The sequence below is a fragment of the Neopelma chrysocephalum genome, unplaced genomic scaffold (assembly GCF_003984885.1).
Source record: "Neopelma chrysocephalum unplaced genomic scaffold, ASM398488v2 Primary Assembly neopelma1_24, whole genome shotgun sequence".
In the NCBI taxonomy this organism is placed as follows: domain Eukaryota; kingdom Metazoa; phylum Chordata; class Aves; order Passeriformes; family Pipridae; genus Neopelma; species Neopelma chrysocephalum.
Genome location: NW_020897693.1, coordinates 16,007,842 through 16,079,930, shown reverse-complemented (window position 1 = coordinate 16,079,930; position 72,089 = coordinate 16,007,842). Strand labels below are relative to the sequence as shown.

At 37.4% G+C, this 72,089-nt stretch overlaps 2 long non-coding RNA genes across 3 annotated transcripts; both read right to left on the bottom strand.

Moving 5' to 3' along the window:
- Nucleotides 1-27,575: 27,575 nt before the first annotated feature.
- On the bottom strand, nucleotides 27,576-51,648 carry LOC113963297. Of its 2 annotated transcripts, none has more exons than XR_003532722.1 (3): nucleotides 51,542-51,648; nucleotides 38,050-38,129; nucleotides 27,576-27,674 (listed from the first exon to the last, which is right to left on the bottom strand). It is a non-coding gene; the product is annotated as an uncharacterized LOC113963297 (long non-coding RNA). The 2 variants fall into 2 exon arrangements; XR_003532721.1 differs by lacking the exon at nucleotides 27,576-27,674 and adding an exon at nucleotides 33,768-33,885.
- An 11,587-nt stretch (nucleotides 51,649-63,235) lies between these two features.
- On the bottom strand, nucleotides 63,236-63,649 carry LOC113963296. The gene is made up of 2 exons (XR_003532720.1): nucleotides 63,534-63,649; nucleotides 63,236-63,458 (listed from the first exon to the last, which is right to left on the bottom strand). It is a non-coding gene; the product is annotated as an uncharacterized LOC113963296 (long non-coding RNA).
- Nucleotides 63,650-72,089: the final 8,440 nt, after the last annotated feature.

Below are 72,089 nucleotides of genomic sequence, written 5' to 3'. Positions count from 1 at the left end.
AGTGCAAAAACACACTTTACAAAGTACTGTTTCTTAGTATGCAAATATGAAAATTCTTTACCTTATGTAAATCACATGACAAAGGAAGAAAATCAAATCAGAAACAGAAAACAATTTCCACTAGACAGAATTAGTAGGCAACTACGATAAAACAACATCCATGTATCTGTGTATCAGACAGGCTCTATAGAGGGAAGTCTTGTCATTCAAATTATGGAAGTATTTGAAGAAATCATCAAGAACAAAAAAAACAGTTTATACAAACGAAAGGTTTGATTTAAAAAAACCCCAAAAACAAATAGGCAGCAGTGGAGTAAGTGGGAAGGTCCAAGAATGAGTAAGCAAGTGGCTAAAAGATGGAAGGTGGAGGGGGTGGGATATGGATAACTGGTCAGTATCGCAGTGGAGGAAAATAATTAGTGGAAACTATTGTGCTGTTCATTTTATTAAATCTTAACCCTGAAAATTATGTTAGTGATAAAGCAAGGAAGTGTGCCAATGACAGAAAGAACATTCAAAGGAGTAAGGGTGAAAAAGGACTGTGAAACCAGAATGACCTCACAAAACTGTCCAATAAAATGGTAGGTGAAACCCAATAGAAATAAGTGTAACACAATGTTTGCGAGAAAAATGAATCCTAGATTCATACATGAAATCATGACCACTACTGAGAAAGAACTGAAGATCCCAGTATTTGGTTCCACAAAGTAACAAGCCAGTGCTCAAAAGAGAAAAATCTAAGGAAACCTCTGGAATTAGCAAAAGAAGGATAAACAGAACTGGTCACTATGCCACTGTTTAAATCAACAGTTTGCCATACTGGACATAAATATGTTGGTGCATGCATTGCTGAACCCCTTGGCATGAAAATCATCTGTTATTAAAAAACCAAAAACCTTTAAAAGGAGGCTATAAGAAAAATCAAAAGAATGGGTGGCTTCTCTATGAGAGGCAACAGGTAGGCAAAATATTTCGGCCTGTGGCAGGGATTTAGGTAGAATATGACAGGTGTGCAAAATCATAAATGACATGGAAAGGTTGAATAGGATAGATGTTTTTTCAAAGAAGTCCAGTAAATGAAACTAGAGGGAGCCATGTTCAAAATAGCAAGGAAGGCAAAGGGTAGTATAACTCCGGAATACCTTGCTGAAGAAAGTTGTGAATGCAAAAATGTTTGTATGGGTTCAAGGAAAGAAGGGACAAACGTTTGTGGTTGAGATCCATTTGGCATTACCAGACAGACAAACCACAACAGAACTGGAAAATCTCCCATACTGAAAAAAGCAAGAGGTCTAGAGAGCATGAACACATGTGTGTTAAGCCTTGTCCATGCTTGCTCCATTATACTTATGTATTTGTATATGGCCACTGTTATTTTCCTTGTTTCAGTGATTAACTGTTTCACTTCAGAATACTGCTTTTAAACACTCTGACTCCAACATAAACTCTTCTTCTCCCTTTGCCCTATAATACTTTCCTCAGGGGAAGTTAGAGTCTAATTTCCTAACCCATGTGCTTCAATATCTCTGCTTTCAATGTGGACTTGCATCGAAACAAAAAAAATTTCCGTACTTCCAGTGTCATTTCCTTTAAAAATGGACACCAACCTTATACTAAATATCATTCACCCTCCCCAAGACAAAGCAAGACTTTTTTAGTATTTTTACCTTTATGTTAAAAATACGCACTCTCAACAGGACCGTTTTTCTTCCTTCTACCTCCCTAAAGTATCAGGAGCTCCGCTCTCCAGCATCATAATTCCATCGAGGTGGGCAGTTAAATTAGTATAAAATTAATGAAAAGAAGAAGGGAGCTTAGTCCATGCTATTCATGAATTACTTCACTATTAAATTGCAGGCTGCATTATAAATTCACCATGGTAGATGAAGAGAACAACTATACAGTTTATAAAGAGGGAATTAGAGAAAGTAGAACAGTTGCCCAAGCTGAAATTTGGCTGCAAACACTACAAATAAAGACTCTTGCTCTTGAGAAAACAGCATAATGTTCTTCTGTTCAGGACATTGACACTGTCATGGTAGCTCAGTCAGTTCTGTTGGACCACACTTTCTTTATATATACAAAAAAAAAGGAAAAATTATATAAAAATAATTTTACATGACTTTTATATAGATATTTTTCAGTTTTCTTTCCTTTTTTTTTTTTTTTGGTAAACAAAAAATCTTTCCCTGTTACTTAAAAATAGTGATAGTAGTGCAAAAGGGGGGAGAAGTAAAAAGATTGACTTCTGGGGACAAAAAGGATAATGTAACCTTTGAAAATCTGCTAAGGCTTAAGATTTGTCTACTCAGACACTGCTTTCTACCTCCATTTAATTAGATTTTAATTTTCTTTTTACATCCTTTCTCTCTACAGATTCTGAGAAGTAATTATTTCAGTATCCATCGATTTGAAGCAAGAGTCCCAAGTCTGAATTAAGCAGCTTATGGAAGTTTGTCTTGTTCCTGGTTAAACATTCCTGCTATGCAGCTGGGTAAGCTGCTTGCAGTAGTAAAATCCAGATGAAATAATGGAATTGTGCTTGTGAGCCCAGGCTTGGCCTGGTTAAGGGGAACTTCTTAAATGGCTCTCATCAATGTCAGGAATTCAGAGAAAACCTTCCCAAATAATCAAGCAGAGGTAGAGAAGCAAAATATAAGCTCAATCTCTTCCCTCCAGTGTGCCTTTCATCAAAACAATATCAAATTTTACATGTTTCATAAATATGTTTCATAAACAGCACGATGCCCAAAATTCTGGATTTGGGGGCTTAGTTTCTCACTGGTTAAAAATGATGCAACAGATAGAGTAAGGCCTGGGCAATACTGCCAGTGAGGGTCCTAAAATAATCATGAACACCACACACAATATAATCAGTTGCAGAAATACACAGCCAAACAAATGTGCCCTTCAAGACCTTTATCTATTTTAGTCAGTCTGTTCATTCCTTCAGGTCTTCCCCCATTTTCCCAGGCAAGCCTCCTTGTTTCTCATAAATGCCTATTATTAAAGCTACCCTTATTTACTGTTTCAGATTCTCTTAGTTACCTTTTCTCCTACCCCTAGCACAAGCCAGTCAAGACTTTTGCTTGTTTGTAGACCACCTAAAATCTTGACTATTTCACATAGGCTGCAGCTAACTTGTAAGTCAAGGACAGGGAAGCAGACTCTACATTTCAGGCTAACACCTGAAATGTGTTAGCAGGGAGAAACACCCAGACAGAATCCAGGATACAGTGTAATTTATAAATCAAATCAACATTCACAACCACAAGTGGAGTTTGTGATAATATAGCCATACAGCATTTCAGCCTAATTTCTTAATGACCCATCTGAGATGTACAAACCAACCACTAAACAATTTAAAAAATAGAACAGGATAAATCCCATTTCTGTCACATTAAAGCATTGTGCAAAGAGAAACACGACACATAAGAGGCTGATTCCTTGATGTTTTGAAAGCATCACCTATTCCTTTTTATTCCATACTTTCTTCTGAGCTGTATTTGGAAACAGTTCTAAGCACATACACTGATTATTTAAACACTGTGCCTACTGTTGCCTGTACTAGACTTTCCTTAGTAACCACAGATGACCTGGGGGAAGGATCTGGCAGGGTGACAAAATAACTGCCAGGAAAGCCACAACCATACTATATAAGATCTTTCAACCAGATTCCTCCTGGGTCAAATTCTTCTTCAACTTCAGCTATACCTTCACTTCCTCTGGAATCATGGACTTTTGCTGTTGACTTGGAAAAAGGTTCTGCTCAGAAGACCTTGAGTGGTTAGGTCATCACAACTGTTCACTGAGGACTTTATTTATTTTTAAATTATTGTGTATTTGGTTAGATAGCAACAGTGAGATGAAAAATCCCAGAATCCCAGAATGGTTTGGGTTGGGAGGGACCTTTAAAAGGTCATTTAGTCCAAACCTTCTGCAATAAGCAGGAACATCTTCAAATAAATCAAGTTGCTCAGAGACCCATCCAACCTGACCCTGACTGTTCCCAGGGATGGGTTATCCACCATCTCTCTAGGCAACCTGTTCCAGTGTTTTAGTTTAAAACATTTAACCCCTGTCCTGTTGCTACAGATCCTAATTAAAAGGCCTTAATAGGGTCTTCTAGAAGCCTTCTCTTCTTTATTGTGAACAACCCCAACTCTCAGCCTGTCTTCATAGGAAAGGTGCTCCAGCCCTTGGATCATTTTGTGGCCCTCCTCTGGGCTCACTCCAATAGGTCTTTGCCTTTCCTGTGCTGAGGACTCCAGAGCTGGGCAAAGTACTACAGATGCACTCCCAGAGGGAAGCAGAGGGAGAGGATCACCTCCCTCAACCTGCTGGCCCCACTGCTTTTGATGCAGCCCAGGATACAGGGCTGCGAGTGCACATTGCCAGGTCATGTCCAGCTTTTCATCCATCAGTACCTCCAGTCCTTCTCTCTATGGCTGCTTTCAATCCCTTCATGCCCCAGCCTGTATTGACACCAAGCCTTGCTTTGACCCAGGTGCAGCACCTTGCACTTGGCCTTGTTGAACCTCATGAGGTTCCCATGGTCCCACTTCTCCAGCTTCTCCAGGTCCCTCTGGATGGCATCCCATCCCTCAAGCGTGTCAACCACACCACTCATCTTGGTGTCATCTGCAATATGCTGAGGGTGCACTGGATCCCACTGTTGCTGAAGATATTAAACAGTACTGGTCCTAAAATAGACCCTTGAGGGACACCACATGTCACTGATTTTCTTCTGGACATTGAGCCCTTCACCACCACTCTCTCTAGATGGAATCATTCAGACAATTCTTTATCCACTTCATAGTGTGTCCAACAAATCTCTATGTATCCTACCTAGAGAGAAGGATGTTGTGAGGTACCATGGAGTCCTCCTCCATTTACAGATAAGAAGGCTAAGAGGGTATCTTTCCTCATTGACTCGCTGAGTACAAGAAGTCACAAGTTCTCTGTTTTTGCTTGTTAATTCTGAATAATTTGGGTAAAGATGAGCTACATCCATTTACCGGTATTTGGTGCTTGAGATCACCTCGCTGCAATGTTCACAGTGCTCTCACGGTTCAACTCTCAGACTGAGTTCCTGCACAAGATAGAGCAGCTCTCAATGTCAGCAATGTGGAGTGGTATACACAGTGTTTGTAACCACACCATGCTAGCATACAAATGTTACACACTGGGTGTTTGAGGTAAGGACATGATTGAAGTTACAAAATTTTTGTAGAAGAAAGAGAAGTAGTGAAATTAAGGATTAAATGTCTTAAACTATACAAGTACTGAAAATATCTTAGACTTTCCTGGTCAAGCACCACATTTCTGTGTCTTGCTCCTAGCATGAAACAAGTCCTTACTAGTTCAGTACAACATAAGAACGGGATTCACAGTGAAAACTGCTCTGCACATGCTTTCTTTGACCCTGCTTTGGATGTTCACTGAAAGCAGGACACAGACAGGCCTTAACAGCACAAATGATGACACATGATGATGATAAACAAAAAATCAAGAACTTGACCCTGAGTGCTATGTTCACTGACCTCAGCCAAACAGCAAGACATTTAAACACTAGTACAGGAGTTCTGTTCTAGTACCTGTCAATTTCTGCAGATCCCCACATCTTTTTAACCCTGCACTCTGGATTTTTGTCAATTGCTCATAAATTGGGTGTCTTGGAAATACTGGACTCCTCTCCCTCCAGCTGGCTAGTATGCCCTGGATCTGCAGACCCTGGAAAGTTTCTTACAACACTTGCAGACTTCACATGTCAGATCTGTATTTGGAAGCTAAGTAGCAGTGCATACAGTTGGTGTATAGCAGGATGTCAGGAGCCTGCTGGGAATCAAGGTGTGTTTCCATGTTAGAGACATCCATCAAAATGTTTTATTTGAAATATTTTATATCCAGTAAAGATTTAAAGAAAATGCTGCTGAAGATATATCAATCAGTTGTATTCCTGAACTCTCCCTTAGAGGCTGTTAAAATAAAAAGTGAAAAACCAACAGTCTGCCTACCTCTTGGTTCTCATGCTGCCACCAAAAAAATGTTTAAGCACTACATCTTCTAAGCATTTCTCTATAGCATAAAATATTCCATTCTGTGGATAAAGCAGTTCAAATACGGAATAATTCCCACAGTGGTAACATTTCTTCAGAAAACCAGGGAAGAAACTCATACACAGCTGGTCTCTTTTGCTATTACAGATCAAAAAATCTTTGGTTAGAAAATTTGTCTGTATCTTCAAAAATACAATGGACTAAGAAAAGCTAGAATAAGCTTGTAGTTGTATTTCATAACCTCTAATAATGTCTAATGAACATAAAAATATCATTGAGGGATAAAAGTGCCTTTAACTGATATGTTCCTAGATTGATCCATCCAAATTTGAAAAAAGCAACGATAGAGTAATGCTTTTAGTGTACACCTATCATCTATAGGGTTTGACTTATAGATGGTTCTTATAGATGGTTACATCTTGAATGAGGAATCTGCACTACAGTCATCAGAGATGGTGTAACAGAAGGAAATGTAACAAGAAAGATGAACTTTGAAACTCAATTTGCTACACTCAGATATTTTAACAAATTACTTTCAGACCTAAAATGCTTGGTTAGAACACTGCAATTGCATTTCAGATCTCCCACTGGTAACAATGAAGACTTATCAAAGGAATGTGTTATTAGTCAGTACTGTGTTACCTGAAATAAAGGTAGACTTAAAAACACACTATCTGACCATTTGAAGTACTGTTGTGAAATATATTGAAACTTTTTATTGATTTCCCAAGACAAAAATGTAGTTGATTGTCAAAATCAAGAATAAAATCATTGATTAGTAAAAAAGAAAACAACATGTTGATTACACTTCACAAATGCCAGACTTGTATGCATTTGTCTTTTTTTTCTAAGCAATGACATTTTATTTTAGACTACATTGCTAATTTTTCATGAGTGACAAATGTTTAATCTCTTGTAACCATTTTAAGAAGTTCCTAGTCCCTTCTTCACCCCTGTTACTTATGTACGTCAATTCATTAACATTTGTAAAAATGAGGGGGAGGACCCTCCCTGGAGAAGGCAAGAAGTGGCTTTGGGGAGGAGGAGAGCAGATGACGGGTGTGCAAGAAGGAAGAAGTAGTAGCTAACTGAATAGAAATTTTCTCTTTTGGGGCCATGCCATGTTAGGACACTCTCTGCTGTTTGTTACCACTTTCTTACCAAAGTTTTCTTCCCTCTCCCTGTGATGAATGCCAAGTCTACTATTATGAGGCTGGAGTTTATGAGGAGAATATCGCAGAATAATTACATATATATATGTGTGTCTGTACTGGTTTAACATCTCCATCACAGGCTAACCAGCCAAGGCAAAATGACTAGAATAAACTGCTTTTTATTAATGAGACCATGGGTCAGAATGTACTGGCATAAATAAATTTTTTCTTATCTTTCTTAATCTTTGATGGTCAGAAATAAATACTAATTCTGTAAACTTCCAGGAATGTAGATACTAGCACATATCTTATGTTAAAGCTGCAAGACCTGTACATCACAGTGTAGATCCATTTCTCTCAGAAACATTGCCAGGTGAATCTGGAAACAATTGAAGGGGCTAAGACAACAGAGAAAACACTCTCATCAGCTTGTTGGTCAAACTAATGAAACCAGGACTGTGTGCTCAACTTTACGGAAATTTTGAAGATGAACTTAATGCTGAGAAACATCAATTCAGCCAAACATGTAAGCAAATGAATGACCTGAATCACCTGAATGTTCCCACTGGGATCAATAAGCTGGCCTGTGCTATTGTCACAAAGCATACTAGAATAAATGTCCTTGCTGAAAAATGGAAGGTGATACTACAAGGAGTCCAACATAGCTAATGAAATAAGAATTAAAGTACGTAAATGAAAAATTCAAAAGAAGAAAAAATAAACCCAATAACAATCTTTCAGCTGAGACTCAACATATACAAACATTCAAAACAGTGCTTGTGAATGAGCAAGATGAGGCACATATGAAGATTTTTGTCAAGTCAGGACAGACAGAACAGGGTACAGAGACATTGAGGTATTAAGATTCTGGTAGTTTGTACAATAGAGAGGACATATAATTCCTGTTCCTTTAATCTAAGGCCATGGATTGATCTGAAAACATGGTGTTCTTTTAAAAAAACAGGAAAGATTATGTGTTTGTGCTTAAATACTTCTCCTGTAATGCACACTCCATAGCAAGGGATAAGCTTGGGAGTTCCTTGGTAGTCTAGGTCTTTATGCCAAACCAGTTCCTTGCAGCTGGCAGAAAGAGAAGGTGACATGACTGGGATATCTATTACTAGAGTTTGGATTGTCCCAATGGTCTGCGTCTCAGAACATTTAAGATGTGAACATGGTTGTTCTAATCTGGTTTTGAAGATAAACTCAGAACAGGCTACTGTCAAAATCAACACCCAATTCTTAGCTGCCCTGACGATTTTCTACCTCTAATTAAGGATCAAGGTCCTCATTTTGAGCAACATGAAAAATACCTTCCCAGTCCTTTTTAAAATGTTAAATTCTGACTTTGTTTTTTTCATAATCTAAAGTACTTCAAACTAAAATTTTTTTATTATGAATTTCAGAGCATCAGTCTCTCTGGGGACAGAGATTTTTTCTTTTGATCCTTACATTTATCGCTAAAGAAGATATTTTTATTCCTGACACTTTCTTGGAGAAAAGAAAAATTTTCTTTTTCCATGGTTACACTGTGCTCCTCCTCTAATGATCCCAGCAGCCACACGTGCCTTCGATGGGCTAAGTGCTGACACACCACTCACTTTTTCATTAGAAGTGCAGTTGCAGCTTTGGTTCCTGACCACACCAGGACGATGGAACAAATGTAGGAACTGACAATGCCATCTTACGGTGGACATACAAACTGCAAATGCAATCTGTGAAAGAATATACAAAAATGGCCGTTGCTCTGGATAGGTAAAAACAATATGTGGGATTCTTAAGGATGCAGCTGGGTGTGTGTATATGAATAATTATTAATCTCTAGCCTTCTTTAAGGGCTTAAAACCAGCAGGATTAATTTAAATGCCAGAGCTGAAGACTTTGTTTGTGATGACAAGCGTATTTAGGAAAGGAGAAGGAAAAAGAGGAGAGAAATACTCTCACATTCTCTTCTCATTGACTTGCTCTCACGTTCTCTTCCCACCTCTTAAGGTCCCTTAGCACAAAAACAGTACTCACTCAACATGGATGACATTGCAAATGGCCAATACACAAACGTCCTCACCAGCTTAGCTTAAGCAACAAACTTAGAATACCTGTTGTGTTGTTGTTAGATATAAACCAGCCATTACAAACAAGACTAAAAGGAGGAAACACAAACTATTTTAGTGCTGGACTTCCTCACCATGTACAAAGCGTCTCTACGCACACCAATAGCAGCAGTTTGTCTTTGAAGTTGGGGTACGCATCAGTTAGAACTGTGTCTGTTAGATGCCCAGAGATCCAGAATTACTGTTCAAAATAGCAGGGCATGAAGACCACCAAAGGCAGTAATGTGCATCCATATTGGAGAAAAACTATGAATACACCCTGCGAGTTTCTATAGGAACCACATGGATTTTTATCATTGGACTGTCATTACACTGGAGCTCTGACTTTAATAACTGGTTCCTGAAACATTCCTGGAGGAATACTGAAGCAAAACAGAGGGAATCATTAGTAGTCAAAATTAACAGAAAAACTTTGCGTTTCAAAGAGCAAGATACATAGTACGGTTGAGGTTCCTCTCCTCGGTGTGAAGGCAGCCCAGGGGCATGTGTGTGGGTAACAGAACATGGGGTTAACCTTGATACAACTCTGATCTCAGTGCTATGCCACCTTCACCACTTTTGTGCTTGGGGATGAGAAGCTGGATTCCAGTAAGACCAGATCATTTGAGTCATGACAGCTGCCAATGGGGAACCATACATACCATGTGTACATGGTATGTTGAGGTACACATGGTACTGTGGAGGTACTTTTAGTGTTGGTATTGGGTTCTGTTCCTCTATGTCTGATTTTTTTTTCTTAAAAATGCTGTGAAAGGTCCTACAGTAAAACAACATCATTAACATTTCAGACAAAGCTTGTCTTGTGACAGCAAAAATGTTGTGAATTTAACCAATCCTCAGTGAAAAATTGTTAAGTGAACCCTGTTAAACCTTCCACTGGGAAAGTGCTGGAATATGCATTTTTGGAACCATTTATATAATTTCTACCTATGCTTTTTTTGCTTTTGATTTTTACTTTTCTGTTAAGAAATTTAACTCAAGCCAGTGCCCTGAAAGAGAGAGAAAAGTTGCCTGGGAGGAAACGCACAAATGCTGAATATTTATATAGAATGACAATGACATTTGACTTCAGGTTTTCTTTGATGGAAATCAGTTCCATTCAGCTGTGACCCATATCTCTTTGTCTTGACAAGCTGAGGGGAACATAACATGTTGGACTAAAAGTGAATGAGGCCTAAATTCCTCATTTTGTTCCCAAAAAACACTGGCTTGAATTTGATACATCTTAGCAGATGAACATATTTTAAAGGGTGAATTTTAAAAAATTATCTATGTTGTTATTCTTACTTCTATTTCTCAATAGCACATTTTGTAAAGTACTGTTCAAAGACATGCATAAATTAGGTTGGGGTTTTTTTCCCAAGAACCTTATTATGCAAGGAGAATGACAATAAACTAACAAATAGACTGAGGATAAGAAAAGTGTCATTTAGAAGAGAAGTGGTTGATATGATCGTTGCTCTTTTTGGTGAGGCTGCATATATTGATAGTGCCTTCCTCAGACTAGTAAAACTTATCCTTCTTTTCTAAAATATTCTAGCATATCTCTGAATATTACAGCTCTGCCAGAATCACAGTCCTTTAGGATTTGGCCCAATCGTTTATGTGATTAGGACAGCACTGCCAGAAAACTAGCTTAATATGGAAAATAATATTGATGACTTGACACATCAGGATCTCTAGCGTAAAACTTTAACCAGTCACTCTCGAGGCAGGACCTGAAATAACCTCCTTGAAATTAAATGGAAAGGCACGGTTCTGAATACACTAAAAAGCCCACTATGCTCTATAAGCCTGGGAATATTAACTTAAGTGTTTGTTAGTTCTTCTGCAAACCCCCTTAGTTTTCTCTGTGACTTCATAGCCTGATTTCTTTATGTAACTATTTAAATATCACATATTCACTGAGGCACTGAATACTGAGGCACTCAAGAAGCCAGCGGTGTCAAAATTAAAGTAGATTATTCAATTTTCACCACTTCATGCATAGCTGTTACTTCTAAGTTATAGCACACCAGATCTTGTGTTATAATACACTACTTGGAATGGAAATATTTAAATATCAATTTCTTAGAACAGTAAACATGAATGTCACAATTTATTTGTGTGTACTACTGTGTCAAAGATAAAATCCACATAAATCATTTTATGATACATATGGAGTAAATATCTCAACAAGAATGTGTTTCACCAGCCTGCTCATAAGAGTTTCTGTATTTCACATCAAAGAGTTGGTAGCTTAAAAATCCAGTTCAAAACCTTACCCCTAGCTCTAGAATTTGAATCCAGCCTTCCCTTACTCCTGAGCAATATTTGCTGCCCAATATGCCACACAGCTCTACTACATTTTTCTTATTCTCTTTTGGTGATGAATCTAAGCAGTCCGTGTGTTAGCTGCAAAGTCACAAGAGTCACATAAATGTCTCACAAGATAGGCAGACAATGATGCTTCTGGAATTTTTGAAAAATAAGGGGAAATAACACAAAATAAAACAACCTATCTAGAATCTAAATCAAGGGTTGTTTACCTTTTAGCATGCACACACGAATCTTGGAAGGAGAACATTCTATCATTCTTGCTCTTTGCATAATACCTCTGGGCCCTTTTATAATATGTAGCTATCAGAAACCAAAAATCCCAGCTCACACAGATTGTTATTGCAGTGCTTGGAAAGTTATTGCAATGAATCAGAGACACACAAAAAAATGAAGAGATCTATCCCTGTTCCTTCAAAGGCTGTCCCACAGCTGCTTAAGGTTATAGGCTGATTCACTTGGCTACTTTTGGTTTTTCACAGCTAGAAGAGAGCATGGATGCTCTGAGACTCTTGTATGCCAATCAAAACAAATTCTTAATAAACAAAAATGTCTTGCCTTTGAAATCCAGAGAGAATCATGCTGGCAAGCAGCAGCCATGCAGTATTTTCCTTTCTGTCAAAACAGCAGTAACCTTCTTAAAAGAATTCAGGAAACGTCAAAAAACATGTTTTTCTCCTGCTCCAGACTGAAATCTTTTCCCCCATTTTCTTCACAGGATGAGCTGTTTGTGAATAGCAGGAAAAAATCTGATTTTAGCAATGAGGAGTCAAGCAACTTTTGCATCATGACTAAACAGTCATCAGCATCTGCCTCAGCAGAAGTTATAGCAGGGCTTCAGAGAGCAGTTGCTGCAGTTTTTACTCCTTTTGAGGTCTGAGGACACTCCATTTCTGGTCATAGTGTAGCTTTAGAAATTTTGAGTGACAAGGATAGTAAGCTAAGAGCAAGAATAAGTTTAGTTTTCCTTTGCAGAATTTAGCTTTATTACTAGGGCTTAACTTTTGAAACACTCACAAAAGCAAAACTGGTGATTTAGGCTCCTGGAGCGTGAGAGTACTCAAAGTATTTTAAAAAAATGACTGATAGATGATGAACTCTGTGAGTCCAGATGCAGCAGGTGTGAAGGAGTGAGGGGAATGATTAATTTATCTCACCTTACATTTCCCTATTCTTGCCTATTGCAGTAATGTGTGAGATTGCTGTCAATGTTTCTCATTGCAAATTCACTAGCAGATTTATATAAAATCCACTCATTTTGAATTTCCAATAACCCAAGCCATAAGTCTGTGTTACCCAAACAGCTATTGTGATTCTCATAGTTTTAGGGTTACAGATAGCTCATCTAAGAAAAGCAGTATGCTCAATTTACAGCTATCCATTGACTGAGATCAATACCAAAGGCTGAGAGACCTTGTTGCATTTTAATTATAAAGGGTTCCATGTGTCCAGAAAAAAAATTTGAACAGCAGCATGAGGCTGGGGTTTATGAAGAAGCACAGAGCAGAAGGGGAGAGAGCGCACCATTATTCTTGGAGTCCAAGGTGATAAGCATCCTTTGGATAAGAAAGATGAAATGATGTTAAAGAACAGTTGTAGACTGGCTGTAACAAAGGTACCTGTAGAATGAAATGCATTTCCAGGAAAAGCTTTTGGAAAGTCAAGAGGCTCAGACAGAGTACAAACGTCTTTTCTCCCTCTCATCTACTTTTTTGTCTCTCTTAAAAGGTGACCTCTCTCCAAGGATATTTGCTGGAAAGCAGTTACAAGGATTGAAGGGTTACACAGGAGACAAGTACAGGGAGTAGGGAGTTAACTCCTCAACACACTGGCCCATGACTGTGTAAATACTTATTTTGATCACGGAGAAAGAAATTGTCTTATATCCAGGCTCTCACACCTCTACAGCACTTTGCTTTAAAGGGGACATGTTCTGATTCACCAAATGACTCCTCTGGAACAACTGGCCCAACAATGTCAGCTGTTCCTCATCCTTTGCTATCATCTTGCCTGTTTAGTCACTGTTTTAAAGAACAAACAAAAAAGACAGAAAAAAAAGGAAAATAAAAATAAAAGAAACCTCCAGCTTATTTTTGCAGAGTATTTCAGATTCTACTATTTACTAAGATATTTCTGAAGCAGAAATTAAAAAACATCAATTTTCCTGGTTGCTTCTTTCCCTAACTTGGCCCACTTCTCAGCCTTTCCATCAGTACTGCCTTGGAGGTTACCAGCAAAATCCCAAGGGACCTGTGAGGACTCTGCTGAATCATAAATCCTCCACTACAGCTGCAGAGGGAAACACCACTTGGTTGTGGAGCGATGCTGACCAGAAAGCTGAAAGTAAGGACATTTTGTACAGTGTGTCCACATAAGCAGATTAACAATTCATATACTAAAACTAGTCATTAAGGAAAGTAGGGGCAAATTTATAAAATGCTGCTCTGTGAAATAAGTAGTAGAGTTTGTTCTGAAAATGTTGGTTATACACGATAGCACTTGCTAACATCCTGTTTAGACAGCCTCAAACACCTCTGCTGTCTTTGCCCAGGGAGTAACAGAAGAACCACAGAGAGAAATGCACATGTGCTGACTCAGCAAGAATGCGCCAGGAGTCCTTCCACTGTAAAAGTGTATTCCAGGACTTGACAATGATCAACTGCATTTAAATCGGAGCTCTGCATTCACTGTTGCTGATACTGCTGAACTCTGAGGCCAGGATCTGAACATGGTGTCATATTATCATTTTACTGCTGAGAACAAAGAAATATGCATTTAACTTGTCGCACCCACAATATGCCTGCAGGTGGTCCTTGTTTGGTAACAGAACCAACTAAATGCTCATGTGTGACTTCTGTGTGGCTTATTTATTTCACTTAAGTTCTGCCTTAGCATGTAATATAAACAACCATATTTCAGAATATAGGTATATAAATGCTTGGCCCAGTGGATTCTCATGAGCACAGAATTCTGAATTGTGCCCAGCTATGAGCACTGCAAGTGCTGAATATTCACACTTGACCCTTAGCTGTCTCTTGTAAATTTGTAGTATAGATACTGGAATCAAAACAAATCATTCATTTCTTCCACAACTTCTCTGTCCCTCACGTGAAATCTCCATTTAAGCGTCTGATGATTAGTGCTGCCTGCAGGATGCCTGCTGATTTAAATAGGCTTCTGCCAGTTTTCTATATCCTTGTTTTGTAGCCAAAGGGCATGATAACCTATGTGGCTGAAACCTGTCTGGAGAGCGGAAATAAGCAGATCTACGGGTTCAAACATCCATATTTGCCATTTTCCCTTTGAGCAAGCAATCAGCCAGGTCCTCCAAACTGCAGTTTTCTTTTGTTGTTTGCACATGTTTAACCTCACATCGCTATTCAAGGACAAAAAGGGACATGATCTGACAGTGAGACTCATACTTTTAAAGTCTAGAAAGTGGCCAGAGGGGAGATGAATAATATTGATGCTGTAGCCCTGAATCCTGGTTTTTTTTGGTAAACAAAATTTAGCACCCCCTGTGTATTATGTGCATGGGTACACCCTTAAGTTCAGTTTCAGAAGAAAAGCCTAATTTAAATGTTTCTTTTGTGTATGACCTCCAGTATGCCAACTTCCCGCTCTCTCTATATGCTACAGAAACAGGGAGAACTGGGCCCAGAGGGAGACAGCCCAAATGAGAGCAAGGGGAAAGAAAAACAGCACGAGGATAGATGAATTTGGACAGCAATCAAAACAACCTTGTCCTCACCCCTTACCCCCTATGTATTTTAATTGCACGGTTTAAAATAATCTCCTGAACTTTGAGAGAAAGTCTGCTTGTCTGTGAATATTTGATCTGGCATTGACTCTGTCTATATCTGAAACCTCATTACCATGAGGAGATCCTGGGGTTCTTTGGGAAGAGAAGAGGCGATGAAATGGGATGTACTGTGCTGGAGCCTGGCAAAAAGTACTGAATAGAATTGGCCAATAGCCAAATGTTTCCATCCCTAGCAGAAAGGCATTAAATGAGACTGGCTGCATTTAAGTGAACATATTTTCGATTAAATAAATAGGTAAAGAAACCTCTGTGTATGTGCATGTGCATTATATATTTACACATAAATTTTTCCATTCTTAGATACTTTCATTATTTCCAGCCTACTGTAGATTGCTTTCAATTTTATGATAGGGTTAGGAACACCCAAGGAAAGAAAGAAGAGAAGATTCATGTCAGGATTGCATTTCCTTGCTTATTCTGTGTCATTCCTGGTCAAACCCACCACCTGGTTGCTCATTAGGAATGAACCTGACCCCCTGTTTTTGCAGGTCTTAGTTAAACACTGTTTAAAAAAAAAAAAAAGCCAAGCTGCAGTGAGGTCTTCATATTTCTTCTGTGGATATTTTGCAGCCATTCATTCAGTCATTGATCATTCTTCTGAATGACTCTCATAAATACAAGTTTATTTAGTAAATTGATAGAAATAAAGCAGACGTGCTGTCTGGCACAAAGTTTGTCCAACATTCTTTGCTGCAACCCCCTTTCTACAGCTGAATGTAACTTAAGTAAATGTTACCTATTTGGCCTTGTGATTTCTGTGTTTCACCTCTTTCTGAAGTTGATTTATGCATGCATCAAAACCAAAGATGACTCTGTGGTAGCTCACTTGCCTCAGACACATATACTGTGGAATCATGCAGTAGCTTATTAAAACTGTTCTTTGTACCTTAGGAAGGCCAAGAAAAGCTTTTGGTGTTTCAATGGCAAACTCTCTTCAAGGCATAGAACACTCTGTACATGAAGATTATTCTGCCATTTTAGAATGAAGTTTCAACTTCGGCTATTACATATTTCTTTGCTAAAAATGCTGGTCTTCCAGGGACATATTATCACTAACTGAGTAATATGACAACCTTTGAAATCATAAACAGTTAAGGAAAGCCTTTGGTAAACAAGAATTGCTGAAAAGGCTAGATCTCTAATTTACCTTCATTTCCCTAGAAATCTAAGTTCTACATGTATTTTAGTGAAATATCACTAGTTCTTTTTTTCTGTAGATCTTCAAGTTCAGCTACCTCTTCTTAGGTTTGAGATTTGGTGTTGTGTTTATTTGGTGCAATTTGTATCCTTTTGACTACCACCATCTTCTGTGTATTTAAGTTGGGATTCTTTATTTGTATCCTCTGCTGACACAACTGCTGTGGAGTCATTTCCTTTTTTGCAAAACTCATGGAAAGAGGGTATAAAAGGGTGTAAAATTAGAATTATGGTCTTCACACTGATTTTTCCACTTAGTTAGAAGTGACTGTCTAAGCTGTAGAGCAGATTAATGATCAAATTCTAGGATTCTCAAGTCAGAATGTTGAAGTGATCCATGACTGCACTGTACTTCATAGTGCTTCACTGTTTTTTGGCAGCAGAGTCATGTCTGCAGAACTCCTAATACCCTAATCCCATTGTATTCTCCAGAGCTGACTTAACCCCATACTGGTTACGTAGAGACTAGCAACAACACTGATCTGCAGTGAAGTTTATTTTATGTAGGTTCATTAGATGCTACCAGTTCAGACTGTGTACTATATGTGGGTGTAATTTAAGTTAAAATTCTGCTGGCTTCACTAGGAAGCCTAGTATTTAGACAAATGGTAGTATTTTGGGTTTATGCAATGGTCTGCTGCTGTAAAAAGCTCAAGTTTAAAAGCAGCAGGTTTTTAGAGATAAAAATAATGCTAATAGCAGAGGTTTGCTGAGATCAGAAGTCTCTAACTGCATCTAACTGGGCACAATATCTGACTTCAGAGAGCTGAGGGAAATGAAGGTTGTGAATCATGAGACTGATGAAAAGCAGAAGCTTAGTTCTGTGGGACAAATCAGATTAGTGGACGTGATTTCAGAACAACCAAAAATCTATTTTAACATCTTTCATTCTCTTATCGAATGGAGACCGAGGGTTCTTTTAGATCATTCATGGTGGGATGTAACAGTTTTAATTCCCTGATCATTCACATATCTGTAAATTAGTTTCAATTTAGGATTTACTCTCAGACGACCTAAATATTCCCTGAACTGGGATCTTTCATCTACGGTAGGAGACATTGTTTGCTTAGCATAGCTGGCACTTGGGAAATCAAACTTCGCAGTCATGGCTTGCCAATATTTGCTGAGGAAGCAAAGGGCAGCATCCCTTTGGGGACAGACCTGCCTTTCCACAGTGTACAGTATGTTTGTGTGGTATAACTATAGTCCTAAATTCTGTCCTAGAGATAGAATTTGTAGACCATCCTATAGAATGTGTTATTTCATGAAGTGCCATTCCATGGTCTCATCTGTCACCTTTATCAGTAATGGCAGCAGTAGTGACACCAAGCAAGGCTAGTTAGTCAGTGCTAAGGAGAACATGAGTCACTGTCTCTGGGCATTTACACAGAGCCTATTGGAGCAGTTAATGCTTTGTGTGTGAGATGGACAGACGGGAGTGGGCTGCAGCCCAAAGAAGCATGTGTTGTTGAGATGCAAAAGATTGTTTACAGCTCTATTGCTATGGTGTACTCATGCTGGTGTGTAACAGGGATGCAACCTTTCCATCCCAGCAGGTCAGAAGACTTCAACAACAGGGATACAAGCCTGGCCCTTGGCTGGGAACTGGGGGATACTCACCCACATTTATTCTTTCTTGTTTGTTCTTTCTCTTTCAAATAGTTCCACTTGAGAGAAGTATACTCCTACAGAATGGGAGCTTACCAGGAATAATACTGTTAGAATAACAGAAGGAAGCAACAGTTATAACTTCACCAATGTTCATTTTACTACCAGTATGAGATATTTCTTTTGAAGTACTGGTTTTCTTACATTATGTTTTTCCCAAATTATTTCCAAAGGGTTTTATTTTCTTATAAGATAACCATTTCACATTCTACATTGCTCAGTTACATGGTGTTATTATAAAAGATATCATCTTTTGGCTTTTCTTTTGTAAATCCTTCACCACTGAATAGATCTACATTTGCAAATGGTAGGTTATCCTACCTTCCTGTTACCATAAGGGTGTTTGCTTCTATATTTGTAATAACACCACAAAACCTGGAAATTTTGTTTTTGTCAAGTTTGACTACATGAGTGAGTTGGTGTTTTAAAGAATTAGTAAATAGTTGCTCCCATCTTAGCCAGGTTCACTAATTTCATTTTATACTTTTCCTGAAATGTCTGTACAAAACCTTTCAACTGTAGCTTTCCAAAGAGAAACTGTTCACATCCTGTATGGCAAATAATGGATTCTGAAACATTGTAGCCATGCAACAAATTGGTATTGATCATCTCCGCAGAAACAAAGAGTGAAATTATAGAATTATTAAATACTTCTGGGCTTTTTATGTATTTCCTATTCCACTTTATACAAATACTAGATAAATATGGTATACGCTAGAACTTGACAAGTTTCATCTGCTCAAAAATTTAAAAAATAATAACAAAAACATGGATAGTAAAATAACCCAGAACAACTTTCATTTTCCATCTTTAATGCAAAATGGCATCCCAAAATGACTATATAAACCAGAAGTAGATAAATGACAGCAGAGGGAGAGGCACAGGCAAGGAATATAAGAAAAAAATTGGTTATGCCAATGTGCTCCCAACAAAGCCACAAGAGGAGAGACACAAGTAAACCAACCACAGCACTACCATCATTTTCTTCAATCTTAAAATCCGTCAGTGGTCCTCAGACTTCTTGTCAGAATATGAACTAGCTCTTATCACATCTCACAAACCAGAATACCCACATTTTTGCATAGATGGCATTTTTAATTGTACTAGGTGAATTTCTTAGGGTGTGGAGTACTATTCTTTATAGTGCTTCACAGTCTGTAGCCCTTAAGAAAGATGATTTGACTATTAAATAATTTGGTCATAATGAACCAAGAAGGGTTATTCTAGAGATAATAGAGGAAAGCTTTAGAAGTGTCCTCTTTCTTTAACCATGCAGAATGTCACCAAGACTTTCTAAATTCTAGTACCAGTAATTGCCTATGTCCTTTTCAAATAAAAATGCTTACTTTTGCTTTCAGCATTTACTGTGTCTCTCTCACACAGCTGTGCACCAGGCTAATTCTGTCACTTTATCAGCTTCTCTCCAGCCTGTTCACCTCACCAGTGAAGCATTGTTCTTTGCAGAATATCCCCTGAAGCTTTGCCAAAACCTAAATCCGAATAGTTTGAGTGAAGAGATTTCTAATGCTTCCCCTAAGAGGTTGATAACACTGTAATTAGTTAATTTGTCAAATAATTCTAGCTTTTCAGCCTTAGTTTCCCCTTTCTTTGCTTCAAAGATACTTTCTTTCCTATATTCACAAACAATACTTTTAATTTCTTTAATATTGCCCTTTCAGTACTTTCAGGCAGATTTCCTACTTCTGCCTCCTTAGTTTGTAGATATTTTATGCATACCTAATTCTTTTAACCTTTTCCTCATGACCTTCCTTAGTTTTTGGTATGCCTTTAAAGTAAGTATAAAACATTAGCTTTTCAGACAGGATGCATGTGCAATGCTGATCATGGTGACTTTATTACGATTACGTAAAGGTCATTACACTGAAGACATATTTTGCTAAATCACAAAATGTTAGAGGAAAATCAGCTTTTTTCAAGAAAATCTTCTGCAACATTACTGCGCAATTCTCTGTTTCCTCAGAATTCTCTGAGGACACTTACAAGAAGAAAATTGCATTGAAGTAGGGATTAAAAACCCTGTAGTGTCCTCATGAATTTAGAAGGAAAAAAAAAGAAGCAGTAACATGACATTTTTTACACATATGATATTTATGTAGACATTTTTTAAAGTATAGAAGTGTAGAGTTACATAGATAATGGAATAAAACACAGTTTTTGATTTAAAAATTAATATATGAGATCAGGGAAAAAACCAGTTAGGCCACTTTAGGGCATGCATTAATATATGATTTTAAATATTTTTTTGTTATAGAAATTTTTCATCTAAAATACTACCTAGATAGTTCAAATGTTTACTGGAGAATTATTGTGCCATATTTAAAGATCTAATTAATTATTAAACAGAATAATTTGAATCTTGCCTAGGTGGAAATATCAGTACAGATGTAACCATAAAGTTGTTGTTAATTTTTTCATTCTTAAAAAAACAAAGTTTCCATGTGATTTATTAGGTAGGTGAGGTATTTAAATTTATTTTTCCCTTGTTGCAGTTGTGTGTATGCATGTCTGGAAATGTGAGTTCCTAAACAACAAAGGTGTAGTCAGGTCTTTGCTTTGTTAAACAGACACCTGAATAAGATATTCTAACTTATTTTATCAGTCATCAGTACTCAAAGAATAAAAGCACCCAAAGCAAAAGAAAGCAGACTTTATCTTCCAGACTGAAGTTTTTAAACTCCAAACAGATACAAAGGAACACTTATCAAACCAGCATCTTCTCCTAGCTAATGATTGCTCGTGAATTGTTATACAAATAGTCCCTTTGTCCATCTTAGCTAAACTCAAAATTGTTGTTTGTGTCCTAAGGATAAATTTCATTCACATTAAAAAAATGTTGCTGCAGATAATGGCATTGAACAACAGTGCTCAAAACCCGTTTATTTGAGAGCCTTTGTGAAAGTGCTGCATGGGACCTTGTTTTTTCTGAAGAAGGTAAGGGTGAAATAAGGAGTGCCCCATAAACGGAGCATGATGCAGACAGAGCATGATGCAGACAGAGCATGCTTCTGTAGTATAATATTACTCTCACCCTGCACAAGGCCCTGGAATCACCACACCTGTTCCAAGAGGAGATGTAATGACTAGAGAAATTCCGGGAAGCAGAGAGAGGTGTTGCTTTCAGAAGAAATAGGGTATCAGCAAATGGAGAGGCACCTCATCAGTGTCTATACACTGTAGATGTTTTACTTTGCAACTTACTGTTTTGGTTTGTAAGGCTCTTTATAGTCAATTCACAGCTGACTAGGAATAGATGAAACGAGAGATTCTATTATGCCATTTTTTAATTTTCAAAGAACGTGAGAAAATCTTGCAATTCTCAGTGGTAAAGGAATGAACATCACCATCCTGAACACAGTGTCACGGATCAGTTTCCAGTCTTGCCCTTCTGATGATTTCTGTGCTTTAAGAAGCTCTTCTTCTCTTCTACTACTCAAGAATTACATTTACAACTACTTGTCCCCCTTGCCATCTTCCTTTTTGCCTCTCTTCCTGCCCCAGCATATTAAACAACCTCCTTATTCTGCGATAGTAGAATACCTGGCAAAGTTGCTTCACTTTTGGCCACATCTCTTGACTCTGTGCTGATGCTTTTAGTATTTACACTTGTCTCCCTCCAAAAAGAAGGGTAATTGCTTTTAATGAAATTAAGGCACTTAGAATCCATTTGCATTATACAGATCTGAGACGGCCTGTGGATCAAAGCTTGTTCTGATGGCAATCGTGAATTTGAGTGTGTTATTTGACATTTCTAGCCAGTCAGAGCTAAAACAGCTGAGTTCCTGAGCAATGACAGCATGTTGATTGTAAACAGCCAAATAAACAAAGCAATAAAATATAAAATTAAACTTTGCCCCTAAAGTAAGGATAGCTTTAGAAACTGGAGATTCTAAATGCTATTTCACATGGATGGTTACCCTTCTAATGAATCCTTCCAGTGGATTTTCTACCTTGGATACATTGTGTTGAAAATAAATAAAACATTCAGGTAGCACAAAATAACCCTATTAACGCTGCTTTTTAGTCCTTTCTGTATATTCCCATTTTTTTGTTATCACTGTATAAAACTAATAACACACATTATTATCAGCTTTTTTTTACTTGACTGAACAAAATCTATTACTTCAGCCAAAGCTAGATTCTATGTAAAACAACAGAAATCTTACTTTGGAAAAGTCTAGTCTTTAGCAGTGTTTTACAATGACAATATACTTTCTTCATAAAGAGATGAATCACCTCTAACAAAGGACTGAGACATTTATTCCATTCTGCCATTATTCATAAAGGACCTCTAAGCCAAAGGGCGAATGACTTATGCTATATCACTTAAAATATCACTTCCTTTATTCCCAATTCATCTTGCCCCCATTTTGACAAAATGTCATCGATTAATGGAATTGTCTGTTTAAGTACTGTAAATATTTTTGTTCTTACTCCTAAGGAAAGTTGGATTTTAGTGTCAGAAAGAGAGAAATTCAAATCTCTATGTCCAAGATGATGATTTCCAGGAATATAGTGTGGTGTTTTCAATAAATAAACAATATACATACAAATAATAAACAAAAGAAAAGCCCTGAACAGACTCAGGCTCTTTCCTTGTACTGCAATAACTGGTGTGTTTTCAGAAGCCTTACTGATTCAAAAACACACTCTTTGAATATCTAAAAATTATTTTGGGGCAAATATGAATAACTATAATGAATAATATATTATTTGACTCTGCTGTCAGCACTTTAGGGGTTAATGAAGAAAAAAAAGTATGCTTACTAAACTCAGGTCACGACAGAAACTATGTTCACCTGTGTGCTGCTTTGGGCTGTAACAGAGTTAATTTTCTTCATAGTAGCTAGTAGTGGGCTATGTTTTGGATTTGTGCTGGAAACTGTGTTGATTATAAAGAAATGTTTTAATTGTGCTTAGAGAGATTCAAGGACTTTTGTGCTTCTCACACTGCCCTGCTGCTTGGCAGCTGGCTGGGCATCAATGGTTGGTGGTGAGCAATGGTTTACACTTGCACCACTAGTCTGTCTTGGATTTTATTACCTCTGTTTGGTTTTCTTTTATTATTTTACTTTTACTTACAATATTTTTGTTGTTGTTAAGTATAGTAATACACAACTGGTTTTGTGCCAACCCACGCATTTTCTCACTTTTACACTTTCAATTCTCTCCCCATGCCACTGGGGGTATGGGGAGCGAGTGAGCAGTGGAGTGGCACTTAGTTGCCAGCTACTAACTAATCCACAACAACCTTAAAGGGCAAAAAGACTTCGATTGATATTTATATACAGCAATATGCAATGCAGAAGGAGACCTGGGCTGGACCGCATCCAGACACAACAAGAATAAGCATGGCCCACACTGAAAAGGACAGTGGTCAGTCATTCTAGCAAAGTGGATTACACTTATCCTAGTTCCAGGGGAGGACTCTCTGCTGCATGTGCTCCCAACCAGGACAACTTCTCCTGCAAAGGGGCAGTACAATCAACTCCTGACTGGAGCAGCCAGTACTCAGGCCTCGTCATCCTTTAGGGTCCTGCAGCTCTAGGACAAACATTGCTAAGACTGAGCTATGAGCCTAAGTAATTTTTCTGGTAGGACATGGATTGGACATTCCTGTTCTGACATCCCTAGGTGCCTAATTCATACTGATTATATAAGAGCCTCTATGCATAGATGACCATGGAATTTTTATTAAAGCTTGAAACAACAGACTTTTCTCTTACAGTCATCGCAGAGTTCACTAGATCATTTCACAAGTGTCAAAGCCAGTTTCAAAGATGGAGAATGTTTACTCTGTATGGGTGTAAGAGTGGGCGAAAGACGGAAAAAAGAGGAAGCGAAATAATCCCTGGGGGAAAAAAATAATTACCTATTTCATTGAAAGTAAAAATAGGTACTTCTAGCACAGGATTCATCTTCAGTGTGTCTCACCATACATTTACACAATCATTGCAGACAAATTTGATCTCTGATGACCAGTTTCTGAATAATTCAATGGACACACACCCATTAACTTCTTAAATTTAGAATCAAACTCATGCCTAGGTATGTGTTTTAGTGGTGGAATACATGAAGTCACTTACAGCTTGTTACTGCACCTGTTTGGGAAATACAGTTCATACTAACCTTGCAAGAACTCACAGCTTGCAGAGACAAACCCTTTCTAGCAGTAAGCTTGCTTTGACTTAGCTCTTAGTTACGCTGGATAGAGTATCGCCATCAATTAGTTTATCTGTTAATCGTTCAGCTTAACATATAACAAAAGCTATAATGTACAAAATAAAGACCAAACATTTCATCTAGTATGTATTTAATGTAAAAGGGCTGTGCTTTTCCAAATTGACAGTCATGTCTGAATCTTTGTATTCTCAAAACAGCCATTAAAGGACTACAATTTTAAAACATTTTGAAGTGTCCTTGTAAATCAGGAGCCTAAGTTCTATTTTCCAGTGTGACTTGAAGCCTTTTGGTTTTTCATGGCATTTGGGAATCTAAATCTCCAAGCCTCATTGTAAAATGAGGGGACTTAGATATCATTGTAAATTTTACTCTTTGTCCAATAGTTTGTAGTTTATGACATTTAAGGTATTATCAAGTTGGGAAATCTTCTGAGCCTACTGTATCACAGAATCACGGAATCATTCATGTTGGAAGGGACCTCTGGAGATCATCTAGTCCAATGCCCTTTCCAATGCAGGGCCACCTAGAGCAGGTGACATAGGAACTCATCCAGGTGGGTTTTGAATGTCTCCAGAGAGAGACTCCAGGCAGCCTGTTCCAGTTCTCTACCACCCTAGATGTAAAGCAATTCTTCCTCATGTTGAGTATCATAGATTTCTTCTTCTACAGTTTCATATCACAACCTTTGATGGATGCCTGGAAATATTTTTCATCTTCCTTTAGGTCTTCACAAACTTCTTGAGGGGAAGGGCTTCAGAACGCATTTTTATGAACATTTAAATTTTACTTGTATGTCAAGTAATAAATGTGTAAAATAAAGGACTGCTATCAATAAGCAGTTACATTATACACTAGATCCATGTCATGAATCAGAGTTCTAAGACAAATACACAGCCACATGACAAAATCAGAATCAACTGACTCCAATGGTTTCTGATATACTACCAGCCAGAAGACAGAGAGCATTATATTTCTCTGGTAGACAACATTTCAGTTCCAGTAAATATTCATTGACTGTTAATTTTCTGAGTAGCTGTGGTGCTAATATAAATTTTGCCAGTTCGTGTAAGTCAGCAAAAAGCCATGAAAGCTAGCACTTAATATCACACATAGACAGCTTAAGTCAGCACTACAGTTACCACTACAGGAGATCAAAGTGACCCAGAATAAGCTTTGCTAAATTCTTAAGGAAAATTAAGAAGAAGAAAAAAAGAAATAAAACTTTTCCTACATTTGCTTGTCCTATTATTTTATTATGCCATGTTCTCCGGACTCTACAGCTCTTCTCTATCTGGCCTGCAGGCATATAACTCTGATTTCAAAAGAGGCAAGACGCTGACTACTTTTGAGAATTGAGCCTCAAACATTTTGGGTTAGGCACAGCCATTTAAATAAAAAATACCCCAAACACATTTTTTAATGTCTAGACCATCTAGATGAATGAGGCCTCTAGATATTATCATAATTTTGTATTCTAAATACACTGTTATAGTTAATGACAAGAAGACACAAATCAAGACAAAAGTAACAAAATAAAAAAGGAGTAATTTTGTGCAGATGCTGCTGATATAACTGCTTTAGAAGTCTTCCACTTCGTTGTGCATGCCCTCTCTAATTTGTCATTTCCCTCATCTACTTTAGGCACTTATTTCCAACAAAGTGTACTACAGAATACATTATGAGCTGGGTATTAAGAATCAAGAATATCATGTTTTACTAAGAGTTCTCCTTCTAACTTCTGGAGTGAAATGCGCAAATCACTTAACTCTGTATACTCAGTTTGACCATTTATATAATGGACCATCAACCATTATATAATGAATCATCCACTGCTAGCATCACTTTGAGAGCTTGGTACCCACTTAACAAGTACTTAAAAGCTGCAGCTGTGATTCTGGTCTAGTCTTTATGGGAGAAATTTTCTTCTGCATCTTCCTGCTCTTTCTAAAGATCTTGAGGAGGATGAAATACGTGGACCATAAATTTTATACTGAAGGCAGAGAAAACCATAATAAGACAATGTTCTGGGAATGACTGGGATTGTAGTTGGTCATTTTGCTGCTTATGAAAAGAGATCCTAATAGCAAGTTGCCATAGCACATTTATCAGGGCATTTGGTGGTCACCAGCTGTTGCAATGTGGTGTGCTCTGCAATCTCGTTTGTGATCATTTGGTGCCCGTGGGGATGCTATGACACAGGTCAGAGGATGATAGATAAGATTGGAGCAATGATCAATTCTAGTCTACTATTCCACTTCTTATTCAGCAGGATATTAACTTTAAGAGTTTTCCATTCAGTGACCTCGTTAATTGGAAGGCACTAATTAAGTAATTTCTCACAAGGGTACAATATTACTGTCACAACTTTTTAAGGAAGATAAAACTCATACTGACAGTCACTGCAGTTCAGCCATAGGGCAAGGTGAAACTTTTAGACCAAATAATTTTTGTATCCAACGTACAAAGATTTGGGTCAATGGACACGTTTAATTAATCAATGATCACTTTGTGAAATAGTTTGAAATTAGTGGAATGGAGAGGAATTTTAAAAAAGCTTAGTTATTGGAATTCCAGGCAATTGAAAAATTATTTTAAAATTATTTTCTGCTTTGAAATAAATTCAATTTATTTTTTAGAAAGTATAAATAACCATATATTCAAATTTGAATTAAATACAATTATGAATTTTTTAAAAACAAAATTTGTACTAACAGTATTTGTAACTGTGCTGAAAATGAACTCAGATCAAGGAAGTCTCTTTCCTAGCTTAGACCCTTTCTCCTGCCAGTAACACAGCAAGATGTATTGAGATGAGAAAGACTGAACTCTTTTAATAATAAAAAAACTCCAAACACAAAGACAACTAAATGCTATGTTTCTTTCAAAAATAAAAAAAATGTATAAGCCAAGTATTTATAAAAAAGGTCTTCAAGTTTTAATTGGGAGATCAATAAAAAGGTGACGGTCTTCAGCCATCAACATTGAACTTTCTGGAGAGAAAATTCTGCATTGGCTTCAGTCTTTACCTGATGAGCAAACTCCTGATTTTCTCCCATCTGTTTTTTGATTCATGATTGTCTTGGATGCCAGACTTATCTCCAGGGCCTCCTTTGGTTATCATAAGAGTATTATCCTCCAAGATTACCTAAGTAATAAAAAATAATCCAGTGACATTTCTAGTAAACAAATGAAACAGTTTGAAGCTGTGAAATACCGAAGTCTCAATGCACTTTCATAATAGGAGATTCTCATTTCACAGAATAACTCAGTGTTGACCTTCAAGCGAGAAGGATAGTGGAGGATCAACTTCTATCACCTCTAAAACTTATATCACTTGTTAATACTCTCAGTAAGAATGGCAGATATAGGCTACATTTACTGTTGATGAAAACATACATTGTGACTTGCTTCATGGTAGAACAGAACAGAAAATATTGTTTTTTGTAGTATGGAGATCCTACTTTGGTTTTATTGGCCCTGGCAGCCAGGAGGGTTAACCATGTCCTGGAGGGCATCAGGAAAAACATCGCCAGCTGGTCGAGGGAGGGGATTGTCCTGCTCTGCTTGGCACTGGTGCGGCCTCATCTTGAATATTGTGGCAGTTTTGGGCATCATAACAAAAGAAAGATATTAAGCTCTTAGAGAGTGTCCAAAGCAGGGCAATGAGGATGGTGAAGGGCCTTGAGGGGAAGCCGTATGAGGAGTGGCTGAGGTCACTTGATCTGTTGAGCCTGGAGGAGGCTGAGGGGAGACCTCATTGCAGTTACAACTTCCTCGTGAGAAGAGTAGGGGCAGACACTGATCTCTTCTCCGTGGTGACCAGTGACAGGACCTGAGGGAATGGCCTGAAGTTGTGTTGGGGAAGATTTAGCTCGGATATTAGAAAAAGATTCTTCCCTGAGAGGTGGTTGGTCACTGGTACAGGCTCCCCAGGGAAGTGGTCGCAGCACCAAGCCTGGCAGAATTCAGGAAGCATTTGGATGATACTCTCAGGCACATGGTGTGATTCTTAGACATGGTCCTGTGCAGGGCTAGGAGCTGGACTTGACGATCCTTGTGGATCCCTTCCAACTCAGCATACTCTGTGATTCTGTGATTCTGTGGCTTTAGGACTCATGCAGGGAATCTAGCACTAAGAGATTATAAGAATCACTAACACCCCTCAAAAAATATTTTCTGTTCCATTAATGGAGGAGGAACACAAACATTTATCTTTTCAGAGTTTTTGTTTGTTTGTTTTTGTTGTTTTGTTTTGTTTAAATCATCATAAGATTAGTCCAATCTTTTAAGTAGTTAGGAACCTCAAAGCTAGGCTGTGAGGAAACCTCACACAATCAAACACTGGCTTGGAAGGAAATCTCTAGGATGACCAAAGCTTTAATGTTCATAGTGCCATGAGAATATCACAGGAGATTTTACTGGCTAGAAGAATAAATTTAAAGCTAAAATAGAAAGAAGACAAAGTTAACATTAAAAAGGTCTGGGTTGGCAATATTAATTCCCAATTTGAGAGACGCTCCTTACTTAGTCCAAAAGAACCTTCCCATTTCTGAAATAAGCTCCTTTCTTAAGCAAGGATTCCTACTGCATTCTGATTTGTCTCTTCCTTCTCTCCATTGTGAAGTCAAGAAAATAAATAACAGTCATTGTATAATAGAAGGCAAATTAAATGATTTGCCACGTGGTGTCTGATAATTAACTAAATAAGATTCCCTCAAACAAGCAAATCTAACTTGTTTTTATGACTACATTAAAATGTGAATCTTAAGCAAAACAAGAATATAAATCTCACTAGAAGATGTTATAATATAATCAAACAGGATTCTGAGTAGAGAGAAGGCTTTATTGAAAGCCATAAAACTTCTTCAGATGCCAGTGGAAAAATTATGATAATAAAATCAGCTCCAGTTTAATGGCTTGGTAAATGAAGAGAACATTAAATGGAGTCCTGCAGGGTGCTTAAAGTCCACCCCATTATTATCTCCTCCCCACAATCAGAATGCATCCTCTAAGTGCCTCACTGTGAGCTTTTTACTTTGGGGGCCACTCCTTTCTCCCCACTGACAGACGTTTCACTGCATCCTTTCGGTGCATCCTTTCAAGGGAGTACAAATCTGGAGAACTAAAACCTTGTGCAGATCAAGGCTGCAGCCCTTACCCAGGTGCATAGTCATCGGTCCAGGGAGATGCCTCAGGAGAGCACCGACAGCAGGCTTAGTCTGTCAGCAAAATGCACAGCAGGATGGTTGTTTGCACATATAGGAAAGGCCCATTAACAGAGCAATAATATTCTAACCTAGAATTAAATTCTGCACTCTATATTCTACAGCGTCTTTTTTTCCCCTAAGGAAAAAAAATCAGCATATAACCATCTGCAGATCTCTTACCATAAGGAGGGGAAAAGCCCTGGGCTAAAAATAAAAAATGAAAATAACATAGTGTCTTTTCTGACATACAGTCTGTCAGGGTGCCTTAAGTTCTAGTCTTCTACTCCTGAGCCTTATTTTGGAGAGAAAGTCCAAGAAGGAAGATTTCATTCAGGATACAAATGCATCATTAGGCACCTACATATGTGCAAACTCTAAATTAGGAATTTAGAGTATCTAAAACCAATACAGTTACAGAACAGCACACTGAAACCACTCCTGGAATTCCTCTTTCTTTATTTCATGGAAATCTCACTCCTACTTGCTAATCACTTTATTGGAGATAGTCTAAAATCCAAAGGAGTTGCTAGAACATGGAATGAGTTAAACCTTTTCTGGAAAGAGCTTTTCCAATTTCAATTCCAACTGTCCATTTAATATTTCTAATTAAAACAACAGCTTTTAGCTCTCATGGAATTTTTGTTTAAAAATAACTAGATATTTCAAATACACAGCAAAATTTGGCAGGGTAGATGCTGAAAAAGGCTTTTACAGAATGAGAGAATAGTGCATGAAAAGGAGTCGAAAATTTCTAAGCCTAGACCTCACTTTTGTGTTCAGGACACAAAAAGAGAGCAAAATTAGAACACGTCATAAGAGTATGATCATCAAGTCATAGAATCATATAGTGGTTTTGGATTTGAAGGGACATTTAAAGATCACCTAGTCCACCTCTCTGCCATGGGCAGGGACACCACCTACTAGAGCAGGTTGTGCAATGCCCCATCCAGCCTGGCCTTGAGAGATGGGGCATCTACAACCTCTCTGGGCAACCTGTTCCAGTGTCTCAGCACTCTCTCAGTAAAGAATTTCTTCTAAATATCTGACCTAAAACCTTGCCTCTTTCAATGTAAAGTCATCACTCCTTGCCCTATTGCTAAAAGCTCTTGTAGGGGGGATTTTCCCTTCCTGTTATTTGTGGGATCTGCAAGGAATTGAAATGCAATTTGCACATCACTATGCTAAGATTATCTCTGAGCCCTTATTAGTAGACAAGGAAACTGAAGGTTTCCTCCAGCTCTATCTTACGTAAATAAGCTGATAGGAAATGTGAAGCACATAGGAATGGATATATTGTTAAAAAATAACATAGATTAATACGGCCTAGAATGAACTAGATAGCACAAGTCAACCATTTTAAAAATCTTAAACATCTTTGTGTGGGCAAAGCTGTGGGTCGTGTTCATTTGAAGCGCTGATGCATTAAATGAAGTGTTGCCCCTATGTGCTGTCAGCACCATCCTTCTATATCGTGTGAATTCCACATGAAACAGGCAAATAGCTTTACGCCCACTGTTTTCCCATCTCTGTGCTTACACTATTTTCTGAAAGAGAAATTAATGATGGTGTTGTTTGTTCAGCAGCCCAGAATGAGAACTAATCTGACAGCTTGTGTCACAACTAGAGTTTGTAATGGAATTATTAAAGAGAGGGACAGGTCTAAAGGGTAAGCTTCAGATATTACAGGTTGAAAGAGACAGAGGGAGGAATACAGATTGCTGTACACTGAAGCAATGTGAGAAGTGGGAAGATAAAAAATTCCTTGAAACAAGAGGAAAGAGCAGAGTCAGGTTCTGATTTCGCAGGAGTTTATGTGAAATAGCAGGAAATGGTCATTCTGGCTATCTTCCCCCTTCTCCACCATGCATGCTTGTCTATGCCAAACTCTATGTTGCTCTGCACACTTATTGGATATTATATTATATTATATTTATTGTGTGTGTTTCAGGATTTGTTGCTAGCTATTCAGCCTAGGCAGCCCCAAAGGGCTAGAAGTAGGGTTAGATATGTCTGAATGGGGAATCAGCTGGAGTGACTGGAATGAGAGGTCGGTAGTATGTGTAGGTTGTAGCCCAAGCTTGCAGTGCCATGGATTGCTGACTGGTTACACTGACTGAGGCTGACTTGTTAAAAATGAGTGTATTACTGGCGTCTGCTTTACTTTGCATATCTTTGCAGGGGAATGTAGTGGTCATGGTGGTGGTGTGTGTGTGTCCCCTGCCCATTCTTGAGCTTATCGTCTAAATGGAAACAAGCAAATTAGAACCAGAATTTTTGATAATGCATCATATGTCGTTAGACAGCATTGTCAGGAACATCTTCTAGAGTTCTTTGAACCTGCAGTTTCCAAATCACAGCAGTAAAATAATGCAAGGCAATCTTTATATCTCATTGCAGAGAAGGAAGCATCTCAGCCTGCCAGGGAAGCACCTCCAGAAGTAGAAGCTAAGTTTGAGCATAGTGTTGCAGGATTCAAATTGTGAACAATTTCCATTGCATTTCTGTAGGCCTTGCTTGACATGACTAGAAGCTGTAAGCTGTAATGTTTATGCTTATAGACTGTGTGAAAATATGCAATGTTTATACTTGTTAGCTGTGTGTCTAATTATAAGGTTTGAGAACATAGTATGTTTAGAGCAAGAAAGCCTTGAGAAAGTATAGATAAGGGTGCACCTGCAGATTTCAGAAAGTTCCTAATTATGAAGGCCTCTACATGCCAAGTATGACTTCAGATCGCATGGACAGAACATCAGGTCCAATGAACTGGAGACATGAGGCGCGTGTACAGACTGAGCTATCTAATCACCTTGTTGTAAGCATGTGCCCAAAACAAACTAAACTGTATAAAAGCTGACTTAATTAAATAATAAATTGAACATATGGCTGACCACATTGGCCTGTATGCCTTATGTTTATGCCCCTCCATCAATACATAGTTTGAATGTTCACAGAGCTTGAATACACTATAATTAAGCAATGAACTGTGAATGAGTCAATTTCCACAATGGAACTGAATTATACCAGTATGAGACCTGGAGATGGACAGCACCGTATGACACATGAAAAAACGTGAGATATATTACTAAAAAGACAAATAGTTTTCATTTTGCCCCATTTTATTGAAAAAACCCTAATTCATCAGAAAGACTGAACAAGGTGAGAATCAGAATATCTCACGGATATAGCTGTCAACCGCACTATAAATCGGAAAGAGGACATTTGAAGTCAGCTTTTCTGTATCTTAAGGTGAACTAAAGCAACACTCTGATTTACACAAGTTTTCTGGTTGATTTATTAATTCCTGCTGTAATGGGCAAATAGGGCAAGTAAGAACTTAAAAAGAATGATTCCAGCTAGCATATGGGTATCTAAATAGTGTTATTAAATAGCTTTTATTTCCCCTATTAACCTACATGAAAATTTGAAAAAACAATTTTTGAAGTGTTAGATTATTTTTTTATTTTTCTGAAATTTGTTTGGAAGGGGTTTTTTCCCTTCTGCCTAAACAGTTCATTGCATGTGACCTTTTCCTAGGGGTATGTCAAATTTTATGCTCTGGAAAAATTCCAGGCTTGTTAGTTAGCATGTCTGAATGAATAACTGGTTTACACAGTATTACTTCATTTTGGTATCTTGTCCCATAACAAGAGAAATAAGTGTGTTTCATAAGAAGTAAAACAGAGTCTACTTAAAACCAGCAACAGCAAATAATCATGCAGTCTAATTTCAGCCTGTAGCACTTTGTACCACTTCAAATCACACATTTTAATATCAGATTGAGACAATATTACCTTTCTATTTGTTAAGCACCAGAATTTGTGTTCCACAACACAGATGTTAAAGCCTAGGAGCACTGGCAGTTCAGAATAACCACAAAGAAAAACACAGTGCAGCGAGGCGGGAAAGGAAGGGCACTTGTTAAATCCTATGCACCTTCTATTTAATTTATTATATTACATATATATTTACTTGTTATGGATGAAGAATTAAATCAGCATCAGAGAATGGAGAAGAGTGACATACTATGAACGAGCGAAGTTTATTCACTGATTGGTGTATCTGGTGTACAGATATTCATCATAAGCTGATCATCACAGATGCTGAAAAAATCCAAACTCATTCCAAGTAATCTTTCTTCCATGCATAATGCTGTAAATTAAGCAAGAATATTTTCAGTGGGGACTAACTATCTGAAAATCCAGGATTTGGCCACTGCTAGAGTCAAGAACGGAAGTAAGATTGAACTGTGACATGACCTGATACGACTGTTTCTACACAAAATCAGCAGTGACAACACTTATTAGGTGAGAAGACAGCACTGATAAGCAGGATGTTGTTAAAGTCCTTGGCAATATATAGGCAGGAAGGAAACTTGCATGCATTGATACTTTAGACCATAGGAACTGAGAATGAATAAATTGAAGAAAGAGAGGTTTTCAATTGGTCAAGCACTCCTCCATATATATAATCTACTGCGCTTCACCACCAGGGAACTCTTTCTGGTTTCTAGTGGAACCAGAATTCAGTTGTGACTGGAAACATGGAAATTTGTTGGCTAGCATGTCTTTAATCAACTATTTGCTTTGTATTATTCCATTTTTAACATTTCTTTTGTTCTACCACCACTATGGATATGTCAGATAATGACATTTTATTCTAACTTTCAGACATCTTTCAAGTTAATCAGAAATATTGAAAATATAAATCTTTTGTAGCTGCCTGGAAAGAATATAATAGAAAGTCTGAAAGTTGGCTTACACAAAAATATTCTTGTCTGAAAATGTTAATTCATTAAAAAATCTTTTCAATGATGCACATGAGTTTTAGCAAATCCTTCGATAAAGGCCTTTCAGCTCCATTTTGGGGTTTGGAGTCTGAGACAGACAGAGCCAACTTGATTCTCAGAATTATTTCTTATATAACTCAGAATTCTCATATCATTAGAGAATGTCCTAATCAATCCACTCCTAGCTGTTCTGGAAAATGCCCTGTCTGCTTATGATTAAACCAACAAAATATTTTTACTTCTTTTTGTTGAATGTTTAGTGGCAAAAACCTGAAGATCTGTGTTTCACAGGAGGAGAGGCAAAACCTTTCACAGATCTAATCTATCAGTACTTTAGCTAAGAAGAAAATTTGAGGGCCTCCAGGTAAGGGCAGGGAGGGAACTGAGGCAGAGGCCACTGTCTCTCTATGAGGGTGCTACACTGTGTTTTATTGCAGGATAATTCTGGAAAAAGAAGTTCGTTTGCTACTGAACTTGAACTGAACTTGGACTTAACTTGAAGGACCTTACATTGGATTTTAAACAATATATTTAATTAACTGTCGGAAGGTTAAAAAATTTTGGTAAGCAAGAACCCGGAATAGATAAAACCCAGCAATTCTGGAGGGCAAGGTTCTGCATCCCATTATCTGTGTCCTGAGCAAAACAGACCCTAATAATTAGTGATTATAAAACTTCAGGGATGAAATTTAGTTTCTTTGCCCTGCCCGTCAGTGAATGACATAATAACAACCATAATCCTACAGAAATGTACATATAAAATTGTTTTAAGAGTCTCAATTGATGTGCCAATGAACACTAAATTTATTTAAATACTCCTGGATAAATCAGGTAAAATTTCTTCAACGCTTATGAGAGAGGTAAGGTTTTGAGATATTTGTCTTTGTAATTTAGGTTTTTAATATTAAATTGAATTAACTTTTAATCAAAATATTCAGTGAAATATTTCTTTCATCCAGGGAAGGATGTCTTCTCAGACTACGCTTTAGCAATAAGAGGCAAAATTTGATCTAACTTCTGGAAGCCAGAAGTAATGGTGTTTAATTGATTGGTGTTTGTTCTGATGTTGAATGGGATAAATATGACAGAAATCTGATTAAATTGGTTTAGGCAAAAAGCATAAAGTTCTGAGAAGGGAACCAAAGAGAAGTATAAGAAATAGTGGCAGAGTAGAAATTTCACTTAGGGACAACATGGATCTCTCCACCAAGATATTATTAATTAATTAAAAATAATAGTTTAAAAGCCTGGATAAAACAAAGTAACAAAAACAAAAACAAAATAAAAACCCAACAAAACAAAACAAACAAACAAACAAAAAACCCAAATCAAAACCCTAAACCCAACCCAAACTAACCAACCAAAAAAAAAAACAAACCCAAACCAAACAAACAAACAAAAAAAACCACTGTGAAAAAAACATTAAGAATGAATGGCATGAATGAGAAACTTGCTCGTGCAGACTAAGTGCTATTTTCCTAAGAGACAACTGAAAATTAAGAAAAAAATTGCACTAATATGATATCCTGAGTTTCAGGACTGCAACTGAGCTACCTATACCGTAGAGGGACTTGCAGCAGAAGCTGTAGTATCTGCTTTCAGACTCTTTGATCACAAGAAAAATTTGGTATACAATCCATGCTTTCAAAATGTGCCATGTCAGCAGAATAGTGGTGAAAACTATGAACATTTGGAAAAACAGTTCTGATATCCGGAGTCTTTCCAGCACTTTGATTTTGGTTACCTATGTAGGGAGCAGGGATATTTACATTTTATTAAAAATTATATTTTAAGTTCTGTGTCTGGAACTTCAGAGAATTTCAAATCAGACATAGTGGAATGAAGCTTTCTTCCTTTTGTCTGTTTTTAGTGACACAATGCAAAAGCCTATACCATTGGGAAACACCAGTTCCAAAGAATCATAAGCCATTGAGAGTTGACTCAAAAAAACCCATAGGACATGTAATTATTTTTTCTATGTTTTCCAACTTACTTTAAAACACACTATTCCATACATAAATATTGAATAATAGTATTATAGTCTGTCTAGAAACATATTTTGCTCCAAAATCTGAAGTCCAGAGAGACCTTTCTTCATATTGGAAGAGTATGAAGCTGTACAAAAAGAGCACAAAAAAGTCCATTACATATCAACAAGAAAATCTGATATCCAGGATTTTTTTGGCCAAGTTACAAATCACAATTCCAGTTTGAAAAAAAATTAAAATGCTCATCTGGATAATTGGGAATCCTGTATTTTAATAATTTTAATATTTTAATTTCATGAATGCATTTTGATAAATGTGTTCTTCTCCAAAAGAATTTTCTGTTAAAAGATTTCCAACCAGGTTTTCTGTATGGCAGTCAGTACAGCTACGAAACTGCCCTACACTCCTCTACAACTGTCTTGGACTTGCAGAGTTTTTCTGGGTAGATTTCACGACTAAAGTGAGCATATGAAAATCACAGTTGGAAGAATTTTGTGCAGTTCCCTTTCTTTTGTTAAAAGCAACACTCAGTTTCTGTTGGTAGAAGAGAAAATAGTTAGATCTTGATCTAAAGAGGACACTTATTTCTTGATTTTAGCCAATATATTTTTAAATGTGAAAGACTCGCACCTAATGACAGTTTTGATACATACTTAAAACTGATGGACTTGTATCAATATCTCATCAGAAACAGGTACTTAAAGTGATGAAAAATTACATATAACTTCTAACTGCATTATATTTTTTTATGTTTGAACAAGTAGGGTTTTGATATTATACACTTAGAGAACAGAGGATGCTAACATTACAAGTAAAATTTTTTAATGTCCAGGAGGATCCCTGAAGAATTAGATAGACACATGATCTGCAGGTTTTTTCATTTTTATGTGTTTCATGTGCTTCATTGTGGCTTCATGGTACTTATGGCAAACCTGTGATTGGCTGCTTAGCCACAGCAAGCCCAGGCAGAGCAAAAGCCTGTGCACTTTATTGGTAGCCAATCCTTAGATGAAAACTTGGAGGCCATACTATTTGAGTTTATGGTATGGGAATAGCATAAAATGTAATTAGTATATCTTCTTGCGTAAAAAGATGAGTAGAAAATTCTCATTTTTGAACAGTACTTTACCCAACTAAGATGAAAACTGCTCTCTGGGAAATAATTAGAAAATTAAGTATCTCAAAGGGATTAGTAATTATAGATTCTGGAGTTCATTTACATTTAGTAGAGCCTGTAGTAATGCTCCTATTGTGTTTATCACATTAGTCCAACTATTCTACTGTGATTACCTTTCATCACTAGTGCTGGTGGAATACTGTAAATCAAATTACCTCAAATAGAATACCAATTAGAATACCTCAAATAGAATATCAATTAGAATACCTCCATTCTAGCTTATTTCAGCACAAACACCATATTACATCACGTATTGGCAGATTCCTATAAGACACTCAGTGACTTTGAACTTTTAAGAGTACCGAGAATGTTGAAACTTACTACTCGTGGTATAGAAAACCTTATACTCATCTTCACTCTACATGGGAAGTAGTAGAGAGAATAATGAGTCAAACACAGTTAGAGATGTGACAGTCAGAATACCTCGTTGGTCAGAAAATACCTGGAATACAGAGAAAAGAATAGAAATTGTCAGCAATTTATGCTGCAAAAGCCAATACAAGGATGAGTCAGCACTACACAGGCCACTAATTACTTAATACCCTGTTTGTTTTGAGCTGAAACACAGCCTGGGCCCCTTGACTACTCAAAGAGTCTAAAGAGACCACTCGATCTGTTGGAAACAGTTTCACTATACTGAGATTTCCACACATCAGATCCCACATATTTAGTTAAAGCCAAAAGACACAGTTAACAAACTAATCCACTGCTGTCTTCTAGTTAAAAAAAATGCTCAGAGAATAAAGAATATATACAAAAAAGCTAAAAGTGAAAAATCTGCATTCTCAGATTTCTACCTCACTATTTTTTTCCTCCACTATTAAGTTGACAAAGTTTTTGCTTGTAGTCATTTGCAGAGTTCTTGAAACAATTTTGAGAGTGTTCATCCTATGTAAGGGTGCCCATTCTTCCACCTACTTCTTTAAAAACCTCTATTTAGCTATTCCGATTTGAAAAATTATGCTAAAATTTTTCTGGATTAAATAATGAAAGGAGGCCTTTTCAAATTATATATATTTGAGATATATATACATAAATATTAATATATATTATATCTAGCATGTTATTATATATATTTTATATTATATATGGTACATCTTAATATTTATCACCTTCATATAAGCCAGTTGGAACAAGTATTTTTGATCTTAAAGTTTTTTGTACTATTGTCTTTCATTACAGCAACAAACAGAATAGAATTCCAACTGATGTATGTTTGACAAGTATTATTTAACATTTGCATTTTATGTTATATTTTTTCAATTTAGTAGTTCATATAAAAACTCTGACCCCTGAAAATTCATTGGAATGCTATTTGTTTTCTGAAAACTACCTAGTGAACTTGCTAAAAAATATGAAAAAGAAATAGACTCCATCCAGAAATGCAAAGAGCCCAGTGAAAGGAGTCTTGCTCTTTCTTGCTTATATAATTTCTGATTGTGTGGCATTGTCCTATTCAGTTCTAAATGAAGCTACAAAATGTGTGGTGAGGAATTGACCAGTGACATATGGAACTCAGAATATTCTCCAGTGGGTATTTATAGATAATTTTCTCCCATAGGCAGTTATTAATTTCTAGGCCAGGAATTATTTAGAAAACCCCAGAGCTGAAACAGTAGTCAGGGTTATGGAAATATAACAGTGTTCTCATCCTCACTTTCCTTCAAAAGAATGATTTGAAGACAGGAAGACGTGTTTATAGCAAATGACTCATGGAGCTCAAATTTACTTACCTAAAAAAAAAAAAAAAAAAAAAAAGCATGTTAAAAAGGTGACCCAGAGTAGATGAATGAGAAATCTGGGCAAAGATTAGAACTCATCATGAAATTCTTTAATCAAAGAGAAATACTTTGTGGCTAAAATCCAGTCATTGGGAATGAAACTATTACCTGGAAATAAGGCAACATTCTGTTTTAATGGTAACTGTGTACTGATGTATTTCAGTTCAAGTTGGGCTCATTTCCAGTTGCTGAATTTGATTGTATTTCCAAGAGAAATTCAGTAATTCAAAGCAGAAGTTTCAGAATTTTATTCAGGAATTACATAGCATGATTTTCTGGCTGAAAGTATGGCTATATACATATACATATATAGCCATATACGTATATAGCCATATATACATATATACATAATGGTGCTTTTTTGGTTCAAAAATACGACTCATTTCCTTAGAAGTTTTATGGATGTTGTTTCTATCCCATTTTATATGTAAAGTTTCCTTATCTTGCTTAAATAAGACCTAAGCCAATCCTCGAAATACCTTTGCTTAGCGCCTATAGAGTAGCAGAAAGCAAATTTGGAAGTAAGTTAGTTATCACAGATTTTTTTTTGAACCCACATTCCCCTGCATTCCAATATCCCTGACAACAATCTCAAACCCTTGCCTAAACATAAAGTTCATGGCTGCATTCAATACAGAGTAAGTTAGGTTTTGAAGGCTTGCCTTTTATCAGAGAAAGAAACAAGTCCAGATGTTTTTAAGATGACAAAGTGTTTTGGTTTTGGAGTAAGTTTGTTTAAGGTTCCAATAGGAACTATTGAAGGCATGTAGGTGATCATTTCATCAAGTAGAGAAAGGATAATAAACTGAAAGGAATCTAATTTGCTATTTTAATATGCTTCAAATTACATCAGGATACCTGACTTTATTTATTGCCTTAGATCAAAAGTTATTTTAAGATGAAAGCCACCTGAAGTGGTTAGAGAGGCTCCTTCTCTTCCATGTGCAGATTTTTAGGTAACCTAGCCTATGTTTTTGCCTAAACCTGAAGCTGAATTATAAATAACTTTTGCTGAATTTATGAATTTGAATTAAAACTATTTAGAATCCATTGGAGTCTAATGACTTCAACTGCAAACCAGAAAAAGCATATCAGTCGAGACAAAATTCCTTTAAAATTCACTGGGATTGAAATACCACTCTTTGTATTAATTTCCATCCTTAGATTCCTGCTATGATAATATTTATTGAATGAGTTCTACCTACTTTGCCATGCAGATTTTCTCTAATATGAACTGAAATCTACTAAACAAGAAGTAAGGAAAGGAGGGGAATGGGGGTTGATTCTCTTTCCAGTGATAGTTCCTTCCCAAGAGAGAACCTGTTGTAGCAGCACTGCTGGGGTTGCAGGTGCCAGGCCATGAGAAAACCAGTATGTGAAAACAGTGGAGAACAATAAAGGAAAAATATTCCCACAGGAAAACCGAGCCTCTGTGGAAATAATATTGCTGCTACAGCAGCCTGAGTGAAAGGTCACAGAACTGCAAATAGTACAACTAATGCTAAGAAACCAGGGTAAACAAGGTACTTATAGAATGCAAGATAAATATATTTTATGTGTAAGGATGGAGTTTTCAGGTGTATACCAGCAATGCATTTATTTTGAGCAGTCCTACTTCCCACATGGAGGCCTGCTGTCCTCTCAGAATGACACTGTACTTCTACATCACCTTGACTATTGAGAATTCCTGGCTCAACCATATGTTTCCCTCATAAAATGGTAAGTGCCAGCAGGGCAAATCAGTCCTCGATTTATATCCTATCGCAGAATCAAATCTCAAGTGCTTAAACAGACTTTTCATCTCAGGACACTTTTCCTGGGCCACCACTGATGGTGATAGCAAATGGAATACAAAACTTTCACAGCAACCTGAAATAAGAGCGCTGAAACAGGTTTTATTGTATTACTCTTGATGTAGGGTTTATGTATGCAAGGCCTTTTTTCTTCCAGCTTTAACAAATATGACAGTTACACACAAGAGCAGATGTGATTTAGTCTACAGAGAAACCAGTAAGACTTAGGTTCGAGGAAGACAGGACAAAAGGTTTCCATACCAACTGTCAAGTGTATAAGCACATCTACTTCAGCACAGAAGAAGGTAAATATTTTGTGTAAATCACCATCAAGTACATCCAAAAGACCCTGTGATATAGTGATGAGGAAGAGAGATTCACTGTGCCTGTTCAATATGTGTTAAGAGTATAATGATAGGATTCTCCAAAACAAACAGTTCAGATTTTCCTGTCTGTGAAGATATCCCTGAGGCAAGAATACGTTTGTTGTTTTTATTTAATGACTCAAGGCAGCTGCCTCTTCTGTTTCCTTTATCTTTGCTTCCACTGTACACCTTCAAGTTGTTTTTGGAATTAATGTGCTCTGCTCAGGCCTTTTTATTTTATTACTCTTGGGATATTTGTGAAGCACAGACTGCGAACAGACTCTCTTGCTTGTAATTCAGTCTTTCATTTGCGTTTCTATTAATTAGAGAGGGGGAAGGAAGTTCATAGAAAGGAACTATCCCTAAAACAGTTTACTGTGTTTGTGTAGACATGTAGTGCATCAAGAGAGTGAGCAGCAAGACTATGGTACAGTTTTCTCCTAAATGTCTAAACGGTGTGGAGGCCAAGAGGACACTAGTGAATCAGATTCACTGTACCTGAGACACACTGTCTGAACTCAGTTCAAGGACATTCTGTTTACAGGACAAAAGATAATTGGCTATCCATGATTTATGAACAACCAATATCTTGGTCAAAGCAGGAGAACCAATATCTTGGTCAAAGCAGGAGAAAGAACTCTAAGTAGATCGTTCATTTACAGCAAATCTGTCTTTTCCAGAAAGTCTAAATCTTGCCTGCACAGTAGCTGCCTGTGCAATGTAGTTATTTCTGCATTTGATGTCTTCTCAATTTGTCTTTGATAGAAAACATAGAAACTATAACAACTATAGCCAACCTCTTGCTCTCTCATCTCCATTCACATCTGAGCTCAGTAGCAGCTATTTCCCAAAAGACAGCAGGGACTGCAGTTCTTACTGGTCATTACACAAATGAGTACAAGGACGGTGTGACAACTCCTTTGCCTTGCCAGCTGTATACACCTGTGTATGGCCAGGCATAGGAGAAAGCATGAGATACAGGAATGAATAGAAAGCTTCTCTCTACAGAGGCTGGAAAACACTGAGGAGGAGCTTGGACCTGCTAGCTTGCCCTAAATTTACTTCAACAAGAATTCATTTCCATGTGCTAAAAAAATCACAGATTATCAAAGAGAATGGCATGTTTTCCCAAAACTGCATGTGGCAGGTTATCTGTCCTCTTTACACACTCTGTAAGCACTTGCACTCAAAATCAGGTAAAACAGTCATGAAGAACAAATGACTGATACTCCCAGACCACCCATTTTAGTGTTTCTATTGTTTATTCAGTAGGTATCTGCCACATATACCCATACCACAACTTTACCCTCAGATTTGCTGCAGCAAGTTCACACTGCAAGTTTTTAAAAACAGATATTTATTATAGTACAGTGCATAACCAGAAACTGATAAGAGAGTTTATACTTTATAGAGTTCTGGCTAGTTAGTGCTATATCCTGCCGCACATGACAAAGTACTGGACTAAAACAAAGCTACAGAGGCTGGATTGATGAAAAGGCTAAATTGAGGACCAAGAACACTGTGTATTTTGGTACACTTAAATATTACTCTTAAGAAGTAGTGAAGACCCTGTAGCACAAATTCACATGATAACAAAACCAACCAACCAAACTAACAAATAAAAGGGTGACTGAAACCCATTTGTGTTTCCATGTCAGTTGATCTTGGTGGTTGTGAGCACCTCAAAGACAACTTCTTCCCAGAAGAGTGTTATGAGCCTGAACTTAGAATTTGTATGCAAGTCATGTCATGGCTGTGGGCAGTGCTGCCATGCCTAAATAATTTATGCCATCCTCATTTTCAAAGAACTTGTGCAGTAGCACACCATCCAGGCAAGAGCTCCTCCAGGGAAACCAGAGTAGGGGTGTCTTGCAGCCACACTTTCATTTTCCTTGGTCCATATCCTTATCTCTTCAGCAGCAGCTTGCAGGGAATTGTAACTTCTGACCCAGGGAGCTTATTACTGATGCTCGGGCTTTAACGTCTGGAGAATAACAACAGTCTGTGTGTGGAACAGGCACAAGAGGAACAGGGCTCTAGAGCTGGTTTTGCTCCCCTATCACAGCTGCACCGAAGTCCTACAGACTTGCCACACATGCCTTCAGAGACTGCTGTTTTCCTCATTCACAACCCAAGGCTGTTTCTTTTCAGATTTCTACTATTTACAAAGTGAAAACATCATTGATTTTATTGCTAGCTTTGATAGGATTATAGAATTATAGATACCTCTGGCAATTGTGTAATGCAACTTATTTTTTTTTGTTTGGCCTGCCTTCCCAAGAAAATGCAGTTCACATACTTGTGCTGTCTGCCCAACTGACCATTCAGTTATTAGTTTCCCCAAATAATGTTTTTCTCAATTCACTAATTTCAGTCAAATTTGGCAGAGTGTAACTGCATACAGAAGAAAGACTCGAACTCTGTCCTGTAACAGACAGTACATGCTGCCACTCTTTCAGGCAAAGAGATAGGGGATGTTGGAGTGTTCAGGGAACATGAAAGGAACTGAATACTCTTTTATATTGTCTTTAAGGATTGCTACTCTGCACTTTATTGTGCCTTAGCCTTACAGGTGAAGGTCCAAGCCACTTTCCTCCTCGCCTGGCCCAGAGGGTGACTTTTCACCTAGAACTCTCTCCCTAAACTCCGTAATTTAGTTAGCAACAATTAAACACCTTACTATTTTGGAAAAGTGTTTGGAGAGCAGAGCAAATGCATTCACCACTTCTCCAATAATTGTTGATATATAGGGCATTAATGATTGGCTTGAAGGAGCTGATTGCCTGAGGCACAGCTCCAGTAATCAATAATCCTTGGAACATTCCGTGCCAAGGTTATTTCTGCCCACAAAAATGAAATAGGAGTCAGGGAGACAATTTATTTAGCCTATTCATAAAAACAGTTATGATTCTAAGCACAAAGCAATAATAGTAAAATCGTGATGTTAAAACCAAGATAACAAGATACAACATTTGAGAATAAAAGCAAATCTTGCAAACAATTAGAGCCAGTTGCTGTCAGCTAATGTACTCCAAAGAATGAATGGTAGAACAACCAAGAGCAGATAAACATGTAATGGAAGAGCCCTAATTGTTATCAATGAAATTTCTCTGTTCCTGAAGCAACTTGCTGTATACTCTAAAATCAGCCAGCAACAGACAATCATGAAGCCCATTTTGGAGGTAATTTCACACCTGAAGGTTTGCAGCTGAGAAAGATGCTCAGCAGGAAAAACAGATGAATATCAGGTATCCTTAGTTAACTTTGAAAATCACAGCAGATCCAACTCAGCCTAATCCAAAGCAGGATAGGTACTAGGTACAAAATGATGAAATACTTTGAGTTATTCACTCAGCCCTTTTTGCTTCTTATGGTGTTGCAGAATACATGGAGAGATGCAGCTACTTCCATGAACTGCTAATACGTCTTTCCCAGTATTGTGCATTTCCAAATAAAAGTGAACTGCAGCACATTATAACTGGGAGCTACTACTTATATCCTGTCCATCTAGAAGTTCAGAGAATTTCATGCATTATATATATATAGAAGATAAGCTAATTAAAGTCTGATGACAGTAATTGACACTATAGACCTCCGCAATAGCACAACCAGGTGCTTGCTTGCTCTGTTTGATCCTTCAGTTTCCTCTGTCCTGTCTTTAAAAGGTATGTCTGCAGAGCTGCTGTAAAGGTGCTAGAGATGTTGGACATTATGCATCCATGCTCAGTGCTGTGCATGTGCATGCACAGACCACTGTAGAGTTGTGCCAACTGTGAGAAACCTGTCTGAACTGTTTGGAATCAGATCTGCTATGCTTTGGCTGTAGGACCCCTTTCAAACAGTCTGGGGCTTGGAACTGTAGCCTCTGAGGGAAATGAAAGAAAAAACCATCTGTTTGTTTTACTGACTATTGGAAAGGACATTGTTTCACCAGAGCTGACCACCAAGCAGGATGTGATATTACAGAGATCTTTGAAGTTCAGAGGTTAAAATATTTTCATCTCTTTTAGATGAATTTGGAAAATGCATCCCACAGCAGTTCTGTCTCCCTGCATAAGCGATATTCCTCTTAGAAATTGTTGGAGGTTTCTCACCTTCTTTTCTCACTTTCTTTTTTTACTCTTCTATCATTTTGCTAGTTCCTCTGGATCATGAACTCTCTGAACGTTCCTTTATGGTCTGGAGGGTTTAATGGAGGAGTCACAGGAATTAGTTTGTGCTCCTGTGGTTCTAGGAGTATCTTACCAGTGTACCCTTTTCCAAAGACAGAAACTGTCCAACAGGTCCCAGGCCCTCTATCACAGCTGCTCTCTAATGGCCTGAAGGACAACCTGTGCTTTTGCAGTTCCAGCTGGCACAAAAGCAACACTGCAGAAAGACAGCCACCCTAGGTCGAAAGGATATAGCAGTAATTAAATTGCAGTTCTGTGCTGAAAAGTGACAGTATAAAAATGCTGCTGTAGGCTTCTGTGTTTATTATGCTTCTTTGACTCCAGATGTACACAGTTTGCAGCTAAAAGATTTTCTTTCTTAACTTGCCTCTTTTGCCAAGCTAATGTGAATCAGAGTCAAGATAAGGTCCTTTCTTAATTTTCTGCATTACTACTAACTGGCCAAAATAGGCCTTCAGCAACACAGGTATCATCCTATCACACCAGAATTTATTCTTAGGTCTGTCTGAACAGGCCAAACCCAGTGATTCCAGAGCTGTTTACTGCAGAAAGTTCTACTTAATATCACTGGTGATAGCTCTGCAGGTGTAATATAAAGTAACATACTTACAGCTAAAATCAACACAGGAAGCTGACAAAGGAAGGAAGCACCTTTGCTAGCAAGAAGGTGCCATTTCAACACAGCCATTTTTCTGCCTGGGATGGCACTTTCTATGAGCTCAGGCCCTAGGGCAAATCACTTCATGATGATGGTAAGTGAGCTGAAAGCCAATCTCAGTCAGCAATAAAATATCAGGATAGGATTAAGAAAGAAGTAAGTGGTGATATATCAAAAATACGGAGTATTTTTGACAAAAGATGTGATGAGGAAGCCAGAGGCTAGAGAGAAGGAAGTAATGAGGATGAAAAACTGGAAAACCATAAGATGGACAAAGAAAGATGAGGGAGTCTAAAAGGGTTCAGTCAAGGAGAGCAAAAATAAGGAAATAACTCCAGAAAAAAGGAATAGGAAGTTATCTATATAACAGAAAGACAGACATCAATAGAAATTAAGAGGATAATTGAGGTAATTCTGTTAAGAAGGAGCACAGTGGTAGAAGAGGAAGGGAAAACACTGAAGAGAAAAGAAACAGAATTTTAGGAAACACAGATTAGTAAAAGAAGAATTATGCATCCCTCAAACATAAAACCGTCCCTCAGTACTAATGCCATCTATCCCTGCTCATCTAAGAAAAAAATAAAGTAAAGCGATTAAAAATAGGTTATTTATTTATTTATTTAAGGGGATGGTATGCGTATATGTGTGTGTATTTTGCTTTAAGTTGCACTTCAAAGGCAGGAATAGTTTCATTTTAGGGTGTCATCAGGACTCTTGAGATACATCATTTAGTAGTGCTGTAGAAGGGTAACCCCACTGGTTGTTTTCAAGGGCACATGATAGTGGAAGTTTTGACAAAGCAGAGTCATGTGAAGTCATTGCTATTTTGACTTTGTTCTTTTGCTAAAAGACTTTCCTAGGGCAGTATGTAATGTCTTTTTAACTACTCACCATCCTTGTTTCACTAACCTATCTATCTCAGAAAGACTATTAATGTTTATTTTGTGCTGTGAAAAGTCACTTCATAATCTCAGTTCTTTTTCTTTATATACTAATCATCTTCTGCTTTGTTGAAAATAGTATCGATGCAAGTGAAGAGCTGGTATAAATTAGTATTTGACACTTATCTTTTCATCCCAAATAATAATTTTCTTATTCTACTTCATGCTCATAATCCATCTTTCCATTTATCTGAGCTCTGTCCTCTCTCACTTTATACTTCAGTAATCTCATCTGAAGGAATTAAAACAAGATCTGACCTTATGTATAATCTCCCACAGGTGTATTTGCATTGTACGAGGTAAGATTTAACTGTCTGGCTGCTGCTGTCACTACTGTCTTTATATCATGGTGATAACTTCCTAAAGATCACATTCAGAACATATTCTGCCTGGACTTACCCAAAAAAATTACAGGCACACTCTACCTGGAAACAGTTTTAATCTGCGTGCATCTAAAGCTCCTCTGAGTCTGGTGCATAATAACCTTAACTACTGACTGGGTTATATTTGTAGAATTTCAGACAATGCACAACACTAAAATAGAATGGCACCATTTGAACATTTCAGGAGCAGATGCAGGTTATAGGTAAAAAATAATTAAATTTTGAAGAAGAAGAAGGTGAAAATCCTGCCTGAAGAAAAGGTCCTAGAAGTAGGAAAAGACCCTGCAGATCAGGGAGCACATGGAGACAAATGGGAGATGCTGAAAGACCTCGGCCAAAAATACCAAATACTGATAACTGTGAGCAGCTGCAAAGCACAAACTGACACAACTTTGCTGATTGGCAGTGATGTCCCTGCTAGAAAAGGAAAGTGAAGCCCTAGGGAAAATAGTGCTGAGGTGGGAGTGAGCGAGTGAGATAATCAAGCCGAACAAAAACTCTAAACTTAATGGTTCTTAAATACCAGGATCCAGATTTGCTACTGGCTGTGTTTTACTCTGTCTTCCTTGTGACAGTGAATAAGAGAGATAACTTATACCTTATTTCATATCATATCATATTTTATAATATTTTATCCTTCTTTAAAAACACAGTTTTTTGCTAAGGATTCTCAGAATTTTAGTAAGCTTCCCATGCAGTACTAACTTGTAATATACCATAAATTATGCCTCCTGAACATCAGAATGAACACAATAGTCTAAATTATACCTCATAGTACAATTTATGATCCTTTAAATAGTACAAAAACAACTAGTACAAAATAAGTTTATTACAGGTTTAAGTACAGTTCCATCCCCTTGTACTGTTCCCTTTACTTAACATTATAAACTGCTACACAAAAGGATGTTCAGAAATTCCATTCATTAGAAGTAGTGGTTTTTGTATTTTTTACAAAAGAGATTCAACTGTCAGTAAATTATATGTTATGTGCAAAATCACCCATTTTGTCTGTCTCCACCTCCTTATACTTTTTCTAAAAGATACTGTAGACTGTGACTTGCAGATAACGAACAAGAATTCCTATGGAGAATACAATAGAATAGCAAAACAGAGTAACTCATATATATGCTCTTGAAAAGCTCTTGAAAACAGGCTATACTGAATAAGTGTTCTAACCAAGATAAAATTTCAGTGAGAAGATCTCAGATGAATGTGAAGCAGAAAAAAAGGAGAGTCAGCCTTACACTACTAAATGAAAACCCCTATAATAAATCTACAAATGTCACGAGGCACCCAAAAAGTGCAGATTTGAGATAGCTGGAAAACTCTGTTAATGGTGGAAGTATACAGTAGGTTGGTGTATGTAAACAGAGCACATAGAAATATATCTACCCCTTTAATAAATGCAAAAAATTATGGCTGCAAGGTGAATAAAAGAAACAAATTTTCTACTGTAAAGGAGGTTGCTAGGATATCCTTCTGAGAACATATGTATTATATGATAATGGTTTTGGATTAACTGCTGAGCGATGTTCTGATATTTATATATCTGGCTATTTAAACTCATCAGTTTTTGTACACAATCTCTTATTCCAAGAAAAGACAGAAGGATGTAATTCTTTATCCATATAGCTGTAACATGGGATACGAAACAGGCCATGGTTTCAGAATTCTTAGTCACAGCCCTATTATGACCATACAGGTCAGAGTGAGGGGGCAAAAAAATCTCTGGAGTCTCTCCAGCTTCTAAAAGAAGAAAATGTTTCTTGTGCCTAAAGAAAAATGTCACTTGGATTAGATCAGGGAAAAGGAGAAGAAACTTCCTTCCACCACTGTTATTCTAGACCACTGCCACAATTAGGAAACTTCTCATATTTTAGTTGTCTGTGCAGCTTTCACTGTAGACAGGATCTAATATCCGCAGAACAGATATTATTGTTTTAAGACAAATCTACTTTTGATTTGTTGAACAAGAACTGAGTTGGAAAAAGGGAGACTGGAACACGTTTTATTGTAGTAACAAGTTAGGGAAAAGCACCTGCTATTCCATAATCTCTTCCCCAATTAAGCATGTTTCTCCCTGTCAGCATTTCTTAGGTTCTGGTGCAGGGCTGTATAATTGCATTTCTATCTTTCAGACTCCCTTTTCTCTTGTTTGAGTTATACTGCAGGACTCTGTCATCTCTATCTCAGTTTTCACATACTATTCTACGTAATCTCATCAGAATTTCATTGGTGACATGAATGTCTCCCTAGAATACGTGTGAGTCTCACAGATCCTTTGGCAGAAAAGGTCACAAGGTCATCCTGAATCAGTATTTCAAGCCCCAAATGAAAAAAAATTCTTATGGTACCAGAGGGGAAAAAAACAACAAAAGAAAGTCAACACACACATTAAAGGAGAAAACACAGAGATGTAGGAAAAGAAATTGAGAGAAGAGAGACTGAGACTGGTACAAAGTATTGATCTTAAAAGCTGAATATTTTAAAGCCTTATCTCTCTGAACAGTAGCCCACAGAAGTACAGATATGGCCCTTGATATCCTGGCAGGAATGTGCAAGACTATAGCCTTAGTCTCCCTTCTCTCCCAAAAGTTTTTAGTAGGTTTAATGTTAATGAAACCAGTAGTTACTCCCCTCCAGTCATTATACGTTTCCAAACTAAAAGGCAAAGCTGAGTGAGAACATCATGCAGTCTTTGAGGTTGGTTTAGGCATCTTATATGAGGGTAAATACATCAGATTTGTTAATACACACTGCCCTTTTACAGTACCTCATTTCAATGAACGTGGTATGATTTATGAATATTCATTATCACAAATGTCATAATCTCAGCAAATCAAATAAGCAGTAGTTAATGACTATCTCCATTACACAGGCGGCAAATAAAAAAATTGATAACCTGGTGAAGGCTTTACAGTGAGTTAGAGAGGTCAAGAAACATAACTTGGCAGGCTGACTTTCTTCCCCTTGGCACCAGGGAACCAGTAAACAGAGATTAAGAACTGCTCACCATTCAAATGAAAAAATGCCATACAGGACTTATTACGTTCCTAATGTTCTGCTGATATTCTGTTTTTATGGCTAATGGGGAAGCTTTCAAAACTTTCGAAAATTCCTGTATTAGTTTTAATTTCATGGTAATTGCGAGAGTGTAAATGTGGCAGTACTTGTAAACTGATAATTTACCTTTAGGCTCTCTAATGTCTTGTTGGAAACACTTCTGAGTCTTCTTTAAAATGTCCCATTTTCTCTGGGCTATTAACTCAGAAGGCTACTTTGGAAAATCCTTCTACATATTATTTTACTTTTAGGATTTCTAGCAGCATGTGGATGAATATGGCAAAATAACTTACAGTAAGATGTTCAGGAAAGTAGAAGCATGACAAGCCAGCTCTAAGATAGAGTCAGTAAACTTCCTTTTTAGTGACAGACAGAACAATCAGGAATAAAGTAACTAGCCCAGAAAATGCCTGTCTGCTAAGAAAGCCTTTCAACTCCTATATTCCTGTCTTTGAATTTGACTTAATTTTAGTTGCTATGTAATTTTAACTTATTTAATAATAAATGATAATTCATAGAAAACATGCAATAATTAAATATAAACATTTAAGAAATATGAGGTTTTAATATTTAATATATTTTGGTTTTTAAAATACAAGGAAAAAGTATTTTCCTTCTCAGTCTTATTCCTAAATAAGGAAAAAAAGTAATTTGATAAAAGTGGCAGATTTAACACTTCTACTTAAACAAATACCCACTTGGTCCTGCTTTTGGGGACCAAGACAGCAAAGCTCTGGATTTTCTCCCTTTAGAAAGTAGGCTGGCTACAGTAAAGGTGTTTAAACAACTACAGGGATAAATGCCTTCAGAACTGACGACGCTAGGTAAGGAGTTTCTGTTCTCTGGCCATGTTAAGTGATCTTTCATTAGGACATGACCTCACAAACCTGGATAAGTAGCCCATACGCCAGGGACTGAGCAGGCTTTCACATGTCCTTCATCCTCCTCAGGACCAGACGTGATCTCCTCTCATCGAAACTGAGGCATATTGGCAAGGGCTGAAACTGTCAAGCTGTCAAGCCAAGTAATACCCACCCAGCAGATAAACAGAGAGCTTCTGTATCCAAACCTGGCAGCATAGCACCAAATTTATTTTTAAATACAAGATTAAAAATAATAAAAAATAAAACCTCTTCACTGACATGTTTTGACTGTAAAATTCAGGATTCCCCACTGCTTACAGTCCAAGACAAACTGCATGTCTTCTCTTTCCAAGATCTACACATGGGACAGTTAATATCTGTTGCTTCAGCTGACACACAGATGAACTCAGATCTAATTAAAGAGGTTTCAGAAATAGCACAGACATAAATGTAATTCTAGAACTGATTATTCCTAATTGACAAATTATCCTGCCACGTCTGCAGAGTTGGCAACATATCTATTTCCTGTAATACTGCAACTTTAAATAAAGGGACCAGAAATCATCTTGCTTAGGGGTAAGATTGATAATTCTGCACAAGGAAACGACAATAATAAATAAGATAACAACTTCTTTTATGCATCACTTCCTTTCTTTAATTAAGACCAACTCTCCACTACCATTCACAACCATGTTGCAGGTGTGGGAAGTTACAAAACAGATTTGTTGGGCAGGAGTTATCTTTAGTGGGGTCTACGACACTAACTCTACGCTATACTACCTGAAGCCCCTCTCTGGGCTGTGTCTAAGGTTAACCACTTGTTAATTCTCAGTGATAAATTCTGGGTGTGAGCTTTTATCACTATTTAGTGTGGAAAATATCTGGCTCTCTTCTCTCCTAGGGTTTAACCCAAAGCCTGGCCAGGGCTCAGAGGAAAATCAAGGTCCGTCTACTGTCAAACAAAGCCAGCCATCTACTTCCATGGCCTTGATTAGTCTCTAAACACAGAAAGATAGACACATTCATACCTCATTAATGAACAGATACTAATCTTCACTAATAAGCAAATACCAATATATCTTACTAATAAGCAAACATGTTTACACAGGTGTAGTCTAATATTACGTGTTTTACTAAGGATTATACAGAATTCTGGCTAATAAGTAGATACACGGCTAAATATAACATTAGGTTGGAAGGTTCATCTAGAGGTCAACTTTGGCTCAGAGCCTGTTTTTCAGGCCTCAGCACTGCAACTGGTCGGTGTGGGATAGCAATACCAAACTCTTAATACTAATCTGACAACAGTTTAGGTGTATGGATGGTAACAAGACAATGCCCAAAGAACCTATGTAGTAATATAATTGTAGTCTCAGATATGAAAGCATGGATCCTTCTGATCTGACCTAGGTGGGCATTGTCTGCTGGTTGGTCTGTACAAGACTTGTATTGTTCATGGAACAGTCACAAAAACACTTGCCACTTTATTGGGTTGCTGTATTTTCTCTCTTGTCCCAATTCTGAGGGTCATAACTAGATTGCAAAAGTGCAGAAGCAAAACTATTTGATAGGACAGGGAAAAAAAAAGATAATTTCATTTTAAAATGGAAGGATTTTTTTTTACCCCCATAGCAAGAGCCAAGGACTGTTTGACTGCAAAATTCATCACACTGTTATTGTATTAATGATGAAGAAATGACCATTATATAACACCATTAATTCAATGGTCCCAAAGTAAAGGGCAAACAATTAGTAATGTGCCCTGGGGATGTTTCCAGTGGAAGACTGCAAAGAGCAGGACAAATCAATGAAAATTGCTTCTGGCTGTTAAGTCACAGCTGTTGAGCTTCATCCTCCATCCCTACTGTGCAGGCAAGAGACAAAGCAATAAAAAGCTGAAGATGGGAATTGAAAAGTAGCCAAAAGAAGGACTTTCTGGGAAGTTCTGTCTTCTGCTGAGCCTAAGGAATGTTTTATTTTCCTGTATGGTATTCTTTAAGTAAAACCTCCTTTGTAGCTATGACAAGACAGCTGGCTCCATGGTCGTTAAGCCGAGTCCTTTAATAGCATCCACAAAATTTAATGTTTGTTTAGCTAAAAGCCATTGGTGAGAACATGTTGTCTAGAAAGGGTTCTATTTCCCTACCCTTCCCTATGTGTGCAAACAAGCTACACTTGCCTAGTTATTGTTCCATCTGCCTACTTCTTCTGCTTCTTACTGCAGCTTACAACCTTTGCATGTTTTCGTGCCTTGGCTTTAAATTTGTCACTTATGCATCAAGTACTGGTAAATAATTGGGCAGGGTAGTGCTTTTAAAGCTTTCTCTCAGAGGAACAACATCCAATACCAGGAAACTGGAGTAAGATAAATTCTTGAAATGAGATACAATTTTTTTAACAATAAGAGTAATTAAAAAGTGAAGTAATTTATCAGGGGATGGGAATTTGTGACTGCATAGAATGTTAAAGTCAGATTCAATACTTTTCTAAAAACTGGTTTACTTCCCATTTTTTGAAAAGTTCTACAGCTCGTATACCTGAAAATCTGGCTAGAAAAAATTGCACATGCCCTTCTGGCCTTAGAATCTATCTATCTATCTCTATGGACTCCTGCATAGCTAAATGGGGAACCTTTACTTTTAAAATTATTGTCTTCCCAACAACATACTTCTATGTGTTTATTTATTGTCTCATTGTTGCCTAAGAAGTAACATCTTAGTCATCAGTATAATTTTTGTCATGTAATATGTAACAACAGGTCTTGGAAGTTTTGAAATTTTAAAGTTCTGCAGAACCTAATAGAAAGGAAAACATAGATTTACTTTGGGGTTTTTGATGTACTACTTTTCTTTGGTTTTTGAGATCCAGATTTTCAAGCATTTCTTTACAAGACTAGAAACATACTTTTAGAAAATGTAGTCTGACATTCTTACTGTAAGTGTAGGATATCAGGAACTCTGAATTTATGACAAACAAAAATGCTACAGATCTCCAACAAAGCTTTTGATAGGTCACAGAAATTTTTTTTTATTCTTCCCTTACTAATGTTATATAGACTTCATAGGGCGGTTTTAGTTCCAGTTATCGCATTGGATTTTTTTCTTTAACTTTAATCAAGTTCACTTAAAACACATTGGTAGAAAGATAACTTCCAAATATTTTCAGGTCAATATTGTCAAACAATATTGTGGGACTTACTTTTTGTCTTTACTTCAGTTAACCCAGTTCAAACCACACGTGTGGAGGACCAGGCATAAGCAAGTTTTGTCTCAAACATTTTGACTGTTGCAACAGGAAAGTTGTTATTGGAGATAGAGCAGTGCTATTCTGAGCAAACTTCATTTTGTGCCTTGAGGCTCAGGCTTGGTATGCCTGCACCAACTTCTCCCCCAACCCCATCCCACATGGGATCTAAGGATCGGTAATTTCTATCTTCTCTTTCTCCCTTTCCTGCTTTTATTTCTCCCTTTCCCTTGCTCTGTCTTGGCAAAGTGAGGCTATCCTATTCTACTCTCTACTCTGAACTGAAGTTTATTGTGGGAGTTGAGAGCTTGTTGAAGTGTGTTGTAAAAGTTAAGGGCTTGGTAGCTGACAACTGAAAAGTTTGTTGATTGGGAGTTTGTTGAAGTGTGTTGTAAAAGTCAAGGGCCTCTTAGCCAACACTTTTGAGACTAAATAGTGGGTTAGTTGTACAATGAAAGCATGAATTCCTTGACAGGTGGACTGGTGTCTTTGTTCAGTCTGATGAGAGTGAACATTATAATGAATGTTGTGTCCTATATCGTGTGGGTCGTGACAACACAACAAAAACTTTTGACAGAAGACATTGAATTACATTTCTACAGTAAAATAAGTCTTCAGTAAGGCTGTCCATGTTTTCAGGAGTGGATATTTTGGTATCCTAGAATGTACAAGAAAGCAATAAGATGTTTGCCTTAGTCAAGTAAGGCAAAGGTTTTTAAAATAAATATACTTCTCATACTGTGCAAGAAAATCCTTCTATTTTAATGATATATTCCTGTAGCAGAAGTATGGGGATAAGACAATCACAAACTGAAAATAAAAAGAGGATCACAGTGATGATTAAAATGTTTTAAATATTTCCCTACTATAGAGATTATAAGCCTTAAGTGGCTACACTTTTAGGCTGTCAAATTTCTTTCTTATCTGAAAGATATTTGCTGAACATACTTTGAAATCTCCTGCTGTCGGGAGTTGGTGCATCCTCTAAGAAACCTATTCTCAGAGATAAGAGGCCAAGTGCACATCAGAGGTGATTAATGAGAAATGTATAGTCTCTTCTACTGATGCAGGGGCCAGGTGGAGGACAGTGCAGCAAAAGCGCACAGAAAAATTGCATGGCAACTTTACGCATGGTGTCTTGACGTGCTAGTGCCACAGTATTAGCAATGCCTGTCACTGCTAACACCCTCCAAGAAACTGCCATCATCATGCTAGTGTATCCATCGGTCCAGCTCTCCCAATCTAGTACCAGTACCTTCAGCACACCTCGACTTTGAATTTCCTTCAAAGCTTCCTTGTTTCCAAGCATCCTTGTGCAATTTATTCTATGGTATAGACAAAGAGTATCGCTGTTGTAACTGTAATCAGAAGTAATTATTCTTGCAAACCATTAACAGGAACATTACCAGGACCATCCTGACAAGCATTGTTGCTATTAATGCCACTTACTTCACATCCACCAACATTCACAGATTTTAGAGCTGCATTGTTCATTCCATAGAGTTTTTGCCTTCTGTGATCTATTACTTTCAATTGTAGGTCTTTTTACTGCATTTGCAGTTATACTGCAGTCTAACCATGTGACAGAATTATGGATCAGTTAATTTACTGAGTTCTGATGCACTGCACAGTTTGGTTCCAATATCTAGGCTACCTCATTAAAGACAGAATTGCATATCACCATACTACAGTGCAGTGTGCAATATGGACAGTTGAAAAAAAATGAAATCAAACACTGTAATATGGCAGAAACACGTAGCTCCTGAATTTCCTGCAACCCTACTAAAGATTATAGTAATAAGTATACGAAATAGCCACCAAAAAAAATCCTAACTATGAAGTTTTGTGTCTATACTTTGAGGTTGAAATTAAATCATTGCAATCAGTGTCAAAGTGTTATGTTCTCTGGCTCTAAAAATTACATTCCACAGGCATATATAAGATCTACCAAACAGTACATACACTTGAGAGCATGTTCCGTCAGCCACTTATCAAATGGCATTAAAAAAGCTGAAGTCTAAATGAAAATCAACTTTTTCTCTAGCAATGTTAAACTTTCAGATTATTGGCAAGTTCTATACCTTTTTAGTATACAAGCTGATAGCAAAATGAAGCTTCATTTTCAGAAGGTTGTTGTGGAAAACAGTAAAAACAATGTCCCAAAAATTCAGGTAAGTCAGTCCCCATTTGCTTTAGACAATTAGGATTAATATTTTCTAAGTTTTTATTACTTTTTATGTTCTCCAAAAGCATAGTCTAAGAAATTATCAAAGATCTTTGAAAAATACTTTGAAGTTGTTTTGGTTTTTTTCTTTGAGGAAATTTATTTTTTATTTAAAAACAAAAAAGGCTGATTTTAAAAAAAATTATTTTCCAAAGCTAAGAGTCAAATTGAAAAATGAAACCAAGAAGTTTTGCCAGAAAGACATGGAGACATTAGTTTGTTTCCCTTGGGGTATGAAAAGGAAGCAACAGAAAACCAAAATCAACAGCTCTTTCAAGTTAAGTAATACTTTATGAAAAGATGTGCTTTAGGTATGGATCCTTTTTCACATGAGAAATTATGTTGAAATTTTCCAGTGATCAATGATGTGTTCACATAATTTGTATAGTTCTCCACTTCTCTTTTCTTAATTTCTACTCCTGTTAAAAAGTACATTAGAGAATCCCATAAAATAATTTAACAGCAAGACCAAGGTTACACATTTAACACCTCTGATCTTCCCTAAATTATACCAGCCTGAAACATGTGCTTCTCCTTACACCACTCTCCTACTACACATCCCCTTGGTTTTGGCCTCTAATTCCATATTCTTTATACTTATGTGTCCAAAGTGTAGACATATTACTTTTTTCACCTGGATAGGACTATAGTTATTTACTCATTTAGTATAGACCTTAAATCCCTAATATTACAATGGATTTCTTCTCAATACAGTAAAAATGAAGCAATTAAGTTTTTCTGTGAGCTAAACTCATCTTGTTATGAGATCAAAGTTTACTGTGACATTTTTCAAATGTGCAATTATTATCATTTAAAAATACTTGTACCAGGAAGCTGACCCTACAGTACCAGCTCACAATGGCATTACAGAAACATTTTCCACAGAAAGTCTTAGATTCTATGACATCTGCCATTATATTGTGTCAGACTTGGGCATGCAAGGGCAAAACCAGACCAGAGATGTGGCAGAATTGTCTTACTGACTCATGGGAGGGAAAAAGAACAAAACCAATAACCCACATACAAATTTTTCACAGTGTTTTTTTCCTGCCCTGCCACTCAGTCTTCAAAAGAGCACACAACCCTTATTGTTCCAAGCTCCCTGATCCCAAGCAAAATGTTTCTGCCAATTATTGCTTTCAAAACAGACTGCACAATGTGATTGTCTTCTCATCACCTTGACCAACCTGAGAATTCTCCACTCATTCTAATTCTTTACTTGAAGCTTGAAAAATCACTTTCTTGGCTTTCCCTCTTCCTTGGTTAAACAAAACTTAAGGTTAATGTTAAAGGTGTAAAATCTAGACATCCTCAGATATCTCCTCTCCTAAAAGAGGTTTGATCACAAGGCTAGAGCCTCCAACTCATTAGGAAGTAAAATAATCTCATGCTGCTTGGTGCATTATTATATAGAGTATGTATCATGTAATGAATGCTTCCTAGCATGCTGCTCATGCACAGTAAAGATGGAATAAATTGACTACACAACATAAAGTAAATCCAGAACCAAGGCTCATATAATGACAGGACATGAATTTCTCAAAGCTTATTCTTCTGCAGGCAATGAGAAAAGTCCTAGCTGCTCGCTGTCATAGGGAAATTTCTTCCAAGTCTCAAGAAGGAAAAATCTGCAATGTGCGTATCTGGACACTACCAGTTGCACAGCTTGCCAGAGCACTATCCTTTACCATCCTATTTCGGATCTTTTCTTATGGAGGTAAAACCAAGAATAAATGCTGGAAGACTATTTCTTAATTCTACAGTCCAAGCATTTATCATTATAATTTTGGATTCAAACCCATATCCTAAGTTAAAGACAACAACTGCTAATTCCCTAATATGGTATCTATTGCCAGCACTGACATTGATTTCTCTTGGATCCTAAACGGGTCACTTCACTTTGCATCTTTTACATAATTTCTAAATGTAATTATAAAGGTAACTTAAAAACTACTTATGACCTCAATATCAGAGATATTGACCTTAATACACCGACCTGTCAGTAAAGAACTCAAATAAAGTTCTCATTTCCAGGACCTCAAAAGGAGGAAAATTTGGCAGAATTTTTCTTTGGCTGCTAAATCCCCCACTGTCTTTTGAAGGAATCAAAGTCCTGTTCTGAAAGCAGCTTGTCTGACCCCAAAGCACCTTTTCTTTCCTGACTTTAATGGTCTAACTATGTCTTTTGGACTCCAACAGATGTTTTCAAACTGGAGTAACATTTCTACAGAATAGCATTTCAATGATTACACTCAGTGATAAGCCTTCCAACTCTTTATTTTTTAATTCTTATAATATTGCTATTTTCATGCTCCCCCCCTCTAACTTCCACGTTGCCATCAGGGCCAGAATTGCTCTAATAATTCACACTGACATTACAGATACCATTAAGTCTACATACTTCAATGAAATTGCCTCTTTGCTGTCTCCTTTATGGCTTATAAAGATTCCTCATGGCTCACAAAATCCTATTTTGTTGTGGAATCTGTTGCATTGTCCTCCACAAACCATATCCAAGGCTAAAGTGATTTTTTCCATGAATCTTCATGCTGATACCCAGTAAGTATTTCACAGAACAATGAATGCTTTTTATTTCCTAAATGTTGGCCTCTTGTGCAATTCGCTCCTGGATGTCACTGTAATTCGGTTCTGATTCTCAGTAGTGAGCATAAATACAGGTAAACAGTAATTGTTCAATGTAGCCATATGGAATATTCATGAAAACTGATTCTGCAAGAATGAACATTCACAACCATCTGTTGTGACATGGAAAATAAAAGGAAAGTGCAGCTTTTTCAATGTTCACCATGATCATGTATTTTTTTTTTCATTCTTTACCCCCTCCTGCAGGATTAGGATGACCTTGTAAAGTATTCACCTAAAATGAGTGATAATCAGTCTGAGGTAGTTCAGATCTCCTTCGTCACTAGTGCAGAGAAGATGAGAATGAAGGTGAGAAATCCTGAGTGCAGCACAAAATGACTGGATATTGTACCAATGCAAGGTCTTTCCTACTCTGCTACTCAATGATAGAGGTCACTTCAGAAATATTGGGCAGAGGACACTCAGAACTGTAATTTCCAGAGAACTGGAATTTGGTTTGCCCTGGGCACCTCAGAAACTGGAACTTATAATACTGACATGAATTTGGAAGTGTGATGCAACAAATTTACAGCAAAAATTGATGCATTAAGGGTATTTCTTTTTTGGAAAGTCACAAATGCAGGAGAAAAAGGTTACTAACACATATTTTGATAAGGTGAATATTTTATTCACTGCTTAATTTATGTTGGCTTTACTCTTTTATCAATGCTAGCTAGAGTAAATTATTATTTTTCACATATTCTCTAAGGAAGTTTATTTTACTTGGGGGCTCCCTTTTCCTTTTCCCTTCCCCTTTCCTTCCCTTTTATAGGTTTTTTTAATATGACAGAAATAACTCTAAAAATTCCTTTCTTAAATAACCTTATAGGCTGATCACTAACCCATTTTCCATTCACAGTGCAAAGAGACTTGGAAATGTTGGCTGTTCAAATCAGCTTGTGCACCTAGTTTATAACAAGACCTATATTTGGAGGTATGCAATATAGGCTCCAATCATTACTTGAAGCTCAATCATGAGATACCTTAAAGCATCACAAACCAAATGGTTTTTTTCTTTTAAATTAGAAAGTTTAAATTTAAACAGTTATTAAAAACACAGTCTGCCATTCTCAAAAGGAAATAGAGAACAGTGTTATCTGAAAACCAGAAAGTGGAAGGATAAATTAGATTTCTGAAAGGTCTTACATTTTAATAATCCCATATGTTTTTAGTGACACAGGTATATATTTTTTACACTGTCATTTTTATCTCAACAATTCTCCTTTAATCTATTCTGTTCTGTCTCTCTAGCCTTGGCCTTTTTCCTCCCACTCTGAGGTTTCATAATGCTTTTTCAGTCATTATCTTTTCACCTAAATAATCCCTCATTTTGCAGTTCTCAGGAGCAGTGTCTCAGCTGAAAGTCTAATCCTGGCTACTGCCTGTAATGGCTCCCCAGGATGAGTAATCATCTGAGCTATTTGACATCCACTTTTGTTGACCTTACGGGGACAGTAGAAGGATAGCATTTTGTGCCTCCTTTACCAGCTGTGTCTTCCTACATAAAATCCTGCAGGCTTGTATGGTATAAGCAACACTGGCTCCCAGAAACCAGATCAGAGTCTTTAAGGAGTCTTTAGGTTCATAAACCAAAAATATCATTAAATAGGAAAGAATTATTCACTGTTGTCTTCCCACTCAGGACACATGAACTGGACTTCTTTTTAATCAGTACATGTTGTCATTCCATTAGTGATCAGGCAGGGTACCTACTCCAGCCTCAATTAACATCCACACAGAACAGCCTGGCAAAGATGCACAATCCTTTTATCCTTTAACACAGAACTCCATATGAATTGTTACTCTGCATGAGCAACCACAATAACATTAACTTTTACAGATGAATCTTATCCTCCCCCAAAATCCTTCTACAATTCTTTTCCACTGTCTTTTATGGATACCTTCATGTATGTAATTTTTTCAAGTGTTTTCCGTGCACGAACTCAAGTGTTTCCAACACATCTAAAGCCTATGCAGTAGTTGTTTCCTATACCCTGGTAATCATACCATGATTACTTGTTGCCACAGCACCAGATCTGCAATTTGGACTGCAGAATATCTCTGCTCTGAATCACAGAGGGGGAACAAAACTAGGCTGTGTCAGGTTCTACCTATAACATGTCAGAGCACAGCTATGGTTTCCTTATGCTCCAAAATGTGAGGGCAAATGTTTACTATTCATATGATTCTTTGGTGAATGACTGTTTGCAAAAAGAGCAAGGGATTTACCCATTCAGAAACATGGGAATTCATTATATTTTTCACTTATTTTAATCCTCTCCCTTTTCCTGCTTATAAAGGTTCAGATTTTTAATACGGCATTTTTCTTTAGAAAGGACAGAAACAACATTCCAGGTCACTTAAGTGATCTGTTGTATATCATCAGCAGCTGAAACAAGGACCCTGAAGGTATTTGTCAGAAGCAAAAACTGTGCAGATTGCTGGACACAATATTAGAAAACTAAAAAATTTTAGTGAGATCAGGGACAACTAATGAGCAGCTGTGACTGGGAGAAAAGGCACACGTTATTAAAAGAAAAGTATCAAATAATTACTTCAACTCTTACTACATGCTTTGAAATATATTGTAAGGAAATCTGCATGAAGTTATATACCAGATCCTCAGCTATATAACATAAAAATCTCTGTTTAGCTGAAGAGTTGAAGCTGTTTATTAAAATTTACTAACATGCTTTTGATAGTCAAAGTCACCAGATAAAATTAGGACTTTGTTAATCTCAATTGATTTTATAACCCAAACAAAAACCAAATCCTGGAAAGCTTTTTCAAGGGGCAGTTATGAACACTAAGACTTAGAGATGTTCCTTATCTCCTGGGACCAGATACCAATCAGTTGTAGAAAAGGAGAAATACAAATGGTAAAAAGAAAGAGAAATCAACTGTCTCTCCATGTCTTGGTGCCCAGAAAGCACAGTGGCTGCACTGCAGAGGTTTAGGACAGCTTTCTTCTCTGAAGCCTGAAGCATTGCAGTTGGTTCTGGGGGCTCCCAGGGGCTGCCCAGGCCAGAGTGGTCCTGCAGCCCAGGGGCCCCACAGGACAGCACACAGCAGAGATGCAGTGCAGTGGCTGAGCACGGAGGTGGCTGGTGGAAGCAAGCTGGTGCTTGTCCACTGCAGATAGAAGACCCAGAGGTCAAAGAAGCAGCCACATGGAGCCATCTGAACCCTCTGTGGGTGATAAGTTACAGCTGTGCCGGGCCAGGGGACCCTCCAGGGCACCTGCTGAGCCAGCCCCATCACTGTTGTGCCCCAGCTCTGTGCCAGACACCTGGAGAGCTTGTGGCTGGAGCAATCCCTGCAGAGTGAGCTGCTGGCCAGCAGGACAGGGCTGCAGACTGGGGAGAGACTTGCTTACAGGAAGTAAAACAGGAGATATGGCCCTAATATTTGAAAAATTCTCTGTAAATTACATTTACTGGGCATACCTCACCCAGGTGAGGGCAGGTATGCTCTCACAGGATTGATGAGCCCTTGCCCCAAAAATGCCAAGGACCAGGGATGCTAGGGATGCCTGAGGTGCTATATCTGCTGTCAGTGCATGGGGTACCACCCCTGCCTGGAGTGTCCAGGCTGCAGGGAAGGGCTGCTCCTGCATGGACAGCTGGCATAGGTTGCCTGAGCCTGGAAAGAGAGATAGGAACAATTGCCATGGGTCATGTCCACTCTTGCCCCCAGGCAGTAAGGGTTGGTTCCTACCTTGAGGATAGAAGGTTTCAGGATGGACAAAACGTGACAAAATGCTGCCAGAACATCAGGGAAGCCTAGGGGCTGCTCATTGGGAGCCACAATGCTGGCTCTGCCATGGTCCATTTGCCTGTTGGCAAACCCCTCTGGGGTTGCGGGCTCTGAAATTCTGTTGGGAGTCTCCCAGGAGGGAATTTGAGGGTTCCCAGTGTTCCACTCCACCCCCAACAACCTCTTTGAAATGACACAAATTTCATTTGGAGTGATTATAATAATGGAGAGTTTAAGTGCCTCCAGAGAAGTGATGACTGAGCAAATGTATGTGTAAATGCATACATTATTCTATAAATACCTATTATGTTATTCACTCAATCCTGCTAGTAGTAGACTAGTTAGAGCAGTTAGATGGTGTCTGTGAAATGCTCAGTGGCTGGAGCTGAACTCATAGCTCAAGAGCCATGATTGGATGATGCAGAGATTGCCGTAACATGGTGATGCTGTCAGCTGTCGGAAATTTGTAAGAGAGCAATGAATCACCAGGAAAGTGCAGGGGAGTTCTATACCTACTGTCTAAAATTGAATTCTCCTTTCCTGTGTTAAAGATAGCAGAGATGCCTGTTTAATTCTCTTTTCCCTCTTTTCATTTATTCCATTTAGTAAATAGGTGGGCTATACTTTCTCAGTGAACATTATGTCAGCTTTGACACGTTATGTATTTTATGAGATGATATCTGTCTTTAATGGCACAATGAATTTTGAGTCTGTCTTGATCTATTTTACCCAGGTGATTTATGTGGTGATGACCCAACATCTAAGTCATGGATCTGACAAGAAATCTGTGTCATTGGGGCAAATATGGGCCGACTGACAGTTGCAGGCAAAAATCTGGGTTAGTGTCAGATGTATTGCCAGGCAGTGAAGCACTCAAAACTCTCTGATCCATTAGTATTCATTAGCTCAACACCAGTACACTTACAATAAAGCACTGAGCAGAATGGGTATTTAGCACAAACTTATCTATAACAAAACTGCAAGATGGGAGTAATATGGGAGTTAATTCCTAACAAATTGATATAACTCAACCCTCCAAAAAAAGGCTTGAAGTCACATGTAAATAACCCTTTCACGTACTTTCACTCATACAATCTACTCAAGGTTATCATTAAAGCAATAAGTCTTCCTCAGCTTTTTCAACCATCCACAGTTTGATGATACCACGAATTCATGAAAATAATTTAGGCCTGTAGTGACACAAAACTGATTTCAGCCAAAGAGAAAATAATTTTTTTGATGACATCTTTATTACTCCCTTGTTATCAGAATCTTCCAAACCTTAAATACAAAATTCAGGGTTTTAATTATGGGGTCTTATGCATAAGACATAGGTTTCAAAAGTCTTTCTTTCAAGACAATTTTTAAACAGGGTTTCTTGTCTTTTTAAATAGAGGTGTCTCTTCATATAAAACTCTTTTTCAGTCTGCTTTCTTTTAAGGCTTGCTGAACTATTTGAATCCATTTATCTCTCTAGGACCCATTTTGTTCAGAAAATTAAACAGCTTGCAACCAGCTTTTAGATTCCAAAATCCATTCAGTGGAGAAAAGGCTGCATACTATAAAGAACAGAGAAGTTGTACATGATCCATTTTTTCCTGTTGACAACGACATCTACAGCAGCAGCACTCCACTTTTCTTTCCATCTTTACATGACATTGTAATTTTGTTATGTCACAAATCCTAGTCAGGTTACTAGTTGGTAGTGATTTGTGGGAAATACACTGTCCTAGCATAGCAACTAACATGGGATTTGCTGAGAACAGAAAGAGATTTTTTGCTCCTTTGATTTCACTTCATACATTTTATTGCTGAAGGTATGCCAGTGACCAATGACTGCTGAATACTGTCCCATGTTGGGGACAATTCAGCTTCGAGGAAATCTCTGGAGGCCATCTGGTACAAATTTCTGTTCAGAGCAGGGCAAGTATATTTAAATTTCTCCAAGAACAAAGAATGGAGTCTTTAGGGGCTATTCTGACAGAAAAGATCTTTTACCCTGTAGAAAACATTCTAAACTTAATGGCAAGACCTCATTCAGGCAAAATTAAACAGATACTTTTTTTGTGCTTTTACCATTACCTTTTTCCTATTACTCTTTCTTCTCAGCCTTCCCCTTCCACCAAGACCTATCCGAGAGAAGTGTTCTTGGGAAAAAAGTATTAGTCAGCACCAGGCCCCAAATGGTCTGCTGCATAGGTTTCTGCAGGCAAAAGGCCTAATTCTTTATGCACTTTAAAGTGAAATTGACAAACTTAAGAAAAGTGATCTTCCCAATCCTCCCAATGCTCCAGTTTTAGAATGATAGCTCAGGTTCACTAATTTACCTAGTTTGTCTGCTTTAGCTTATCCAAAATAACTAATAGCTCCTTTGTAACAAGACGAAATGTGAAAATATGAACAATAAATGAAAATGTAGACTTACAAAACCGGTTAGGGTTGGAAACCAGCTGAAACCAGCACAGTATCTTTAAAGATCACCTTGTTCCAACCCTGCTGCCAGGCACAGGGACACTTTCCACTAGACCGGATTGCTCAAAGCCGCATTCAACCTGGCCTTGAACATTTCCAGAGATGGGACAGCCACAACTTCTCTGGACAACCTGTTCCAGTACCTCACTACCCTCACAATAAAAAAATTCTTCCTTATGTCCATTCTGAATCTGTTTCTATCAGTTTAAAACTCTTACCTTTTGTCCTGTCACTACAAGCCTTGGTAAAAAGTGTGTATCTTCCTTATGAAAGGCCACAATAAAGTCTCCTTGGAGCCTTCGTCTCTTCAGTTGAATGCAATTATTTAGCACAATTTTTAAAGACAACTGTAAGCAGTAGGATCCAAACAAACCAGAGAATTCAAGTCAAATTTGAAGAAAACAGATTTGAAATGACCTATGTAATGCTGGATCAAAACTTCACACAGTAGATTCTGTGCATGGATACACTTTAAACAAGACTGGTTAAAAATGCTTTCTAAAGAATATAACCACTCTGGTAAAAATATGGGTCAACCTAATATGTTGTGCTTCTCCTCTGTCCTCTCAGTACCCTTCAACACTGTCAAAACTGTGTAAATTAACAAAGAATTCATTCTTTAAGGAGAATGAAACTATACTAAACCAGCTGCTAAAGAAATGGACTAGAATAAAAAAAAATATCATTCAAAAAAATCCACATGAAAACCTTTTAAAATAAACATTAAAATAGCATTTAAAATAAATCTTTAGGCAGAGGGATGATTCAAAACACCATAGGAAATGCTATTTTATACTACGGAGAGCAGAAAAATAGTCTAGAATCTGAATTACAGGTCAGTGAAGAAGTTCCATGATATTGTCCCTGTTTCTTTAAATGAATTTTAACAAGTCACAGTTACTCCTTGCCTCAGTTTACCACACCCATCAGAAAACACCATGCATCCAAGCAGATGACTTTAAAAGAAGACTGTCATAGCATATGGGTTCTATACTGCTGATACAAAATCACTATGTTTTGTTGAAATGGGTTTCAGCAGTGGACAAAAATCTTAGAGATCAGTTTTCTTTCAAAATGGAAATGACAGACAATAAATCACAGGTAAAGAAAAGGGAAGAAACTTTGACTTGAAATGTTTAGTCTTTTAATATTAACAACATGCCTGCATAGACTGGTTGCTGCTATTTCATTACACTTTCATATGATAGGAGCAAGTAAGAAAATCTACAGCACAGAAGCATTAACATGGACACTCTAGTAGACATAGATAAGAAGCTCCTAAACTCCCAGCTTGTTTAGTGAACTGACCTTGGAGGAAAGCACTACTTCTACTGAACTGGCCAATTAGGGGGCTGATGCATCAGACAGAGAATATTGAAAGTCAATGAAATCAACTGTGTAAATGGGAATCCCTGTCTTCATCATGATTTTTTAAAAATCAGTACTTCTTTACCTTCACGCACCTAGTAAGTAGAAAGTATTTCAAAAGTACTGAGAAACCAGAAATTTTCCACTGGGGAAAAGTCTGATGCTTAAAGAGAGAGTCTAAATTTCCCTACCTATTTTTCAAAGATGTCTGTGGGTGATCGAGGAATACAAAGAGTTACTCTTCTAATTAAAGAAAAGCAATGGTACATTCAGTGAAATTGAAATGCAGCAAGTGCAGATAAAACAAACAATAAAATAGTTTAGTTTTTATCAAACTGCGTTGTTAAGCTATGGTACTCAGTACCACATGAAATCACTCGTGCCAAAAGCTTAGGACTCTAAGTTTGACTTCACATTTATGTGAAAAATTACAACATTAACAATCATGTTGGAGAGTAAAAAACCCCAAACTTTAAAGTTTTATAAGCCTTCATGCATCAGTAAACAAGCAAATCCTTAACTGTGGAAAATTAGGAAGAAGCCTTCCATGTGGACAAGTTGTTCCGTAATTGCCCACCTTGGGGTTTCTTGTACTGCTCTCCAAAGCATCTGATGCTGGCTATAAGCCAAGGCATGTATGACAGGCCTGATTCATAATGGCAATCCTTATCCTAGAATGTAGTGCAACACCTTTTACTTTTCGAGAACTTCATAAACTTAGGATGTGAAATCTATATCACGGATGTTTTACCTGTAAAAACCAAGTGCTACTGATTAGTCTCAGCCCTCCACAGCAGCATTAGTCATGTACAGATTAGCTACGCCTTTGATCAGGTTAATTATCTCACCAGTACCGTCCAGTAATATCAATCTCAGCAATCTCAGCAATCAGTTACTTTGTAGCCCAGCATTATGACACAGTTATATCATAGCTAACAGGCTTTGATAGACCACAGGCTTTATAAGTTTTGAAAGTCTAAGGGTTGCTAGGCTGACTTTGTCTGAACTCTTTCTGACCTTCCTCTGGCTTTGCTTTACTTGATTTTGTTGTAACAGGAACAGACTTGGCACTGGAGACCACATGGCTGTAAACAACTCACTAATGCTTAAAGAAGTTAAAGAAATGCAGATCTAGAAATGGACAAAACTGGTGCTAGAAATAACAGAGAGAAGAAACTGTATCTTAACCAGATAAAATGTCATATATAGTAAATTCAGATATATTGTGAAGCTGCAGAACAATGAAGAGTAAGCAAAAACATAAAAGTGTGCCAAGAAACAAATATGACCCCTAGCAGATCTTGGGGAGTGGAAGAAGAAAACATAAACGTGAACACCATTTGTGTTCAGTAAAGGACTCCACATAGTGGTGACTCACTATGGCCTTGTCCTTACACACCGGAATGAAATCACTGATGTTGGAACTCAAAAGAGCAGAAAGGTGAGCATAACAGCAGGAAAAAGGAGTAGAAAGTAATAAAGTGTGCATATAACAATTGTAACTGTATTATTCCACCCATCTAGTCTTCTCTTCTCCTTTAATAATGAACTAACAACGATTCTTTGATTAGATGGTCAAGATTTCCTTCAGTAAGTTAGTAGTTTTACATATACATCAACAATTTATTATGCATTTTTGCTAGGATGTAGCAGGAAACATTTACAGATTTTTACTCTTGGTGTTCTCTGGAGGCATAAAAATAAACCTCCCTTATGGCATTTTCTAAAAGTTTATGACAGTTGAACTGACAAGCCATTGACGTAATTGACAATGCTTATTTTAGGTGTCTCTTTCGTAATGCTGTTTCCTTTTACTTCAGAATTCAAGACTTGGGATTATTAGCAATACTTTCCACTTACTTATATTTAAAATTTCTTGCAGCTTTTCCCCCCCAAGATTATTAATTCAATAATTCTGTTTTATCATAAAAAATTTAGTATCTAGCACTGCCACTGACATTAACAAATCTTAGCAATAGTTTACTTTATTTACTCAGAGTCTCAAACACAGTGAAACTAATATTTTTCTAAATGTGATGAATCCTGAAAGGAAGGCACCTTGTGGAAAAGTAGGAATGTTTAACAGAGAGGAGGAGCACAGGAAAGAAAAAACATGGAAAAGAAGTCCAATTAAAAAAATTATGAGATTGCAGGAGGAGAAAGAGCAGTTTCAAGTTTAGGCCAAACAAACAGTTCCCTATGAAATCAGACTCTTCCCCTGTCTCTTATACAGAATGCTTAGACACTATCAGACAAGTCACTCAAACTGAGCCTTTCACAGCTGAGCACTTACTACATGTTGTTTCCCGCTCTTTTAGAGTGCTTGTGTTGTTGTTATTCCAGGTCTGCTCAGTGCAACAGTTGAGTATTTGCAGTTGGAATTGAATTGTGCTTTGAACATATAATAGACTGTATAATGTAGAGAGCTCTTAAAAATTGTACCACAGATGCATGATAGTGTACAAGTATGTGGCACTGTTCACCTTAGTCTCTGTGAATGGGCTCTCCATCAGTCAACTGGAAGTAATAAGGGAAACTCTTCCCATTATGATACTAAATGCATTATCATTTATGATGCATTTAGATATGTTTGCAACACTTACAAAGGGAGGGGAAAAAACCTATTAACTTTTCATAGCTTGGGGCTGAATATCATGCTCCTTTATGAGGCCTGTAGTGCATACTGAATAAAATGATAAAAACAAACAGTGAGTATTTTTTCAGCAAGTGAGCATGATTCATCCTGTAGACTAAAAGATATGGAGATCTTATGGCAAGGAAGTTCAGGAACCAAATTGAAGCAGTAACATAGTATACATTTCATAAGTGGAAAATTAAGTTTAATTATAAACAAAATTAAATTTTAAACAAAAACTTCTTTGACTCTGGAGTATCTTTAATATCTTACATTTTTAAAGTGAGCTGAAAAACAGAAAATGCTGCCTGCAAAAGCAGCTGACAACCCTGGCATTGGACTTGGCACAGTCACCATGCATACCTCAAACATTTGAGCTTGTGGAATAAGAAATACCAGCAGCTTCCTATCCTCTTTGCAGGCCTGCAAATTGCTTCCTGCCAGGGGATTCACAGATACATTACAGGACTCTCCCTGTTGCTTTGATTTTGGTTTGTTTGGTTTTTTAATAAACTGAAATAGCAATATGCCACCAAACAACTCTTTATGCTTGTGGTCAACGCCCTGCTACAGTCAGACTAGGATTCCCTCTCTCAGCTTTTTATTTCCTTCTTTTATTTCCTTTCTTACCAATCACAGGCTTCTACTTTGTCTCCTCATCATATCAGTTTTTTCATGTTACTCCATTCAGGTTTCTCTCTCGATTTTTTTTACCCTGTCAGTGCTGATTAACTGAAGAGACCTTCAACCTCTTCTCTATTGTAATAGGGATATTAGCACCATTTTTTCCATTTCTCTCAAGAATGCTGTCACAGCTTCCCCTCTGTCAGCCAGGCACAAACTCCTGCCTGTACCAATTTCATCTTTCAGCTTCTAGTATCTTCACTCCCCTTCCTTTAGTTTTACAGGTTCTTTTCCCCACAAAGAAAAAAATTCCTAGCCTATTTCTTCCTCATTTCCTGTGCTTCGCTGTACTTCAATCTAAGCAGAAGGTGACTGTGTAGCTCTACATGCACATTCCAGTGCTGTAACAGAGATGTCAGGGAATGAGTCATACATATTCCTTCTGTTCAGCAATAAACATGTGGTTTGGACATCAGTAAGAGCTATAAAAGGATTAAGCATGCTGAAGATCATAACTGTAAAACTCTTAGAAGTATATATTCTGTAATTTGACCAAGTTTGGGCTCTTTTTAATACAAATTTCACAGCAGATATACCCTGTTATAAAGGCTACCCTACTTCCAAATTTTACATCTTTACCAGAAGTATGGACCCACTAGAATCTCTGAAAGGAAGATACTTTTGAATTATTGAACTTTGCATAATAAGTTACTTTTCCAAAGTTTCTTCTAGAAATTGGCAAAGCTTTCTATTGATAAATCCAATGTCTGAGTTCATAGTTACCGGGTAAGTATTGCATCTTGTCAAAATATTTAATACTGCAAGTATGGTTATCAGACAAAAATAATAAAATTAACAGAAATTGGGTTACCAACTGTCTTGGGTACAAAGCCTTAAATCCCTATTCTGCAACCTCTGCTCATTCTAGGAGTATTTCTGCACACAAAGAAAGTAATTGCACATGGATTGTATGACATAACCATGCAAAAATATGACTCTCGAGTTGAGGGTTAAAAATCCCAGTATGCACACACTCATCTTTAATGATATAAAAGAGCTTTTCAGTTGACATTTACATATTTTTGCTGCCAGTTACTAGGATATATTTACATATATAGTTTTCATTTAATATATATCGTATACCTATGCCATTCTAGAGACACATGATAAGCCACAGTTATCTAAATTGATGTGAAGCAAAACTGACACAATGCCAGCCAAATTCCCAGAGTGACAATTCAGTCTGTCATTGCATCATCCCTCAGGCAAGGGCTGAGTAAAAAAGATATTGCTGTGTCCCTTGAAGGTCAATAAGCACAGGTTCAGCTAGACCTCAGGAATGAAAGAAAACACAAGGAATATTTTCCAGTAACTGTTGAGCTCTAAGGCTGTGCATGTAAATTTTGACTTGAACTTGA